Source organism: Elephas maximus, chromosome 27 (genome assembly GCF_024166365.1).
Source record: "Elephas maximus indicus isolate mEleMax1 chromosome 27, mEleMax1 primary haplotype, whole genome shotgun sequence".
Lineage (NCBI taxonomy): Eukaryota > Metazoa > Chordata > Mammalia > Proboscidea > Elephantidae > Elephas > Elephas maximus.
In genome coordinates, this window is record NC_064845.1 from 724291 (window position 1) to 794524 (window position 70234).

The following is a 70234-nucleotide window of genomic DNA, read 5'->3' on the forward strand; positions in this document are numbered from 1 at the left end:
TCTTCGTGACCATTGGTCTGCTCGAGTCAACTGTGGTGGCCGCTGTGTATTCTGAGTGCCTTCCAACCTAGAGGGCCCATCTACCAGCACTCTGCTGAACAATATTCTGTCCTGATCCACAGGGTTTTCACTGGCTAATCTTTGGAAGTAGATCACCAGGCCTTTCTTCCTGGTCTGTCTTGGTCCGGAAGCTCTGCCAAAGCCTGTTTGCCCTAGATGACCCTGATGGTATCTGAAATAGCAGGAGCACAGCTTCCAGCATCACAGTGACACACCAGCCACCACAGCACGACAAACTGACAGATGATGGTTTATATAGCTCAGCAGATGCGAATCATCTCATAATTGTTCTCAGGATAAACAATAACTAGTCCTCAACTTAGTCCTCAACAAGAGGGCCCAACAGCACCATTTGTCACGCATTGCTGCCCTAAACTCATGTGGTAACCAAGTAGACACCTGTGTTTGCTGATTGCCTTCATCCAAGTGAGAAATAAATTTCATTGTCTCACTGACTTTGGACACATTATCAGAAAGGATCAGCCCCTGGAGCAGGACATCATGCTTGGTAGACGGTCAGTGAAAAAGAAGACGACCCTCAACAAGATGGACTGACACCATGGCTGCAACAACGGGCTTGAACATACCTCCTATTGTGAGGCTGGTACAGGACCGGGTGGCGTTCTGTTCTGTTGTACACGGGGTCACTACGGGTCAGGAAACGGCACCTCACAACAATACAGAAGCAGTTTTGTAACTTGGGCAACTTAGGTTCCTAACCTCCCACGGAAACGGGGAGATGGGGGTGCTATCTTCCTTGATAGTTACATTTCAAAGAGATGGCTCCCAGGTCCTTGAGAAAAACATTCCTAGTTTATAAAACTGGCAAAAGGCTTATTTATTTAGCTTTTTAAAAATTTACATACATATCAAGTGGACCAGGAAATATTAGAACTTTTCTAAAGAAAATGCTCTAACGAAAGGGAGAGGGAGAAGTCTCTTTCCTTGTTTTGTACCCAGGAAAATTAATTTTCTTTTTTGATTTGTAATTACCTTTACATGGCCTATTAAATGCAGGTGGGTGTATTTTAGAAAGCCTCCCAAATTCTGGACTGTTGGATTTTGTAATTATTTATTTTGGTTAATGTAATAAAGAAGGAGCTCTTGTGGTACAGTGGTTAAGCGCTCAGCTGCTAACCGAAAGGTCTGCAGTTAGAACCCACCAGCTGCTCCTCAGGAGAAAAGACCTGGTGATCTGCTCCCGTAAAGATTACGGCCCAGGAAACTGTCCTATAGTGTCACTAAGAGTCAGAGTCAACTCCACGGTACCAAGCAAGGACAACAACGTCCAGACTTTGGTTCTGGAGGCCAGAGTGCACCAGCCGGAGGACGGGGTTGTGAAGCCAAAGGCAGCTTTTCACCTGAAAACACTTTGAAGCCCATTGGCTAATACAAACATCCCTCGATATGAAGGATTGTTTTATCCTTTAACTTGGTGGTCTTTACAAGCTTCTCCAGCAAAGAACACCCCTCCCTTTTAGCAAAGAAAGAAAAGATGACACTGAACCCCCAGGGTTTCCGGGAAAGCAGCCCAAATAAGGAAGAGTGGCAGTTAAGCTTTCGTTTTTAAAAGCTGTGATATTTTACTCTGAAATACATCTGTTTGTTTTAGTATAAAATGCCGGCTACCCTAGAATCTTTGAATAAGATTGGCACTGCTTGAAAATGCACCGTTTTAATCCTGGATCCTAAAGACCCCCTGGGTCCTGTCAGCCCCCAGCTCAACGAACAAAGCGTGACCATGTCTTCGCTGCACGCAGAATGCCAAAGAATGGTCAGGAGTTCACCTGACAGAGCAAAAACTTTTCTATTTTAAATAGGCACAGAAGAGACTTCCTTTTTCTTTACCCTCTCCTCAGATATTCCTAAATTTGAAGGGGAAGCAAAGTCCTGTGGCAACGTGTAGTTTCACAATAGCTAATAAATTGCCGGTAGAGCTCTTTCCCGTAACGCCAGCTTGAATTACTGATACCGGCAACAACCATTAATGCATTACGTCAGCTAAGGTTGCTGTGTTTGGTAGCCATCGAGTCAGCTGGCTCACGGTGACCCCACCTGTGCAAGTAGAGCTGCTTCGCAGGATTTCCAAGGTTGTGACCTCTCAGAAGTAATCACCAGGCCTGTCTTCTGAGGTGCCTCTAGGCAGGTTTGAACTGCCAACCGTTCGGTGAAACACATTTTTAAATAAATAAGCAAAAATAGGTTTTCTCCCTCTCTGAGGACAAGTGTGAACAGCTGCTGTAAGGGAAAACAAACGTAGGGAGGAAGAGCGCAGGGGAAAAGGTACCGGTGATGGCCTGGAGGGAGCAAGAGCAGGACTCCTCCTGGACATCGGCCTGGACGGAGAATTTCAGCAGGAAGAGAGTAGATCAGCCTGCAGAGGCAAGCAGAGAAAAATTGTGATGTTCTCTTTTGGTCACATGGAGAGTTTAGTTTCTCAGCTGAGCAAAGGCAGTTTATTACCTAAAACTACTGAATTCTGACCATTATTACCCCAGCAACCAGCACATGTTTGGCTCACCATGGGTTCCCAGTGCATAGTTTTGGGGTAAATAAGTGATTGGATAAATAACTATTGTCTCAGCCATAAGTCGTAGGCCCTTCATTTTTGCAATCACTGTTATTCATCCCCTCTTTAAAATTATTACCTTCAGGGGCCCAAATGAGATTAGCAGGCAAGTGGGGGGTGGGGTGCAGGGTGGTAGGGGATGGGAAACACACAGAGTCCAAGGACTTAAAAAAACAAAAAACAAACCAAACCTGTTGCCATCCAGCCAATTCCGACTCATAGCGACCCTAAAGAGAACTGCCCCACAGGGTTTCCAAGGAGTGGCTGGTGGATTCGAACTGCTGACCTTTTTTTCGTTAGCAGCCGAGCTCTTAACCAGTACACCACCGGGGTTTCCAAGGACGTAAAAGAGACCAGTTACTGACCTGATGTGTTCTCAAGAGAACCCCCCGAATATCCAGGCCCAGCTGAGTAGACCAGGGAGCTAGTCGGGTTTTTCAGGCCTTGACAACCTCTAGTCTAACCCTGCAGCTGGACACAGATACAGAGTAGTTTTTTAGAGACCTTTTACCATGCTCTTACCAGCTACCACCTGAAGCCACAGCTTAGGGGAAGATGAAAGAGCCGCTATCAGACCATCCATGCCTGGGAGTATGACACACAGAAAGCTTTGCACTTCTTTTCAGACGTACAGATGCCAGTTTACCAAACCTGGGGAGGTGGGTCCTTGTCCGGCACACTCAGACCTGCCAATAATCTTGACGCTGGCCTTTGAAAAAGAGAAAGTAAATCTACTGCAATGCGCAGAGCAAAGAGCCAGAAGGGAGTTCCTCAGCTCTGACGCCCTGAGCTGTGGAGAAGCAGGGCTTATATGTGATTTGGCAGCAAGGTGGCAGCTGCGCAGACATACTGGGTAGGGAAAACTCCAGAAGGCGGCCAGGAAACAGGAGGCAACGTGGTTCTTGTCAGACCTCTCGCTTCAGAACAGGGTCTAGGTGATTATTTTTCTCCTGACTGGTTCCTCCTGCTGCTGCGTCCTCTACTGAGGTCAATTAGTGGTCACAGCTGGCCCTTCTGCACACACGGGCAAGGCCAAATCTGGCTTGGGCTGGTTTAAGGACTACTGAAAATTTACCGGCATTCGTAGGGTCAGGTTACACCAGTCCCCATCTTGCCACCAAGCAGCTGAGTGACCCCAGGAAGGCAGCCTCACTGCTCCCACACTAAGCAGATTGCCAGGCCTTTCTCCCGTGGAGCGGCTAAGTGAGTTTGAACCACCAACCTTTCAGTTAGCAGCCAACTGCTTAACCACTGCGCCACAAAGTACTTACTGTTATCTACCAAGTGATAGGTGCTGTGCTAGGCTGATTTCAGCGGGGATGCTCAGATTTGCCCTTGTATTTGGGACAATGTAGAAAAATGTGTGTTTATTTTCCAGAATCTTATGAAAGAAGGGGCCCCTAAGTACATAGGAAAGCAGGAAAGGGGGAACTCTACGAAGTTCTGTATGAGAGTCAGAGTTTCTGTACGCTTAGAAGGAGCCCTGATGGTGCAGTGGTTAAGCGCTCGGCTGCTAAATGAAAGGTCAGCAGTTTGAACCCACCAGCCACTCTGCAGGAGAAAGATGAGGCAGTCTGCTCCCGTAAAAATTTACAGCCTTGAAAACCCTATGGGGCAGTTCTACCCTGTCCCTATATAAGGTCACTATATAAGGTCACAGCAGCGGGTTTGGTTTGGTTTTATATGATTAGAAGACAAAGTCTCAAGAAGAGCGTCAAGAGCTGGAAGCTGTGATGGGGGCAAGCAAAACCTTACGCCATGTGGTACATCAACGTGAGTTCCCAAGACCAGGCAGGACAGGGGAATTGAACGAGTTAAAATTCCGGGAAACCTGCTCCTGTGTGGACAGAGATCTCAGCGAGGGGCTGGGGGGAGAAGGGGGGCCTCACCTGGGCCAAACCAGGGGACAGGAGGGTAGAAACCTTGCCAAGGAGGAAGAGGGGAAGGGGGCTTCTCGGAAGTCATAGAACAGCCTGTGCCACACTACCGTCCCTGGGGAGACTCGGGCACTCTTGTCAACAGGATCTCCACAATCTGGAACCAACTCAACGGCAATGAGTTTTTTTTTTAATGTCAGTGGGGTGCAGGGGAGTAGCCAGTGGCAGGCTGGGGGGTGGAGAACCCCTGGAAGTAAAGAGATTAATTATTACTTAGATTCAGCCGTGTCCTGAGTGGTCCTCCATCAGGTGAGCACCACCAGGCCAATGAAGAAAGCAAGAATCGGACAGCGGATACAAAGGATGGCCATTCCAGTTTGTGCCGCTAGATGGCACTGGCTGGCCGCCGTCATGGGGCAGCTTCTGGGTCCCCCAGGGTGCGGTGACCCCAGTCTGGGGCACAATCTCAGCAGACAGGGAGATGAGATCTAATTCCCAAAGGAACACGGACGTAGAGGGTGTGAGGCCCAGGGCAGGCTAAACCCAGGTGAGTAGCGAATGAATCTGTGAATGTCTCGACCTACTATTTCCTGGTTTCCACCATGCTGAAAAGAAACTAGCTGACAGGGGACAGCATCTCTCCAAATTTAGACTAGAAAGATGACGCCCTGTGTGGGACCCTTATGGGATTGCCAGACCGCAGGCCTAATGGAGGATGTGGGGCGAGGAGCTTGAACCCTGGAAGGGTCAGCTGTGGCCAGGCTGAACCTTGGGAAGGGGGTGGGCCGGGTAGCCCTGGAGGGGTCAGCTGTGGCCAGGTGGAACCCTGGGAAGGGGGTGGGCCGGGTAGCCCTGGAGGGGTCAGCTGTGGCCAGGTGGAACCCTGGGAAGGGGGTGGGCCGGGTAGCCCTGGAGGGGTCAGGTGTGGCCAGGTGGTCAGAATCGATGGGCCAGGATACACATTCACAGCACAGGTTCCATGGAAACACCAAGTCTTTTGCTCCTCGTCCCCTGGATAGCTCCCTCACAGCCTCCTCCACCCCATAACCTGCTGCCAGAGGAGCTTCTTACCCCACAGTCGGCCAGTCCTTCCTGCTCCCAGCCCGCCCCCAGCCTTCCCCACACCTGTCCCTTAAGCAGTTCGTGTGGATTCGCTGACACCACCTGTACACAGGGACCGCTGCAGGTCCATCCACTGAGGGCCCCCCACCTGCAGCCCCAGAGTGTGAGACAGAACTTGAAGCTGATGCACCAGCCACAGGGCCCTTCTCATTCCAGAGCTGCAGGGTGGGGTCCTGAGAATGTGGTCAGAGGGACAAGGGTTTTGAAAATTGGGTCTCAGCGCCAGGAGTCACTCATGCCACATGACTGCAAACAGGGCCGTCGTTCAAAACCTATCTATTCTCAAAGCTGGACCCTACAGAGCCTGCCAATGCAAATGGTAATAGAACAGCCAAGTTACTAAGTCATTTTTTTAATGGACTACCTTTTAGAATTAGCAAACACCTGCCAGTGAGCCACCTCTACAGAGCTAGCTGCAGCCTTATAGAACACAAACACAACCCACTGCTGTTAAAAGGGAAAGCTTAAAGAATTCCACTCCTGGTGTCTGTCAGGCTGTGAACTCCACTCCCTGAGGAAGTGACCCTATAGTGGGAGTCCAGTGCAGTGACAACAGGGTTTGTATCCCCTTCTCCCCAGATAAGCACACTGCAGGTCCTTCTGTACTCCTCGGGGTCCCCCCCAGATCAGCACACTGCAGGCCTCAACGGAAAGTTCCTGCTGCCGACAGTCCTGTCACGTGACAACACAGTATCAGTAAGAGGAAGTAGGGAGAGGAAAGCTTTCTGTGTTTTCTAAAATTAACCCCATATTTACACCTCAGATCTGGAGCCTGGAATGAAAAAACAAAAACTCTCACCCAGTTAAGACGGTAGAGAACTGCAAAGGTTTTACAGCAGAACGTTATCGGTGTGGGAGGTGGGAGCTGTCCCCACCCCCGTGTCACAGTAACAAGGTCACAAATTCTCAACTTTGGGGCTCCCGCCACATCCACCTACGTACAGCCACTTACACACGTCCTTTTCAGAACAAGGATGGTTCTTTACCGTGAAGGCAGGAAGCCCAGAGAACACCCCACTGAAGAGCAATGCACCTTACAACGAGCTTCAGGAGGATGGATGTCAGGTGACCCACAGCAACCTCCAGACATCTTACCCGGAATAAAAAATCAACAAAGGGACACGACCTTTACAAACCGATGTTTATTTTCCGTCAACCTCATTTCCATTCTCTGAGAGACTTAGAGCAGCTTAAGACCACTCAGTGGTAGTTCCCACCCACTCGGTGGCCTGAGCGGTGGGGGCTGCCGACCAGTCTTCAGTTGCAGGCTGAGCACTCCAGTCTTCTGTTTAAAAAAATAAAGTAAAAGCCATCAGCTGTTAAGAATATTTTCCCCATCCTACCCACCCCCTCCCCGGAACCACAGAGACACGCACCAGTGGGGAACCAACCAGTAGGGGACCACACAGATACACACCAGCGGGGAACCGCACAGACACACACCAGTAGCGGACCGCACAGACACACACCAGCGGGGAACCGCACAGACACACACCAGCGGGGAACCGCACAGACACACACCAGCGGGGAACCGCACAGACACACACCAGCGGGGAACCGCACAGACACACACCAGCGGGGAACCGCACAGACACACACCAGCGGGGAACCGCACAGACACACACCAGCGGGGAACCGCACAGACACACACCAGCGGGGAACCGCACAGACACACACCAGCGGGGAACCGCACAGACACACACCAGCGGGGAACCGCACAGACACACACCAGCGGGGAACCGCACAGACACACACCAGCGGGGAACCGCACAGACACACACCAGTAGCGGACCACACAGACACACACCAGTGGGGACCGCACAGATACATACCAGTAGGGAACTGCTGAATGGGCACAGAGGGCACCTGCACGCCTTCAGACCAGTCTGCAACCTCAGGCTGAGCCGCAGTAAATTCAGGAGCAGGAGCAGTCCATTCACCCTGAAATTCTTCCTTGGTGACAGCCTTTTCAGCAGCAGCCTGCTCTTCCTTTTCAATCTGGTTTTTAAAAAGTGAAAAACCTTATAGGTACAGACAAATTTTACTTCCAAGAAGCCAACAGGCCCAGGTGTTCCAAGGCTTGTGTGTCCACGAGCCTGTGCAGCTCACCTCTTCGGGATCTCTGTAGAAGTACAGGTCAGGCATGACCTCCCACGGGTGCTCCCGGGAGATGGTACCCCGCATGCGCAGAACTTCCCGGGCCAGCATCCACCACATCAGACCCACTGAGTGCGCTCCCTGCAAGAGCGCTAGGTTACAAGGGACCCCTGGCCACCCCAAGAACCAGCAACTCCCCATTCATCTGACTTGCCCCCACACTGAGGTCCCTTGGTATCAAGAAAGGCAAGTCTCAGTCTCAAAGTGCTTGTAAAAGAATATTCCATAAACCAGTGGTTCTCAACCTTGACTGCAAACTGGAATTGGAAATTTTCAAAAAGACACTTCTGTGAAGGCCCCACCTCAGGCAACTAAATTAAATGGGGGGGGGGGGGCGGGGAGGAGGGCTATAGCCTGGACACTGGTATTAAAAACTGTATCTATCTCCTTGGGCCATTCCTGTGTGCAGCCAGGGTTTGAGGTCAGTTACAAACATACAATCTGAACCACACAGGGTCTACCTTTTCACCAGGTTAGTCTGAAAATACAAAGGCCAGTGCCCAAGGGGCCTGAGCAGAGCAAGAAACAAGCAAAAGAAACACTGGCTGATTTTCAAAACATTCTCCTCCCTCCTCACAGCTCTTAAACATTAGAGTAACATATGTAGCAAGGATTACTATCCAACTCCACTCATTGGGCCAAAGACCCTCATGGTGTTAGCGAGAAACTTGCCGTCATGTAGCACACTACCTACACTTGTGAGTCCATCGCCAGCCAACGGCCGGACTCCAAGCTCTAACAATGTGCACAGGAACGTACGGCTGTCTCTAGCGCACGCGTCCACCAGCCCGTCTGGATCACAAAGGCCTTACCTTATTGTTGCACGGGATAGCAATGTCCACATAGCGCAGAGGAGAATCTGTGTTACACAGAGCAATGGTGGGCAGGTTCACGTAGGACGCCTCTGTGAGAGGCTGGTGGTCGGCCCTGGGATCGGTAACCACCAGAAGACGCGGCTCACGGAAGGCTGCCTGGATCTGGTTAGTGAAGGTTCCCGGAGTGAAGCGCCCAGCAATCGGGGTGGCACCAGTGGCAGCGGCAAACTTCAGCACAGCCCGCTTGAAGAATTAAGAACACTGAGTTGGCAGTATTCCACATGGTTTCATAGGAAATCTCCACACGACAGTGTGCCCCAGCTCTGTAATTACATGGAGCAGTGTCTCGTCTGAACCCCTTCTTCAAAAAGGAAAGCATCAAATAAAAGCACATATGCCCCCAACTCTAGGCCCTCCCCTACAAATGCTGTCTCCTCCCCCTACTTCCCTGTGGCTCAGTTTCCTCACTTCTGGAAGCTCCAGAGCCAGACTCCCTGGTTTCAAGTACCAATAGGCCACTCTGTGAGTGACCTGGAAGAGTTATTCATTTGCCTCCAAGTTCCTCATAGGGTTATGAGAATTACATAAACCACACGCAGTACCTGGCACCTAGTAAGCACTCATAGCCTCTGGTCAAATTCAATCACGTCTACCCTATATAATGTGGGGTGTGTACCCAGCTCTCTCTACTGTTTCCTTTTTCTCCATGGATCTCATCCATTTAATTTCCTGTATCCCTTCAAGCACCTAGCCACCAGCTCGCCCAACCCAGATGCTCACTAAACTTGTGCCGAGGAAAGCAGGCGCGGTCACTCTTCATTCTACAGCAGGAATTAAAGCTGCCCTTCCTCCACCAGGCACCACACCGTAAGGGTTCCACGTCACATGCTAAACACTCCGTCTTAAATTCATGGGAACCAGTTTTATTGTCAACTTAAACATTAAAATAGAATCAGTCTCACTACACAATTCTTAGATCTGTCAAAAACCAACAGTCAAATATATTTTTTAAAAGAACCTAAAACAGTGAATGAATATACTTGCTAGTGCTATTATGAGTCAATGTAAGAAATCCACTAACAGCCCAACAGGAAAACAAAGGAGAGTTGTCAAAAAGGAAATGGGGCAAACGGCTTTACCTCACTAGTCATTTTTTAAAAATAAATTAAAATGCTTCATTTAAACTGGCAAAGATTCTTAATTAAAAAAACTCTCCTTAATGAGACTTGGATCAGGGAAGATTTTGAAACAACTTGCAGTTGACAATTACTTTTTGACTCAGCTTTTCATCATTTTAAATATCAAAACAAAAACCTCAACATATCGGTAGCACGTCAACTCCAATCTATTAGGTTGAACCATGTGAAATTGATACGTCAAATATAGGGAGCTCCTATCGTTCACACTAATTTGAGATTCCTAAAAAATAGAATCTTGGGTCATTTCAATTTTCTTACCCTTTTCTCCACACCCCAAAATGTGCATGAGCTTTATTATTTTAATGATAAAAAACCAAGAACGCTGTTCCACTGACCTGGCCAGTGTTCCTGGAGGATATGACACTGACGTCAGCCGGATTTTCAATGGCAACAATGGCCCGAGCTGCCAACAGAAGCTTCTCCCAGGTCCTCTTCAGGTTTATGATGTAGATGCCTAGACGTGGACAGAAGGCGCTGTTAACACCGGACCTGGCTTTGCACAGGGATACTCTTCTCAACAGCTGAGGATGTGGCAGCGAGTACTATCAAACTCCAGTCACAGAGGCGAGCTCTACTGGTGTTAGCGAACACCCTGCCATTGATATAGCACACTTCCGACACTCAGAAGTTCACTGGCCAAGACTGGCCTCCACCCTGAGCTTTAACAGTGTGCAGCCCTCACCCCATCACAGGTCACACTAGTTCTTAGCCACTTCTGGCCTCTGGCCACTCCTCTACATCGTCTGCACTGGAGCCAGACTCAGCCTACAACTCCTTTGGAGAATGCAACTCCAGGCTTCAATCCTTACCTTTCTCTACTTCTAAGGTGAAGAATTGCCACTGCCAACCTTCCACCTCTCATCACAATCTACATTCCCTTTTCAACCCTTCCAAGCCAAGGTCAGTTTATTCCCATCTCTTGCCCTTTCCTGTCAGAATTCAGTTCAACAAACCTGTAATTGGTACCTACAAAATAGAAGTCATTAACAGAGGCTAAAAAAAAAAATTAGGAGCTCAACGAGCTTCCTCACTGAGATTGTTATGGTTGTATGTCAATGTGGCTGGGCCATGATTCTCAGTGGTTTAGCGGTTATGTAATGATGTCATCACCTCCACGATGACATCTACTATAAGCAGCCCATCAGCTGACAGGGTGTTTCCTTGGGGGTGTGGACTGTATCCAACACACGCGGGCTTTCTGGCAAAGCTCTCTGGCTTTGGCTGCTCTGTATCCTGCATTCGGCTCGTCCGCATCTGATCTCCAGTTCTTCAGGTTTGGGCCAGCAGCCTGCCGTCTTACCCATGGATCTTGGGTTTGTCAGCCCTGCAGCTACCACAACCTGGCACCTGACCCAGAGACTTGAGACTTACCAGCCTCTACAACCGCGAGCCATTTCCTCGAGATAACCTCTGTGTATAATATGCACACTTTATTGTCTAGAGAAGCGAAACCAGTAGACAACCTAGCCTAAAACACCTCCTTGGAAGCTCAACCCCAATTCCATAGCCAAGTAATTACCGTACTTCCCCCCCATAACCAGAACTCTCACTTAAGTTTTAAAACTTATTTCAAACTGTGTCTGATTTCATTTTTCAGCAGAGCTCTCTCAGGGATCTCAGATATAAAGAACTTGCCCCACCCAATACTGCCTCTCAGAATGTCGGGGTTAAAATTTTAAAGCCATAACTGACCATCACTTTTCCTTTTGTAGATGTACTGTTCCATCTGGAAGTCAAGGTTGGTGCCACCTAAGTGCGTTCCTGCTGCAAGAAATTTGAGGACATCCTCCTCCTTCATCTGCAGGACATCAAGGGCTCCGGACATTGTGACAGTTTCCCCTTTAAGTTACGCCAGGAACCTGCAAGGCAAGAGTTACCAATCCAGCCTTTCATTGCAGCTAGTTAAGTGGGGCGGGGTACAGTCTAAATACTCTGGAAACTTAGCCAACTTCCTATTTAAAGGCACCCAAGCACCACCCCTCTCAGGGTCAGCTATTCATTCCTTAGAAGGCCAGTGAAGGGGTAAGACACAACAAATACCACACATCAAAGCTCGGCAAATCTCGCTGGGGAAAGCGTGGCACGGGGACTGGCACAAAACCCAGGTGATGCGACTAGATGGAAACAGTGAACTGAGACTCAAAACCTTCTCAGAGTGCACAGGGCAGAAGGGAAACAGATCTGAATAGAGCAGCCACGTACGAGGACACACAAGGGAAACGTGGACAGGTTTCAGTCATTTCAGAGTGGACTGCACGCAAGTCCTTCGGAATCACTTCACTGTGAGGGCACAACTAGTTTTCCTCAAAACCCTGCCAAGGACCCGACAACTACAGACACGGCCAACGAGAACGGGAAAAACAGAGCAGCCGTGAAGCTGGTGTATCTGGCGGCCTGGGCCTGCGCTCACTGCCAAGGGTCGGTCCAAGTCAAAGCAGTGAAGCCCACTTTCTGCACCCCCCCCCCGCACCCGTCTACCGAACCCCAGCCCTGAGGCTCCGCGAAATCGTGGGGACCAGGACACCCAACCCAGCCCTCAGACTCCGTGGGCTCTGTAGGGACCCGGGCACCGAACCCTAGCCCCGAGCCTCCGTGGGCATCGTGGGGACCCGAGCACTGAAGCCCAGCCCCGCGCCTCCGCGGGCATCGTGGAGACCCGGGCACCGAACCCCAGCCCCGAGCCTCCGTGGGCATCGTGGGGACCCGAGCACTGAAGCCCAGCCCCGCGCCTCCGCGGGCATCGTGGGGACCCGAGCACTGAAGCCCATCCCCGAGCCTCCGTGGGCATCGTGGGGACCCGAGCACTGAACCCCAGCCCCGAGCCTCCGCGGGCATCGTGGGGACCCGAGCACTGAACCCCAACCCCGAGCCTCCGCGGGCATCGTGGGGACCCGAGCACTGAACCCCAGCCCCGACTCTCCGCGGCACCGTGGGGACCCGAGCACTGAATCCCAACCCCGAGCCTCCGCGGCACCGTGGGGACCTGGGCACCGAACCCCAGCCCCGAGTCTCCGCGGCATCGTGGGGACCCGAGCACTGAAGCCCAGCCCCGAGCCTCCGCGGCACCGTGGGGACCTGGGCACCGAACCCCAGCCCCGAGTCTCCGCGGCATCGTGGGGACCCGAGCACTGAAGCCTAGCCCCGAGCCTCCGTGGGCATCGTGGGGACCCGGGCACCGAAACCCAGCCCCGAATCTCCACGGCATCGTGGGGACGCGGGCACCGAACCTCAGCCCCGAGCCATCGTGGGGACCCGGGCACCGAACCCCAGCCCAGAGCCTCCGCGGCATCGCGGGGACCTGCACGTGCGCGCACCAAACCCCAGGCCGGACCTCAGCGCGCGCGGCGCGGACCCGCTCCCAGGGCATTGTGGGGCCCGCTCCCAGGGCATTGTGGGGCCCGCGCCCGGCACGTGCGGACCGGAGGGCCGGCTGCCCAGCGCGCGGAGAGCCCCGCTCTGCCGACCGGCGCCCCTCCCAGTCTTAGCGCCCCTCATTTGGGCAGGACGCTGTTCCCGGTGACCTGGGGGACGCCGCGGACGCCACAGGGGCCTTACCCAAGACAACGCCGTATGGAACCCCCTGTGGGCAGCGCGGAAAGGACAGCAGGGCGGAAGTGACGTCTTTATATACTCCGCTGTGAGCCAATGGTAAGGACAGCAGAGCGGAAGGAGGGCGGAGCCCGGAGGGCGGGTTTCCTCTCCCGGAAGGCGGGTCTGCGGCGCCGGCGCGGAGCTCCGCGGAGGGTGCTCGTGGCGGCTGCGTCGGGCCCGGCGTAGCGGCGTCACGCCCCTTGCGGCCCCTCGCCCTTTAAGTCCTCTCAGGCTGTGAGTTCGAACCCCGCCTTCCCTACCTGTGAGATTAAGGCGCACCCTCACCTCTCCAAGCTGCAGCTTTTCACCTGTAACGTGTTAAATGCACAAAGCCTAAGTGTTCGATGAACAAAACCTGGAGATATTATTCTGATTTTTTGGAGGACAATTTAGCAGGATGAACCCGAGGTTTTAAATGTTCACCTACGAGAAACTTTCCTGGAAAAGAGGACAAGACTGCACCTATGGTGTGCGTGAGGATTTTTTTATATGTGAGAAGAGACTGCAATATTCATCAGGGGACTAGTTAAATATTTATTCCATCAATGCAACACCATGCAGCCCTTAAAAAATAAAAAAGAGATACAGAATGAGGGCAGTTAAGCAAAAATAAATACCGACGCCCTATACGTTAAAGGATAATTGCAAAGAAGTGGCCAAATTGTTCATTATTATACAGTAGTTCTCAACCCCAGCCACACTTTAGAATCACTTGAAGAGCTTTTAAATATTTCATGCCCTATAGTAGACCAAAAAAAAAAAAAAAGATTTAAAAAATGGCTCTCCAGATAATTGTAACATGCAGCCAGGCTGAGAACCGCAGATAATACTAACCAAAAGGTCGGCAGTTCAACTCCACCAGGTGCTGCTTGGAAACTCTATGGGGCAGTTGTACTCTGGCCTATAGGGTCGCTCTGAGTCGGAATTGACTCAACGGCAATGGGGTTTTATATGTACGTACATATATATATATATTTTTTTTAGCCACAGTAAAGAAATTTTTAAAAGGAGTAGAGAAACTTGGTGATTTTCCTGCCATTTTTTAGTATTTTTGAGATGTTCTATGAGAAATAATAGATTGAAACAAAACAAAACCCCACTGTATTTTAACAAAGAACTGACACAGATGAAAACAGTAAACTTAAATCATTGCACTTTTAAGAAGCAGCCTTAGAAATTGCTGGAAGTATCTGGAGACATTCTGACTCTCAAATGAAAGGATGACTTTTTAAAACTAGCTCTCTGAAAACTGAATGGCTGGTTTCGTGGAGAGTTTTCTGTCACTGCAGGACTTCTCTGGGGGCGGCCTTTTGGGACACCCCAAACCATCTTAGCCACTCTTTCCCCTATGCACCATGGCATTTCACCAATACATCTTTATAACAACCGGAACATTCTATTACAGTAATTTTTAGGTGTTTGTTTCTCCACAAAATCTGAAGCTTTTCCCCATAAATTAACTTTTGTCCTTGAGAACTCATTTGCGTGATCAAAATTCCTGGCAAGGTAATGGGTTGAGACAAGTTGGAAGATGAAAAAATGTACTATAGTGGCTGTAATCCGCAGGGCAGCACTGTTGGGCCTAGGAGGCACTTGTCAAAGGAGGGTTGTGGGCTCCCATCAAGTGTCCTGACCTCCCAGACCCCTGGCCCCCTGCATCTTTTATCCATGCCCACCTTTGATAAACAAAAATTGCACAGTCTTCATTTTGCAAACTTTGATTTCTGGGGTGTGTATTAAAGGAAAAATTAAAATTGGGCTTAAAATTTCTTTTTCAAACATCAACTTATGAAAGGCACTGTGATTTTTTGAGCCACTTTCCACATGGCATTGAGTGGCTAGCGGAGCCCCTGTTCTGATTTGGAGCTGAGAGTCCAGAGACCTAGAACATGGGGCACCTTGCTCCACTTCACCCTCTTGTCTGATATCCAGTTGTCTTACGTTCCTCTCCACTCACCTTGTCTATATTAGCCTGAGCAGTGTTCCAAAATTTCTCTTCCCTCCTGGCCCCAAAGCATTCCCTCAGTTAAATGGTATGGCCCCTATGTCCACTAAAAGCATTCTGTCTATAACTTTCCTCTTTCGCTTAGCATTTTGATATCTTACAGTAGTTCATGCATTGGAATCCCAGCTCCAACACATGTTAACTGTGACTCTGAACAAGTCACTTTGCTTCTTCCAGGAAATAAGAGCTTAGCTAAGAATGCAAGTGAACAGAGAAGGTACAGCTGATGTGCAAGTGAACAGAGAAGGTACAGCTGATGTGCAAGTGAACAGAGCAGGTACAGCTGATGTGCAAGTGAACAGAGAAGGTACAGCTGATGTGCAAGTGAACAGAGAAGGTACAGCTGATGTGCAAGTGAACAGAGAAGGTACAGCTGATGTGCAAGTGAACAGAGAAGGTACAGCTGATGTGCAAGTGAACAGAGAAGGTACAGCTGATGTGCAAGTGAACAGAGAAGGTACAGCTGATATGCAAGTGAACAGAGAAGGTACAGCTGATGTGCATATTCTTCTGAACCAAAGAGACATTTTACTGCTCCATAAAAAAACAAAATTACATATCAAATATAGGAATTCAAAGGTTTAAGAATTAAATCACATGTATATTCTTAAAAAAAGTCACATTAACGAAAACGGACACAGTTATCCCTGAAATGGAGACAGGCCTGGAAATTCGGGGTCGCTTTGGTCACTCTGGCCCTCAATCTTCGAACATTCTTACCAAAGATCCTCATTCTTACACAGACCCAACAGTCTTATGCAACTGCCAGCTGACCCCTGTGTTGAGAAGCAGCCACATCTCCAGGATGTTCATCAGCAAGTTTACTAGGAAGTCAAAGTTCACGAAAGTCCAGCTGGGTGAGCTCTCAGAGCCAGCTGAGCCGAACCTCCGTTTATACAGATGGGGAAGTGCGGGCCCATGTGATATCCAAAGTTACACAGAAGGGTTAAAACACAACCATAATGAAAGTGCAAACGCAGTCCACAGTGGACTCTGTAAACACCGGTCTACATACAGGTTTTCTTCATAGTGGGATGGGACCCCAGCTGCACCCTGAAGAATGTGTGGTACACAGGAAGCACAGAGTGAGAAAGAAGGGCATTTCTGGTAGAAAGGACGGTACGAATTATAATAGCATATCCAAGAGCATTCATTCAGCGTTCATTAATCCACATGCCTCACGTTGTGCGAGGGGCTTACTGAAGGAAGGGCAAGCCATGTGGTGGCCAAGACCCAAGGCAAACAGGCAGCACAGAGGAAAAGGAAGCTAAGGCCTGAAAGAGGACGCAGAATGTCATCCTGAGAGTGGAGTGAATCCTGCAGGTGGTGGAGAGTCAAGGGATCACTAACAACAGGGATGGGTTTTAGGAAGAGATTTAGGAGAAGCCTAGGTTAACTTCCAACTTGTTGAGTTAAAGTGGTCGTGGGACATCAGAGTAGGTGGGGATGGCTAGCCGGTGACTAGACATGCGTAGAGGTAATGAGCCAGGTGGGTAAGAGAATTAAAAGGCAGGTATCGTTCATTCACTAAATACGCATTGCATGGCTTTTCTGCGCCTTGAGGCATAGAGGGAAGCTGGGGATACAGCAGTGAACAAGACACATGGCCACTGTCTCACGGAGCTTATGATTGAACTGGAGAGAGGCTGAACAACCGATCCACAATTATTTAATCACAGTAGTGCTGAATGCTACAACAACAAAAAAAACATAGGGTTTCTGAGCACCTGTAAGAGAAGGAACTGACCTAGCGTGAGCTGTTAGGGAAGAGTTCCCTGGGCAAATGATGTTTGAAGTACAAAAAGGACTTCCTGCGTGGGGTGGAAAAAAGTGTTCCAGGCAGCCCAAAGGTACTGAGGCAGCAAGAAGTGGAAGGAAGATGAAAACATGAAGGCACCAAGGGTACGGAAACAAGCAGAGACACAGGTAAGACTGGAGGCTGGTTCACAGAGTCAAAAGGCAGATCAGTCTGGCTGCAGGCAGTAATGTGAGGAAAATAAGGTGAAACACAAAGCATAAGACCACGTACCCCAGTTCTTGAATTCCTGGCCAAGGACATTAGGCTTAACACCAGCACCAAACTACAGAGGCTGGATGGGTGGAAGGGGAGGGTGCAGTCAGCGAAGGAAGCACGTGATGAGACAGCACACAGATAACCAGTCTGGACTTCCATGTTTTGATAACAGTTATCTTAGTTATCTAGTGTTGCTGTAACAGAAATACCACGAGCGGGTGGCTTTAACAAAGGGAAATTTATTCTTTCACATTCTGGGAGGCTAGAAGTCTGAATTCAGGGTGCCAGCTCCAGGGGAAGGCTCTCTCCCTCTGTTGGCTCTGGAGGAAGGTCCTCGTCATCAATCTTCCCCTGGTCGAGGAGCTTCTCAGCGCAGGGACCCCAGGTCCAAAGGACACACTGTTCTCCCAGCTCTTGTTTCTTGGTGGTATGAGGTCCTCCTGTCTCTCTGCTTGCTTCTCTTTTTTTATAGCTCAAAAGACATTGACTTAGACACAATCTAATCATGTAAATTGGGTCCTGCGCCATTAACACAATTTCTGCTAATCCTGCCTCATTAACATCATCCAAACCCGTTGCCATCAAGTGGGTTCCGACTCACAGCAGCCCTATAGGACAGACTAGAACTGCCCATGAACATCACAGAGGTAGGATTTACAACACACAGGAAAACCCTATGAGGTGACAAAATGGTGGAGAGTCACACAATACTGGGAATCATGGTCTAGCCACGTTGAAAGATATTTTGGGGGACACAATCCAATCCATGAGAACAGTTCAAGAAAAAAAATCAGAAAACAGCATTTTTTTTAAAGTCTGCAGAGTTCATTTATCATATAAATAAGCACAGTAAAATCTTTGAAAAATAACATATACAAAACAGTATAAAAATACAACTTTTGACAGGAATAATGCAAAATGATGACAATCAGTACAATGCAAGGAACTATCTTATAAAGCCGTCCTTGTTTTTCAACCTTCCTCATCTCAAAAGTACACAAGTTTAGTTAAAATTGATTCTGTAACAAGTGATAACTTTTGTTGGTTTCTCATGGAGATGAAATTCAGTGCGGACCACTCTGTTCCTCGCCTGTAATATAAACGCACACGTGTTCCCAAAAGAACGCGAAGCCCTGAGCAGAAGCCTCTCAGTAAACTCACAGAATGAGCTGCTGAACCCAACACTCTGCCAGGAAAACCACGCCAGCATCACCGTAAGGGGTGCACCCTTCTGTGTGCTTGGAAGGCAGCACCGTGGGACGGAAAGAGCAGGGGACTGACTGACGTCCGCAGACCTGGGGTTGTCCGCAACTCGCCTCTTAATCATACCAGGCAAGGTATTAACTCTCTGAGCCTTGGTGATGCCTGGTAAGATGAAGATGCACCAGCTGTACAATTCCGGGGCCGGTTTTGAGCACATTCCTCTCTTCTGCCTCACTAAGCTGTAAGTGCTTTTAATGCAAGAGCCACGTCACGCTCGATCTGGACTTTGTCATTGTCTACTCAGCAAAGTGCAAAAAATGAAGGGTGTTCAGTAAAGATTTGTTAATGAACATTGGTCAGCAAAACCATCTTCAGTTCGCGTTAGCTAAAATGGTTTCTATTTACAGGTTGGTTGGATCCGTCTTCATTACTACAGGTTCCCGAGGGATTGACAGGAAAACTATTAAAGAGAGAAATTAAGCAGTGTGGGTATTGGGAACATAGTTGAAATGACCGTTCAAATAGTTTACAGTTTTCCCCTTTAAGACTTTTTTTTCAAGAGCTTACCTCAAATGAGGTGAAAAAAAGTTTTGAAAAGTGCTAAGTATCATATGCAAGGTATTAACATTAAATCTTTTTTTTTTTTTTTTTTTTGAGAAAAAGTTACCATACCTTGGGGAGGTAAGGAACCGTTTATAGCCACGTGGTTAGGGCATGAATTCTAGGACCACTCTGCCTGGGCTGGACTTCAGCTGCTAGCTCCGTGCCTCAGTTTCCATCTGTTAGAGTGGATGTGTGGAAATACTAGTGGCGCAGTGGTTAAGAGCTGTGGCTGCTAACCAAAAGGCTGGCAGTTTGAATCCACCAGGTGCTCCTTGGAAGCTGCGTGAGGCAGCTCTGCTCTGTCCTTCAGCGCTGCTGGGAGGCGGAATCGACTTGACGGCAGTGGGTTTGGTTCGTTTTTTTGGTTATAGTGGGTGTGCATTCAGCGCTCATCGCAAAGGACTGTTGGAAGGATTAAACGGATCCGTAATACCTGTAAACCTCAGAGAACAGAAGCTGGCACAGTGAGAGCCAGGTAATGTGTGTCAGTATTGTTATTGTGATCATTTAAAACTTTTTCTGATTGGCTGTCTTCAGGTAGAAAACTCCCCGACTAAGAAGCAGATTACTCTTCCATCCTGGTATGATGGATCACTATAACTGGGCGGTCCTCTAAACTGCAGTCCATGTATCAATCTGCAATTCCTGACAACTCATTCATTCGCTGAACATTTACTGTGGAGTACAAACTGGGGGGAGTCTCTGAGTGCTGCAGAGTTACTGCGCTCGGCCGCTAAACTAAAGGTTGGAGTTTCGAGTCCATCCAGAGGCACCTCAAAAAGAAAGGGCTAGTGACTTACTTCTGAAAAATCAGCCACGGAAAACCCTAAGGAGCACGGTTGTACTCTGACACACATGAGGTCTCTATGAGTTGGAATTGGCTTGAAGGCAACTGGACAAGCTGGGGAGACAGAGATAAAGACGAGACAGTGTAGCTCCACAGAGCAGCCCTTGGTAATGCCACGGGGGGCTGGGTCAGGCCAACACCGAGTGCCACGGGGGGCTGGGTCAGGCCAACACCGAGTGCCACGGGGGGCTGGGTCAGGCCAACACCGAGTGCCACGGGGGGCTGGGTCAGGCCAACACCGAGTGCCACGGGGGGCTGGGTCAGGCCAACACCGAGTGCCACGGGGGGCTGGGTCAGGCCAACACCGAGTGCCACGGGGGGCTGGGTCAGGCCAACACCGAGTGCCACGGGGGGCTGGGTCAGGCCAACACCGAGTGCCACGGGGGGCTGGGTCAGGCCAACACCGAGTGCCACGGGGGGCTGGGTCAGGCCAACACCGAGTGCCACGGGGGGCTGGGTCAGGCCAACACCGAGTGCCTCGGGGGGCTGGGTCAGGCCAACACCGAGTGCCTCGGGGGGCTGGGTCAGGCCAACACCGAGTGCCACGCGGGGGCTGGGTCAGGCCAACACCGAGTGCCACGGGGGGCTGGGTCAGGCCAACACCGAGTGCCACGGGGGGCTGGGTCAGGCCAACACCGAGTGCCTCGGGGGGCTGGGTCAGGCCAACACCGAGTGCCTCGGGGGGCTGGGTCAGGCCAACACCGAGTGCCACGGGGGGCTGGGTCAGGCCAACACCGAGTGCCTCGGGGGGCTGGGTCAGGCCAACACCGAGTGCCTCGGCAGGATCTCGGGGCAGGGTCAGGCCAACACCGAGTGCCACGGGGGGCTGGGTCAGGCCAACACCGAGTGCCACGGGGGGCTGGGTCAGGCCAACACCGAGTGCCTCGGCAGGATCTCGGGGCAGGGTCAGGCCAACACCGAGTGCCACGGGGGGCTGGGTCAGGCCAACACCGAGTGCCACGGGGGGCTGGGTCAGGCCAACACCGAGTGCCTCGGCAGGATCTCGGGGCAGGGTCAGGCCAACACCGAGTGCCTCGGCAGGATCTCGGGGCAGGCAGGAACTTAGAGCTCCCCTAACAGGCAGCTCCTTCACGTTGGAACAAGTTGACAGTGTCACTCCAGCTTCCTTTGGCATCTGGCTTACCACGTTTTCCTGCCAGGGACATCCTGTGGTCAGCACATGTTTTCGTGGAACGTTTTAGCGTCTCTTAGTTTTTCATAGATACATTTCCTCATGAAAACCTTCTCATAAGATGCATTAGCTTTAGAGTGAGTGGGACACAACGTTCACTTGTATTTACTCACTTTGGTAAAAAAGTCGGCGATATGGCACTTATTGTCATACTGATGGAACGCTTCAGCCGGCACAGACCAAGTGAGAGGGTGTCAAGAAGTGACGTGCTCTGTAGGGAAACACAGAAACATTTCGTTCTTTTTCACCCGTCTGCAGCCATTTTGTCCTTCTACCCGTGGTCAACACCCAGAAGGTGGCTTTGGTCTGAGAGTGCAGAGAGTACAGAAGCAGGCGAGCGTCTGGGCCACACAGACAGGAAGCAGCTGAGCTCCACCTCCTGGAGGCTGGGTGGGGACGCGAGGTACTCTGAGACCAACAGCACGGAAACTCCTCAAGACGGCACTCTTTGTACCTGCAGTTTTGTGTTTTTTTTTTTGGCAAAAAAAAAGCATTTAATAAAATCTATTATTCCCAATTTGAAATCAAACAATTTAGCTGGGCATGAAAACCAAGCCCATTGTCATCAAGTCTGTTCCGACTCATAGTGACACTATAGGACAGAGTAGAACTGCCCTATAGGGTTTCCAAGGCTGTGGTCTTTACGGAAGCGGACTCCACATCTTTCTCCCGAGGAGCCACTGGTGGGTTCCAACCACCTACCTTAGGGTTAGCAGCCAAGAGCTTTAGCTGCTATGCCATCAGGGCTCCATTAACTGGACACAGAAGTGAACAACTTTAACCAGATAGAGATCCACCAGAACCCCACAGCAAGCATCATATATAATGGTGAAATTCGAGAATATTCACTGAAGACAAATTATAGTCACCTGTGTTGAATCACCACTGTACTAGTGACTGGGCCCTCGTGGCACAGTGGTTAAGAGCTCGGCTGCTAATTTAAAAGGTCAGCAATTTGAATCCACCAGCCACTCCTTGGAATCCCTATGGGGCAGTTCTACTCTGTCCTGTAGGTTCTCTTGGAATCGACTCGATGGCAGCTGGTTTAGTTTTTTATCAAAAGACAAGAAAAAAATTATTTTATGGATTCCAACTTTCACTTTTCTAATTTTAATAACTGTGAAATTGGGGTTTGTGTTATAATCTCTGTGGTATGACAGTTGAATTGGCAGCATGTTTGCTTTCTTAGTGACACACAAAACGGAAACGGTGCAGGTCTCAGTTTCCAGTCTCTGCAGAAAGAAAGACGTGATGCAGCGAGCACAGAACAGATGTTCCCATAAGTGGGGGGCCACTGAGGAATTTTAGTTAGGGGAGTAACGTGATGCGGTTTAGTTTTTAGAGGGACCATCCTGATTGCTGTGTAGAATGGGATCACACAGACACAGACAGCAAGGTGGGGAGGATCTGCTGGGAGCTTTGCAGTAATGTAGGTGGCCTGGGTTAGAGAACCGGTGATAGAAACAATGGGAAGTAAAGCCATGAGACAATAAGTGGGTCCAGAATTTCAACTGAAGTTCATTGCTGGCTGGGACTTGGAAGACAGCGACAGTGAATCGTGGACTTTGTCTGTGTGCTGACATCTGATTTATTGATCCAGGGGGACTGGGCTAGGAGAATTCCAGAATCCTTGCCAGTTTTGTCCTTCCATTCATGGTTTCTTCTCTCCCCCAGCCCCTTTTCCCTAAACTACAATTACTCTTCTTTTTTTTTTTAAGCGTGGTAAGTATATAGCAACAGAACATTTGCCATTTCTACAGTCTTCACGTGTACAGTATAGTAACATTAACTACATCCATTGTGTTGTTCGAACGTCACCATTAACCATTCCTAAGTTTTTCTATCACACTTAACGGAAGCTCAGTGTTCGCCAAGCCGTGTGTTTTCTTTCCCTGTCGCTCCTATCCACCCCTGGTACCACTCATAAACTTGGGCCTCTATACACTTGCCTGTTCTAGATATTTCACATAAGTGGTACCACACGATATTTGTCCTTTTGTGGCTGACCTATTTCACTAGGCATAATGTTTTCAAGGTTCATCTGTGTGGTACCAAGTGTCAGGACTTCATTTCCTTTATAGCTGAGTAATATTCCGTTGTATGTATAGACTACATTTTGTTTATCCATCTGTTAATGGACATTTAGACTGTCTCCACCTTTTGGCTACTGTGGATAACCCTGCAATGAACAAGTATCTTTTTGCATTCCTGCTTTTAATTCTTTTGGGTATATGCCTAATGGAATTGGTGGATCATATGATAATTGTATGGTTTAGCCTTCTGAGCAACTACCAAACTCTTTTCCACAGTGACAGCACCATTAAACATTCTCACTAGCAATGAAAGAGCCTTCCAGTTTCTCCACATCCTCGCCAGCACCGTTGTTTTCAGGTTTTTTAATCATAGCCATCTTAGTGGGTGTGAAGTGATATCTTATTGTGCTTTTGATTTGCATTTCTCTGACGACTAATGATGTTGAGTATCTTTGCGTGTGTTTGTTGGCCATTGGAGTTTCTTTTTTTGTGAAATGTCCATTCTAGTCCTTTGCCCATTTTTTTTTTGACTGGGTTGTTTGTCTTTTTCTTGTTAAGTTTTAAAAGTTCTTTACATATTCTGGATATTAAATCTTTATCTGGTATGTGGCTTCCAAAAATGTTAACTCTATGGCATTGAAATTTTCCAGCTATGATGATGGTATTATTTCTCATCACTTATTCTTATTTCTCTTTATGTCTTTCAGAAATGGTAATTTTCTGTAATAGGTTCTTGCTCATCTTTTGTTCGTCATTCATCAACATCATTAAAGCAAGAAAAATAATCAAGGGATATTTTTCTTTTCTGTTATATTTTCTAAGTGGTTATTGCTACTGTATTCCAAACTATTGATTTCTAGAATACTGACCCTTTCTTCTCCTTTTCTGATCTTAATGCCTTAGCTAGGACCGCCCATACCATGTTAAATCATGGTGGTAATAGTGGGCATACTTGTCTTACACCTAAGTTTTCAAACACTTTCATAGCTGTATTAAAGTATAATTGATGGTTTATAATCATCTATACATGTTTTAATTGTACAGTTTGATGAACATTTACATATGTGTCTTCTATAAAACCACCGTCAAGATGAGAATACCAGTCACCCCAAGTGTCCCTGCGTGGTCTCGTAATCCCTCCCTTCCTTCTCTTCTCTTTCTCAGTCACCACTGATTTGCTTTCTGTCACTATAGTTTGCATTTTCTAGAATGTTATGTACATGGACTCATACGGTGTGTACTTTGGTTTCTTTCACTCAGCATAATTATTTTGAGATTCATCTATGTTGTAGCATGCATCAGGAGTTCATTCCTTTTTATTGTTGAGTTTGGCTGCTAATGGAATGGTTGGCAGTTCGAATCCACCATCTGCTCTTTGGAAACCCTACGGGGGCAGTTCTGCTCTGTTCTATAGGGTTTCTATGAATCGAATTTGACTCAACAGCACCAGGTTTTGGTTTAGTATTACAACTTGTTATCTAGTCACCTATTGATGGGCATTTGGGTTGTTTCCAATTCTTGACTCTTTTAAATACAGCTGCTCTGATTATTCACATGCAACTCTTTGTGAAGACGGTCATATGCTTTCATCTCTCTTAGGTAAATAACCAAGGAGTGGAATCTTATACCTAACTTCAAACAGGACATTTTTAATGTCTCACATTCAGTATGTTTCATTTTACTTTTCTGCTGTTATTTTCCTTTGCTTTTATGTCTTCACTAACATTTGAACTGCATATATGTATTTGGAAACTGGAGCCCTGGTCGCACAGTGGCTAAGAGCTCAGCTGTTAACCAAAAGTTTGGCAGCTAGATCCACCAGCCGCTCCTTGGAAAGTCTATGGGGCAGTTCTGTTCTATCCTATAGGGTTACTATGAGGTGGAATCGACTTGACGGCAATGGGTTTATTTGGAAAATATCTTAATACTTTTTGATGGAAAGCAAGATAAAAATAGCTAAATATATGTCATTAACCACTTGCCTCTGCTTCTCTTCATTTTCCTGTTTCCCCTCACAAGTGAACCAAGTCCACACCTCCAGCACACAAGATTCTTTTGGACTTTAATTTAGTAGTAGTCGTAGTAATGATAATAAATGTTATTGACATATTAGTAATAATAGTAAACTCTCACTTAATGTGCCATGTATTACATAAGCACAATACTTGCAGTATGTTAATTAACTAACATAACTTTTATCTTTCCTCTTTGACATGCAGAAGCTGCCCTTTCCAGAGGCTGAGAAATATTAAAAAAAAAAAAAAAAAAGGCCCCAAATCCAGAACGCGGCAGAGCGAGCACCTGCACCGACATCTTTCTCAAGTGAGAGGCAGAGGCTTGGGGAGGCAAATCACCCCTGAATGAGAACCACAGATTTAAGGTAACACAACTAGTAAGATGAGGATTCCAACTTGGCCGTCTAGACCCACAGCCTGCACTCACGGTCCTTCTGCTGTGCTGGTCCTTGGCATCTGTTATGGATTGTGTCTCCCCAGAATATGTGTTGTAAGTCCTAACTCCTGTACCTGTGGTGATAGTCCCATCTGGAAATGGGTTTTGTCATTTTAATGAGACAGTATTAGTGCAGGGTATGTCTTAAGTCATTCTCTTTTGAGATATGTAAGAGATTAAACAAGGAAGTGGGCAGCAGAGATGCGGGAAGAGAGATGCCATGCCACATTAAGGTCACCAAGGTGCCAAGGAATAGAAGCTGAAAGAGACAAGGGCCTTCCCCCAGAGCTGAGAGAGAAAGAAAGCCTCCCCCTGGAGCCAGCACCCTGAATTCAGACTTCTGGCCTCCTAACTGTAAGAAAATAAATCTCCGTATGTTAAAGCCATCCACTGGTGGCATTTTTGTTAGAGCAGCTCTAGGTAACTGAGATAGCCTCCTTCTATAAGAGCTTTCTTATGTTATTGCTCCAAAATAAGCATAGATCTGGGCCATGACTCAGCAGACTCAGAAAGATCAAAATGGAGCGCCTGCCCACCACCACCATCCTTTGGCCATATTTTTTTATCTGGTTAGTACTGTAAAATGCAGCTCTTCCCTGGGCTCTCAGCCTTGCCTCTCCTGAATCTATGCACTGTTCCAGGTAAATCCCATTGGGACTTTTCAAAGTCTTTGGGTTTCAGTGCTGCCAGGAATCCTCCTGGCCTGGCCTCCAAGCTGTTTCTTGGTCTTCCCTGCTCCCAGATGCTCTTGGCCTGGCCCCCCTTGCCCAGGGTGCTGTCTTCAGTTCCCTTCCCCTCTTCACCTATACAGCACTAGCCAAGGCCAGACCCCCAGATGCCCCTGCATGACTGACGGGGAGCTGGAGTGTCATCAAAGCGTCCACATCAGACAGGTAAGCTGGCTAAGAATTTCACCAGGCTCTTAACAGAACATACATGTCACTGTTCAGCAGGTCCTGGTCCTCACCAAATCCTAAAATCTCAATTAAAAAAAAAAAAAAGGAAGGACTGTCATAAAATCCAAGTTACAATTTTCAGTTTGTGTTTAATTGGCTACTATCTTGTTGGGATGGATGCATGACGTATATTCGAACTGGCACTGACGGAGCCGTTCATTCCTCAGCACAATGTCCTTGGTGAGCCCCTGACCTGTTCTTCACACGCATTAGAAAAGCTTTCTAAGAGCCTTGCAGGTTGTAAAGGTCCTGTTTTCAAGGAAAGCCAAGGAACAATATTCAAACCAAACCAAACTCAGAAAGCCAAATGCACCATGTGATGGTTAATTTTGTGTCAACTTGGCTAGGCTATGGTTCCCAGTTGTTTGGCCAAAAGCTAGTCTAGTTGCTATTCTATGATCTAATCTAATCTAAATGGTAATGTAGCTACCTCCCATCATGTAATCTATTGTAACGTAATCAATCAGATGGAAAGGCAGTTTCCTTAGGGTGTGTTCTGCCTCCAGAATATAGATATTTTGGCAGAACTTTACACTGCATTCTTCCTTTCACCTAACCTACAGTTCGGGGACTTGCCAGTATCCGCCCCCAGTCACCCGAGCCAATTCCATTAAGTAAATCTATGTGTGTATATCTCACTGGCCCTGTTCCTCTAGAGAACCTTGACTAAGACACGTATGCACGAGAAAACTACTTTCTTCTGAGCCTAGTGGTGAGGTTTCCCAACTCAAGATGAGGAGCACGGTGCTGACAGACTCTCTCACCAATTCTGAGGAAAAAGGCAGGACTCAACTTTTAATTCTTTCAAATACCTTTATTAGGACTAATAAAGCCTATCTCATTTTTAAATTCCTATAATCATAACCACTAGTTTAAGGAAATACAGCAGAGGAACATGGTAAATGACAACACAAGGCTGCAGTCATCAAAATCCAGAATGTGGGACAGTCTACAGGACAAAAAATCCAATTTCTTCAACAAATAAGTGACAAGAAAAAAGGTTAAAGGGAAGGAAAAGTATCATAAATTAAGACTCTTAAGAGACTGAACCAATGAGCAACATCATGATAAACGGAGAAAATATTGATGTCAAGAATTTCATTTTACCAGCATCCACAATCAATGCATACGGTAGCAACAGTCAAGAAGTCAAACGATGCACTACAGTTGGCAAATCTGCTGCAAAAACCTCCTTGAAGTGTTAAAACGCAAAGATGTCACCTTGAAACTAAGGTGCACCTGACCCAAGCCGTGGTGTTTCCAGTCACCTCATAAGCATGCCAAAGCTGGACGATGAGTGAGGAAGACCGAAGAAGAGTTGATGCCTTTGAGTTATGTTGTTGGTGAAGAATATTGAATATGCCGTGGATTGCTAGAAAAACGAACAAATCTGTGTTGGAAGAAATACAGCCAGAATGCTTGTTAGAAGCAAGGATGGTGAGGCTTTGTCTCACGTACTTTCGACGTGGTATCAGGAGGAATCAGTCCCTGGAGGACATCAGGCTTGGTAAAGTATAGAGGATCAGCAGAAATGAGGAAGACCCTCAACAAGATGGATTGATACAGTGGCTGCAACAATGGGCTCAAGCGTAACGATTGTGAGGATGGCACACGACTGGGCAGTGTTTTGTTTTGTTGTATACAGGGTCCCTGTGAGTCAGAACCAACTCAATGGCACCTAACAACAGAACAGCAGTCTTTCATTAGCCTCTTCTCAGCAGAGCAGAGATGAAGGGAGGGGAAATAAGCCCAGAGGCATCTCTGGGACCCTGCTGCCCCTGCCCCAGCACCACTCACATTTGAAAGCATAGCTGGGTCCTCCTCTGGCCTTGGCGATGCCAGATCAGGCTAACCTGTCAACCCTGGACTGGTGGCTGTGAGCCCTCGGCCAACTTAGTGTCTAAGGGAAGAAGCCACTCAAAACAAGACCTGGGAAAGATACGTAAAATACTCTATATGAAATAGGGGCTGTGAGCAGATGTCAAAATATACTGTGTATTCTGGATAGTGGGGATCAAGGCACACCTTTGTGAATATGACCAAAACCACTGAATTACACTCTTTAAAAGGGTGAACTTTACGACATGAGACATTCTCAATAAAACCAAACTTGATGCCACTGAGTCGATTCCAACTCACAGTGACTCTATAGGACAAAGTAGAACTGCCCCATAGGGTTACAGCCATTCTAGGAGGTAGGAAACATTACTGTCCCCATTTCCCAGGCGCAGGGTCAATAACAAGTCTAAGTGAGTAGAGAGGCAGGTTTTCCACCTGGGCTGCCTGGAACCAGAGCTGTGTTCTTAGCCACTAGGCCAAGCTTGCCCCTTCTGCTTCCAGGATAAAATAACGGCCCTTTCCTAAATTTGAAAGGTGACAGAAAAAATCCAAGTACACACCGGAAGGGCCTATAACACGTAAAATAATAACAAGTGTTAGCGAGGATGTGGAGAAGCTGGAACCCTCACGCGCCGCTGGTGGGATCGTAAAATGTTTCAGCCACTTTGGAAGTCTGACAGATTCTCGCGTGGTTAAACCTAAAAGTTATCAACCCATGAGGAATTAAAACATATGTGCACAGAGACTTGTTCACATGTTGCATGAGGGATTAAAACATATGCACAGAGACCTGTTCACATGTTGCATGAGGGATTAAAACATGCGCAGAGACTTGTTCACATGTTGCATGAGGAATTAAAACATGCACAGAGACTTGTTCACATGTTGCATGAGGAATTAAAACATGTGCACAGAGACTTGTTCACATGTTGCACGAGAAATTAAAACATATGCGCACATAGAGACTTGTTCACATGTTGCTCGTAAGAGCCCCAAAGTGTCAACAGTTCGAATATTCATCATCTGATGAATGGATAAATAAAATGTGGCGTATGCACACAGTGGAATGTTTGGCCATAAAAAAAGAACGAAGTACTGACACATGCTACAACACGCATGAACCTCAAAAACATTATACTAAGTGAAAGGAGCCAGACAGGAGAAACCACAGATTGTATGGTTCTGTTTATACCAAGTGTCCAGAAAAGGCAACTTTATAGAGACAGTAATTAGTGGCTGTCTGGGACTGGAGGTAGGAACGGGGATGAACTGTAAATGGGCATGAGGGATCTTGCTGGGCATCAGTTTTCTCTGATTTATGGTGATAGTTGGACCACTTTGTAAAGTTATGAAAAATCATTGAATTGTACACGTGAGATGGGTAACCTGTGTGATCTGTAATACCCCTGAGTGGTGTGAACAGCCTGCACCCGACTACTAACCTAACGGTTGGCAGTCAAACCCACCCAATGGCATCATGGAAAAAAGGCCTGGCAATTGGCTTCCATAAAGATAATAGCCAAGAAAACCCTATGGAGCAGTTCTGCTTTGTAACACATGGGGTCGCCATGAGTTGGAATGGCAGTGGGTTTGGTTTTGTTCAAAATGAGGGCTTCAGGGACCTATGTGGGTCAAGAGTCAGTGACCCTAAAATTGTCTTATTATTTTAAAACAGAACGACAAGACTATTTAGATTTTCCAAGCAGCTTCCAATGATACAGTGCTTCATTTTATTTATCTGAACTTTAGTTCCAGAAAATGCCAGAACAACTTAGAGCTGAAACAGTTCGGGGGCCAAGATGGCATTTATTTAGACAACATTTATAGACTAGGAAGCCACTGTCCCCATTCTTCAGAGCCTCTAAGAAGTTGATAAGCAATCAAGTAAATAATGGTATCTTTTCTTCCTCACCCTAACATCCTTCCTCAGGTACAGTCTTGAACCTGGTGAGAGTTGACTCCCCTCCTCAGACCCACAGCAGGTGGCCTCCGGCTGCTCTGGCTTCGTGATTCCTTGCCACAGGGTATCCAAGGAGACATCGTGGTGTGGACGGATGGCTAACGCAGACCAGCTGATGGAGCTCTCTCTGGACAACGCCTTTTCACGTGGGCTTGCAGCGTATGCAGACCTTTCTCCCAACTTCCCAGTGTGGTGTCTGTACGGGCGACTCCTCTTGTGGGAGACTTCTGGAGCGTAAGCCAGGCCCATTTTTCTCTACTCGAATGGGGCACTGAAGGCAACGTTTCTGCCAGGCTCCCTGGAGTGGACTTCATCTTACTCCAGGACAGTGAGGGAAACTGCCACGGCAGAAATCGAGCCAGGCCTTTCGCAGGCCCCTCTTGGTCAGGACTTGAGGCCCATCTTGGCCATCATCTCTTCGTAGACTGTCCATGCCATTGCTGCCATCAGAGTTCTGCGGAGGGCCCGGGGGACCCAGCCTTGGAAGAAGCCACGCAGCCCATAGTCCTGTGAAGACAACGAGTGTCAGACTCCAGAAGCCGAGCAGCAGCACAAGGAGTTAGTCACCGGGCACGACAGTGCGTGTCCGTGTTACCCCACGTCACCCCGTGTCTGATTCTTACTTCTAGACTTTTACATAATGCCAGAACTGTGATTAATGGGTGTAGGGTGACAACCAATTGAACTTAACATTTTTTTTTTTGCATAGTTGCTAGGCTTTATCTTTTTAGGCTTGCTCTATCCAGGGAAATCGATCTTAACTGAAAATCTCTATACAGGGTTGCTGTGTACAGTTGTGTAGTCCGTGCACTGCACAGAGATACCAAGCCCAGAGTGTCAGCTGAAATCCAGACACAGGTCTACTTGCTAAGCCCTGGTTCCAGGATGAAGGAAAAGGTGCCTTTTTACAATTTCTCTGCCTGGAGGGAGCACCTTTTTGTAATTCACTGTATGCTCTCTCTTAGTGGCCCTATTTTTATAAAGACAAAACACCTCTTCCCCCTCCTTCACAATCTGGGTTGATTTGCTCATTCCTATTGTCATCATAAGGAGCCCTGGTGGCACAGTGGTTAAATGCTCAGCTGCTAACCCAAAAGTTAGAGATTTGAACCCACCAGCTACTCCGCAGGTTTGGCAGTCTGCTTCTGTGAAGACTGCCACCGCCCACTCCTGTCGGGCCGATTCCACTCACAGCGACCCTACAGCACAGGGTAGAACTGCCCCATAGGGTTTCCAAGGCTGTAAGTTTTTATGGAAGCAGACTGCCACATCTTTCTCCTGCAGAGCAGCTGGCGAGTTCCAACCACGACCTTCCGGTTAACAGCCAAGTGTTTAACCACTGCTCTACCAAGGCTCCTCCGTAAAGATTACAGCCTTGGAAAACCTACGGGCCAGTTCTGCTCTGTCCTAGGGTCGCTATGAGTTGGAATTGGGTTTGGTTTGGTTTTACTGTGATTATTGCTGCATTTGCCCATATATTAAAGAACGTATTGTTTCATACTTTGTAATTTTAGGAACAGAGAATAGGAATGCAGGCAACCTAAACTGTGTTAAGGAGTATTATCAAGGTCACAAATATCTGCTTATTTCTAGGGTGAGACTGACGCCTATGCTTACATGTTTCATCTATTACACAGAAGAAGGAGAAATGCAGAGCCATCTGACAGGTGAACCTAGTGTGTAGTAACAGTGCACGTTCCAAAAGGGCTAACTCAATAGCTTTGAGATAGCACTTTAGGGCACATTATACTTTCTATCTTCAATGACAGTATTTGTCCATTTGTATTGGAACAAACTCCTAGAAACAAAACAATGCATTTGTTTTTTTTCCAACTACATTTACTCCTAGGTCCTTAATTAGGTGCCTGGGTCTCTGCCTGATCCAGCAGGTCTGGCATGGAGTCTAGCAATCCAGCCACTAACCCAAACCAAAACAACAGGCCAGTGGTTCTCAACCGCGGCTACAGATCAGAATCACGGAAGAGCTTTTCAAGGTACTGGTGCTGGAGCCCTGCCCCCCAGAGATTCCATGTCATCGGCCCAGGCTGTGGCCTGAGCTTGGGGACTTTTAACAGCTCCCCAGGCGACTCTAATGGGGTGGGAGTGGGGGGACTGAGAAGTACTGCTCTAGAGAAAGAGGTCCTTAACCACAATAAGAACAAATACTTATTCTATAGCCTTACTTTAAAAATGAGTGCAACTGTTTGGCCAATCCACCGGAATTTCACCGGGGCAAGCTGCATGTGAGTTTTGATAACGTCTGCAGGCTGAGTTACCAATGAGGCCAGAACACCAGCAAATATTCCACAGCTGAAGTTCACAAAGGGAATAAAGACTGCATCCAACTGGTCTGAAACATGAGAAAGGCAACACTCAGTTACAAACCCCATTCGTCAGACAAACATCAGTGTAAGCTGCCACAAATTCTGCCCCAAAGGTCTGGATTCAAACAAAGCTAAGAATTAACATTTTACTGTACAACTAAAAGATGTACATGGAATGATGGAGTTAGCAAATTGCCTTTTTACAACCATTACCATCACGAGGAATGATTCAGGTTATTGTTAGTTCTCGCTCATGGCAACCCCATGTGTACGGAGTAGAATTGCTACATGGGGTTTTCAAGGCTATGACCTTTCGGAAGCAGATCACCAGGCCTGTCTTCTCAAGGCTGACCTCTCGGTTAGTAGCCCAGGGCTTAACTATTTGTGCTTCCAGGGGCTCCACAGTGAAATAAACCGGATATTTGCATATATTCAACACTTTTTCCCACAAAGACTGGGGAATTACAAAAGGAAGACAGTTGAGATTCCAACAGAGACACCTGGCAGATAGGGTTAACGTCACCCACGATGGGTCAAACCGATGTCTTGAACTTCTTGCTCTAATACACCAAGGGTGCAACATCACATCTGTGGTCCTCTTGCCAACAGAGTACAACAGAATCTAATCACAAGAAAACACCAGCTAAATCCACACAGAGGGACATTCTGTAACTGGCCAAGGGGCCATGGTGGCACAGCAGCTGAGAGCTCAGGCTGCTAATGAAATGGTCGACAGTCTGAATTCACCAGTCGCTCCTTGGAAACCCTATGGGGCGTCCTACTGTCCTGTAGGGTCGCTGAGAGTCGGAATCGACTCAACGGCACACAACAGCAGCAACATACCCTTAAAAGGAGCTCGGTGGGGCAATAGCTAAGCACTCAGCTGTCAATTGAAAGGTCAGTGGTTAAACCCACTAGCCACTCTGCAGGAGAAAAGACTTGCTTCCATAAAGACTATAACCTAGGAAACCCTAGGAACAATCTGCTCTGTCACATGAGTTGCCATCGACTCAACAGCACGTAACAGCATACTCTCAAAGACAGAAAAACAAAAATTGATACATAGCACATTACTGGGACAATTGAAGAAATGAGAATATGGACTGCAGACCGAAGAATTAGATCCATGTTAAATTTCCTAACTGTGACAACTGTACTGTGTTTATATGAGAATATCCTCATTCTTAGGAAATAACACACTGAGGTATTCAAGGGTGAAGGGGCATGGTACCTGCAACTTACTCTCAAATAGTTCTGAAAAAAAAAATTATATGTATAGAAAGAGAATGTTAACGGGTATGTGAAGTTATTCGTACTATTCTTGTAAGTAAAATTATTCACAAATAATTTTTTAAAAATGGACTAAGGAGTTAAGAATGCGTATCCAAGCTCCTTCACTGCCTCAGCTTCTGGTCTGCAGAGTAAGGCTGTGACCTGCAGCGCTCCGTGTCCTGGTGACCGGCCAGAAGCAGCAAGTCCCCCAGAGACAGAGGTTACGACTAAGGGCGCATTCCAGTTACGCTGAACCGCCCGCCCTCAGGACCGTTTGTACATCTTGTTAGTAATATGTATAACATACAGTGTTGCAGCAGACAACTTGTTGATGTTACCGTTCTCATGCCAATCCCCAAAGACAAATAAAAATCAGATTTATAAAGATACTGATAATAAAAGACAATAATAACGAAAACTAAAAAAACAATGAGGTATTTGACTTACGTCAGAAGCGACTTACAACAGAACCTCCTTTCTAGGTTGGGGACTACCCTTCTACATATAAAGCCCTCCAAACCGCAGTGTATCCCCACAGCCACGGTAGGCATCTCAGCTTTCCTAATGGAATGACCTCTGTCAGAACTTCTGGCTCGGATTATGCGCAGACACAGTGCAGTTTCACCCTGAGGGACACGTCTCCATCCGCCCTTGCTCTCACGGGTGGGTGTTCGCGGCCCATTGATTTTGCCCATTTCCAGTCCAGCACAAGCTCCCTGGTGGGACAGGCGGCCCCTGGTGGGCCTCCTGACCAGACGCCCCATCTCCACCCAGACGGAGGGCTCAAAACCGCAGGAACTGGCAAAACAGAGGGGCAGTGGAATAACCATTTTCCTTCAAACTCCTAACCCTTCGGTGTTTCCCAAACGTGTCAGATTAGGGTCACATCAGTTGCTTCTGGAAAAATTCAGGCTCCCAGGTCTCACCCCACAGCTTCTGATTTAGGGGCCTTGAGTGGGACAGGGACCCAGCAGTCTGAACACCCCCCCACCCCAAACTCCAAGACTCTAAGTCCTCTGACGTAACAGACAAAACCAAGGGCAGAGCCTGTGTCTGAGGCTGCTCTCAGCACCCTGAACCCAGCCCCGTGTGCAGCAGTGCTGAGAACCACAGTCTCCTGCCTCAGAGGCAGTGCTAGGACTGGATGCCTTGGGCTATCTCTTCCCGCCACCCGTTCTGCTATCCATACCTTGGGGCACTATGTTTTTGGTCTGGGTGTAAAACATTAGGTAGATTCCAGAAAAGGGTGCGTCACGAAGGAGGGTGGCTGTCAGGCCGCTGAAGAGCCCGCGGTGGCCCTCGCTGCGGTAGATGCTCCTCAGGGCCATGGAGATGCTCTGGTAGCTGTACCTGCCGCTCTGCAAAGGGAACACACCGAGGCCGAACGCTGAGCCCAGAGACCGCAGTTACGTGGCACTACCGGGCTCTAGTTCACTGGGACTTGGCCTGCCTACACAAAAGCAACATGCCAAGGCCAAGTGCTGACCCCAGAGACCGCAGTTACGTGGCATCACCGGGCTCTAGTTCACCGGGACTTGGCCTGCCTACACAAAGGGAACACACTCAGGCCAAGCGCTGAGCCCAGAGACCGCAGTTACCTAGCGTTACCGGGCTCTAGTTCACCAGGACTTTGCCTGCCTACATGAACGGTTCTCTGACCTCACTGGCCACGATGTTAAATTACAGATCAGAAGCTGACGTCAGTGGTCCCTTGACTCTCTTCTACCCAAGAGCCCAGGACCCTAAAGTGGTCAGACTCACCTCATAGCGTGTCTTGATCACAGTGATGGGTGACATGCAGACCCCGGCCACGGAGCGAGAGCCCGCCCCCAGGATTACTGACTCCAGGGCCGTGGGGGGATGGCCTCGCAGGAAGTACTGCTTCAGGGAGTAGAGAGTGCCAAAGTAGATCCCAACACCAGGGACGCATCTCACAATGGACTGCAGACAAACATCAGAAGAAGGAGAGAAGTCAGACACTGTCTTTGCTGGGTTTTCCTAAAAGGTGATCTTGAGACGGTTTGTGTGCAAGTGGTTTGTTTAGAAGGTGGAGGAGTGGAGAAGTGAGACAGGAGGGAAGGTAGCCAACAGAGGGCATGATATCACACCAGTTACTGCCGAGGGCAACTGGAGCTTACTTCCTTTGGGGAACTGTGGGAGCCAGGGCAGAACTCAGGCCTCAGAGCTATTCCTCCACCTGAGGAGTGAGGGGAACAAATAAACAAACCATTGCCACTGAGTCAGTTCCAACTTGTGGTGACCCCACTGTGTTAGAGAGTACAACTGCTTCACAGGGTTTTCTCGGCTGTGAAGTTTACATAGTGCTCAGCTGCTAACCAAAAGGTTGGTGGTTCAGACCCACCAGCTGCTCCACAGGAGAGAGATGTAATGGTCTTTTCTGTAAAGATTACAGCCTTCGAAACCCTACGGGGCAGTTCTGCTCTGTCCTCCAGGGTCGCTGTGAGTCGGAATCAACTGGACGGCAGTGGGTTTAAAGGGCAGGGGTGAGCATTAACTCCCTGGCACCTCCAGCAAAGTGAGTTCCTGAGGCCAGAAAAAGCCTTCAGGCAAAGAGATGCAGGTGTGGGCGTACTCGAGTGACAAGGGTGGGGGTAAAAGCTGCTCCAGGGTCTCCCACCAGTGGGTCACACTTCCCCAGACCTCAGACACAAGTCAGTGACAGTGTCAGGGACGCCCAGAAAGACCATGCAGGTCCTCCACCACTTCCAACTCACACGTCCTTAAAAGCTGGTGAGGTGGATCAGTGGAGAGGGAGGAAGAGAACCCAGACCAAAAAGGCGGCTTACGGGGGACATCCCTTTCCAGAGGCCCAAAAGACTCTCTGTGCGAACCACCTCCAGGAGCACAGCAAACATCCCAACATGACTGGACCTGGAGATAGACAACATGGAGGCAGAGAAGGAGAAAAACAAAACCATTTAGACTGTTTCTTCATAAAAGAACTCTGCCCTCAAAACCAACCTTGTACAGACCCCAGGACGGGGTCTATACAAAGTAAACCAGTAAAGATGCTTCCATGTCTGAAACGTTGGAGCCGGGTCCACAGTGAAATGTGGGGCACTGGTACCTACCCATGGGCCAAGGGCTGGAGAGTCTGGAGGCGCGTTTTAATGAGATCAAGAGGTTGAAAAAGGATGGTCGAGCAGGTCCCACTGATGGACCCACACACGAAAGCCTTGATTGCTGGGTGTAACTGCAAGACAAGAGGGCACAGTCAGCAGCTTTGCCTCAGCAACCCTCACCTTTATGCACATTGAGACCACCGGATTCCCCTGCAAGGGTCCTCATGGCTCCTCGTGTTATCCCATGCTCCAGAGAAGCGAAGACTGTCGTTAGAAATCAGTAATCTCAAAATGCTGTGGAGGACACTGCTCGCTGAAAGAGGGGTCGGTCCCTTGGGAGAAATCTCTCGCTGGTCTCTGTCCTTGGGTGGTGCAGATGGTTAACGAGCTTGGCTGCTAACTGAAAGGCTGGATGTCTGAGTCGACACAGAGGAGCCTCAGAACAAAGGCCTGGCGATCTACTTCAAAATATCAGCCACTGAAAACCTTGCAGAGCTCTACTCTGACGCACACGGGTCGCCGTGAGGCAGGGTCAACTGCACCTGGTTTAGTAGGGTCAGGGACTTTGCTTCTACTGGGGGACATGTCTGTGTCCTTTTGTGAATCATGCCGCTGACCACGCCTCCTTACTGTCCTGCTGCTGAAAGTACCTGGCTGTCTCCTGAACCTCGCAAATCACTGAACACGGCGTTTTTCAGCTCTGAGCCGCTGGCTTCCAGGCTCCCTTGGCCTTAGGACCTGTAGATATTTAGCGGAGCAAGCCAAAGAACGTAACACCTTACGCTCAGCCACATTTAATATGTATGTGCCTCTTCTTTGACAACCTATGAATTTCCTTAGTTTAAACTTTCCCCTTCTCTTATGCTTAGATCGCAGGCAGCTCTATGCCCCAGGCGCCTTCCTGGGTTTGCTACCTCTCCTTTATCCCACGAGAGGCACCCCAGGAAGGGCAGACTCCTCAAAGGCTGACTGGACCTGCCTCGAGCACCCTCCAGGGGCTTCTGCTCCCAGCACTGCTGCTGTGACCGGGCAGTGTCTTCTCTCCAGAACCCAGCCTCGGGACCACAGATGGTGTGAAAATTTAAAATCCAACCAGCACACAAAAACGCTTTTCCGAAAGACACACCTGGCAAGTTCTACCCAAAAAGACCATCTCTCACCGTTACTATGTGAAATTTGTGCTGTCATTTTTTAACAGACGGCACACCACTGTCCTAAAATACCGTAAGATGAACACAAAACTGTGTTATACGCATAACTACCGTGCAACTCAGAACTGAAAGTCTTGTAGTAGTCTGTAGAATTTGGTTCACAGAGAAATCATTCCAAATTCTACCAAATAAGCAAATCAAGTTATAACAGGAATTACTTAAAAGACTGTTAGAGGAAGGTCAAGTCAAGGTATAACAAGAATTACTTAAAAGACTGTTGGAGGAAAGACAAGTTCCTATAATTAAATCCTGCAGTTTATAACCACTTTCAAGTTGCTTCTAAAGTATTAAAAGGTGGTGGAATTAAAACAACAGGTAAAAACAAGCAAAATGTAAAGGTTTCAATAGGTCCGCATCAGCAGCCGTCTCCACCCCAAAAGAGGAGCTTACGGTTCTGTTCCTCAGCCTTGGTATCCACAAGCCGCTCTCACCTGCACGCTTGGCCTCTCCCTTCCATGGGCATCTTCTCTGCCTGGAACCATGCCCAAAGGCTCCAGTCTTTCCAGCCTGGACTCCACACCACCGCCACTCCCCCTCTGCCAGTCAGTCCTCAGGCCACCAGGATTTACCATCCAGCCCCGCTCCTTCACTAGAGCCGCCTCTGCCTGCTCACCGAGGACCTGCCAAGTCCCAGGACCCCTTTCTGTCCTTAGCTTGGTTGCCCTCTCAGGTGCCTCTGGAACAGCTAACCAACTCTGCTCTCTTTTCTGGCTGCCCTCTCAGTCTCCTTCCCCTGGGCCTGCCCCTCAGATACTTGTTTCTCTTATCTCCTCCCCTGCAGCTCTCCAGTCTTCCCCACACCCAGTCTTCACACACACACCCAGTCTTCACACACACACCCCCATTCTTCACACACATGTCCTGGTGGAGCCTCATCTCCAGCCCAGCCCTCTCTCTAGACTATCTCCTCTCTCCCAGCCTCCTCAATCTCCCCTCCAGTGGCCCACAGCCATCTCATACTCAACACGTACAAACTCACTTCCCTTTTCTCCAATCCATACTGGGATACCCCAGGCAGCCAACCTGGAAATCTGGGTGACACCGAAGGCCGCTCACTCGACCTACCAGTCATGACCAGGTCCTACTGACTGACCCTCAGTTTCTCAAAGCCTGCCCATCATTAATCCACCCTAATGATCCTAATGGCCTCCTTAGCGTCTCCAGTCTCAACTGTGCCAACCCATCCTTCACTGAGCTCCCAGAGCAGCTTGGGTCAGGCATCTACATACAGTACCTCAAAATCTCACAGGATCCCTGAGTTAGGTCTCCTAAACCCGTTTTACAGGACCAGGAGCTCACAGAAGTCAAGGGTCGTAAATACAGGATTTGAAGCTATTGGTCAGGACTCAAGTTCACACTCTTTTCCCCGCACCCAGAGTCTGAAGTGGAAATCCAGAGGATGCTCCTGTTGACCACTGTTGCTTCATCTCGAGACACTCTCTTCCTCGGGCTTCAGCGATTATGCCGTCCCGGGTCCTCCCCCACTTCTCTGACCTTTCTGCCTTCAAACACTCCCAGCCCCGGCCAGTGTTCCCATGCCCCTCCACGGCTTCTATTTCTATCCTTTTATCCACACTTGCAACCTCTCTCCAGAAGTCCACACTCACATCCACCTACTCAGCTGTCCCACAGGCACCGCAGACATTTCAAAACTGAAACCCATCTCTCTCCCCAACCTGCTCCTCCTCCAGGGTGTCCTACCCCAGCGAATGCCCATCCACCGAGCCACCCAGCCGCTCAAGCCGGAACCTGGGCGCCACCTGCCTCTGTACTTGCTCACTCTACCTCCTTACACAGCACTCAGACCCACCCGCTCCACCCTTCCCGGTCACTCCCCTGGCTCAGAGCCCTGCCATCCCCTGCCTTAGTGACTGCGACCACTTCTTCACCCACCTCTTCACCGCATTTCTTTGGCCCCCTCTAATCTACCCGCTGCCAGTCATCCTTTAAAACTAAATCTGATCACAAAGCTTCCAGGTTCAAAACCCCTCAATGACAGACTTCATATTTTGAATAATTTGAATTCACCAACTTAAGAAAGAAAAAAGAAATGGAATGCAAATACAGGTAGTGATAAATACATCAGAAACCACAAAGTGTCATACAGGCTTCTCATTAATACTCATTGAATTAAAATAAAAAACAAAACCTGTTGCTGCCGATTCCCCTTTAATCGCTACTTAATACTCTGTTTGATGACGGCCACCCTCCTGGCCTGTAAGACCACCCTCCTGGCCTGTAAGGCCACCCTCCTGGCCTGTAAGGCCACACTCCTCGCTTGTAAGGCCACCCTCCTGCCTTGTAAGACTCCTCATGAACCACGGGGCTCACCCTCCTGCATCCTATGCACAGGGCAGTCCCGCTGCAGAGGCCCTATAGAACACAGTAGAACTGCCCCATGGGGTTTCCAAGGACCACCTGGTGGGTTCCAACTGCCGACCTGCTGGTTAGCAGCCATAGCTCGTAACCACTACGCCACCACGGTTTCAACAAAGATAACTGCTATAAACCCACAAACGAACAGAATTACACTTTTCATTTTGAGGGGTCCTAAGATGGGTGGGTTTAAGATATGGTCCGTAGTGGATGACATCCTTGAAGGCTGGACTTGGTATCTTCAAACAGCCCCGAAGTTATTCAAGATAAAGAAACCGAAAGTCAACCTGGAGCTGTGGGGTCTCTCCCAACTCCTAGTGACCCCACAGCACTGGGCAGAACCGCCCCATGGGACTGCCGAGGCTGTCAATCTCCAGGGGAGCGGACCGCCACATCCGTCTCCCGGGCCTGCACCGCCGACCTTTCGGCTGGAGAGAAGCGCTTTAGCCGCTGCGCCGCCAGGGCGGCTATTCCAGGTGGCGGGATGGTGGTTCATCGGGGCGGCGCGGGACGCAACCAACCCGTGACCCGGCGGCGCACGGCGGACAGGAAGCCCCGGTGGCCTGTCGGTTCAGGGCTGCTAGCCAAAGGGTCGGCAGTTCGAATCCGCCAGGCGCTCCGTGGAAACTGTGGGGCAGTCCTGCTTGGTCCTATAGGGTCGCTATAGGGTCGCTATGAGTCGAGATCCACTCCGCAGCACTGGGTTTGATTTGGTTATACGGGGAATGGGGGGGCGGGGGTGCGGGGGCTAGGGGCGCGGGCCGGGGGCGGGGCACGAGGGGCGGGGGGACGGGGGCGGGGCAGGGGCGCGGGGCAGTGGGAACGAGAGGCGGGGCCGGGAGCCGCCCCCGGGCGACTAGGGGCGGGGCAGGGGCGGGGCAGGGGGGGACGAGGGGGTGGGCGGACGAGGGCGGGGCAGGGGGACGGGGCTGGGCGGGGGAACGAGGGGCGGGGCCGGGGAGGGGGGACGGGGGCGGGGCACGGGCGCGGGGCAGTGGGAATGAGAGGCGGGGCCGGGAGCCGCCCCCGGGCGACTAGGGGCGGGACAGAGGCGGGGCAGGGAGGGGACGAGGGGGTGGGCGGACGAGGGCGGGGCAGGGGGACGGGGGCGGGGCGAGGGGCGAGGGGCGGGGGCCGGGGCGGGGGCGGGGGCGGGGGCCGGGGCGGGGGCGGGGCCGGGGGCCGGCGCAGCGGGGACGAGGGGTGCCGAAGCCGTTGCGGACTCTTCCCGAGGGTAATTCCTACTCCGCTTTAAAGAAGAACCGAAGTCCGATTTAAATCAAGGGTCCGGAGCCCGGAGCCCCAGCCAAACAGGAGGCAGGTTTTCAAAGCGACAACTTGGGGACCGGAATCCCCCTGAGCCCCGCGGGGCCCCACGCCGGCCCCGCCCCTCCACGCACACGCCAGCCCGCCCCGCCCATCCCGCCTCCACCAATGGCGCGCCGGCGGCTCGGCCGCGGCGGCCAATGCGGACGCCGGAGGGGCGTGGCCTGGCCGACCTGGGCCGCACTCCTCCCCGGCCGCCCGAGGCGGACACGCCCAGGTCCGGCCCTCCGCGTTCCCCGCTGCTGCCCGCGGGCGCAGGCGGTCCTGGGCGGCTCCGCTCGGGCACCGGCGGCTCCTCGGGCTCGGGGCTGCCTATCAGCGAACCCTGAGACGCCGGGCAGGGCGCCAGCTCCAAGCAGCGTCCGTGGGGCACGCACCTCGCTCCGCCCCCAAACAAACCCCAAACCCACCGCCGTGGGGTCGACAGGGACTCCGGGCGAGCTGTAGGGCGGGGAGAGCTGCCCCTAGGGTCTGCGAGCGGTCGCCTTTAGGGAGCCGGCTGCCACACCGTGTCCCCGAGCGGCTGGTGGGACAGAGCGGAGCCCCGGACCCCGAGCGGTTCCAGCCTGCGACACTCCCCCCGGGCCCGGCACTTCCGCGGATCCACCCAGATACGGCGCCGCGGCCGGGCTTCAGCTCCCTCCTCCCCGGGCCCCGGCGACGTCCTCCCCGGGCTTCAGCTCCCTCCTCCCCGGGCCTCGGCTCCCTCCTCCCCGGGCCGCGGCCCCCTCCTCCCCGGGCCGCGGCCCCCTCCTCCCCGGGCCCCGGCCCCCTCCACCCCGGGCCGCAGCTCCCTCCTTCCCGGCCCCGGCCCCCTCGTCCCCGGGCTCAGCTCCCTCCTCCCCGGGCCGCAGCTCCCTCCACCCCGGGCCGCAGCTCCCTCCTCGCCGGCCCCGGGCTCCTCGTCCCCGGGCTTCAGCACCCTCGTCCCCGGGCCTCGGCTCCCTCCTCCCCGGGCCGCAGCTCCCTCCTCCCCGGCCCCGGCCCCCTGCACCCCGGGCCGCAGCTCCCTCCTCCCGGGGCCTCGGCTCCCTCCTCCCCGGCCCCGGCCCCCTCCACCCCGGGCCGCAGCTCCCTCCTCCCCGGCCCCGGCCCCCTCCTCCCCGGGCCCCGGCCCCCTCCTCCCCGGGCTTCAGCTCCCTCCTCCCAGGGCTTCAGCTCCCCCCTCCCCGGGACCCCCCCTCCTCCCCGGGCCCCGGCCCCCTCCTCCCCGGGCTTCAGCTCCCTCCTCCCAGGGCTTCAGCTTCCCTCCTCCCGGGCCTCGGCCCCCGGCCCCGGCTCCCTCCTCCCCGGACCCCGGCTCCCTCCTCCCGGGCCGCCTCCTCCCCGGGGTCCCGGCCCCCCTCCTCCCCGGGGCCCCGGCCCCCCTCCTCCCCGGGGCCCCGGCCCTCCTCCTCCCCGGCCCCCAGCGCCGTCCTCCCCCGGACCCCGGCTCCCTCCTCCCGGGCCGCCTCCTCCCCGGGCTCCGGCCTCCCTCCTCCCCGGCCCTCCTCCATCCCTCCGAAACCCCAGCCAGTGCGAGGGGGGCGGCAGAGGCTCCCCGAGGGCCCCCCCAGGGCCGGCCGTCCCGAGCCCCGAACCCCGCAGCTCACCACGAGCGTCTCCACTCGGTCTCCGACATCTTGAGGCTGCAGCAGCGCCGGCCGCGCCTTCCGAATCATCGGCGACGGGCGGCGGGTGCGCTGGGCTCAGGCCGGGCCCCGGAGACCGCTCTCGCCCGGGCTCCGGCGTGCGTGCTCGGGCAGGACCAGCCGTCGCGGCCCGCGGCCTCGGCTCCCGGCGCCTACGGGCCTGCACTCCGAGCGCCTCGCCGCTCGCCCGGCAGACACCGCCGGCTCTCGGCCCGGCGCTGACCCGGCGTAAGTACCCGGCGGGCGGAGAAAGCCGGAGGACGGGACGGAACGGTGGGCTTTAGCTTCCGGGGCGGGTCGCTCGTGGCCGCCGCGTGAGGGCGCGCGCCTCAGCGCCCCCTGGTGGGACTCCGAGACTGCAGCACCCGCGGCCTCCGCGGCGACGTTTGTGAGGTGGAGCCTCGAGGCTGGCGGTCCCCGGTTGCGGCTCCGCCTGCCGGCTCACGTTTGTCACCCCCGTCAGTGCTCTCAGGGGCCCCCAGTCGTCAGCGCCGGCGCGCAGAGCCGCGGGAAACCCGAGTCACCCGGGCGCACGCCCTGCCTCCGCGTTACGGCTCTCAGGCTGGGAACGAGTATCGCAAGCGGCCGGCCCGGGCCCATCTTTTGCATTTGGGCGCCTTTCTGTGGCGGTTTAGCTGCTGACGGTAGCCCGAAGCGTCGTGCCGAGGTGCCGCCAAAGGCGCCCCAGCGCAGGAAGGCGGAGATGTGCCTGACGAGGGTCTGCGAGCGGGACGAGGGTCTGGGAGCCGGACGAGGGTCTGGGAGCCGGACGAGGGTCTGCGAGCCGGACGAGGGTCTGCGAGCGGGACGAGGGTCTGCGAGCGGGACGAGGGTCTGGGAGCCGGACGAGGGTCTGCGAGCGGGACGAGGGTCTGGGAGCCTGACGAGGGTCTGCCAGCCTGACGAGGGTCTGGGAGCCGGACGAGGGTCTGGGAGCCTGACGAGGGTCTGCGAGCCGGACGAGGGTCTGCGAGCGGGACGAGGGTCTGGGAGCCGGACGAGGGTCTGGGAGCCGGACGAGGGTCTGGGAGCCTGACGAGGGTCTGCGAGCCGGACGAGGGTCTGCGAGCGGGACGAGGGTCTGCGAGCGGGACGAGGGTCTGGGAGCCGGACGAGGGTCTGCGAGCGGGACGAGGGTCTGGGAGCCGGACGAGGGTCTGCCAGCCTGACGAGGGTCTGGGAGCCGGACGAGGGTCTGGGAGCCTGACGAGGGTCTGCGAGCCGGACGAGGGTCTGGGAGCCGGACGAGGGTCTGCGAGCGGGACGAGGGTCTGGGAGCCGGACGAGGGTCTGCGAGCGGGACGAGGGTCTGGGAGCCGGACGAGGGTCTGGGAGCCGGACGAGGGTCTGGGAGCCGGACGAGGGTCTGCGAGCCGGACGAGGGTCTGCCAGCCTGACGAGGGTCTGGGAGCCGGACGAGGGTCTGCGAGCGGGACGAGGGTCTGGGAGCCGGACGAGGGTCTGCGAGCCGGACGAGGGTCTGGGAGCCGGACGAGGGTCTGGGAGCCTGACGAGGGTCTGGGAGCCTGACGAGGGTCTGGGAGCCGGACGAGGGTCTGCGAGCCGGACGAGGGTCTGGGAGCCGGACGAGGGTCTGCGAGCCGGACGAGGGTCCGGGAGCGGGACGAGGGTCTGCGAGCGGGACGAGGGTCCGGGAGCGGGACGAGGGTCTGCGAGCCGGACGAGGGTCTGGGAGCCGGACGAGGGTCTGCGAGCCGGACGAGGGTCTGGGAGCCGGACGAGGGTCTGCGAGCGGAACGAGGGTCCGGGAGCGGGACGAGGGTCTGCGAGCCGGACGAGGGTCTGGGAGCCGGACGAGGGTCTGCGAGCCGGACGAGGGTCTGCGAGCCTGACGAGGGTCTGGGAGCCGGACGAGGGTCTGCGAGCCGGACGAGGGTCTGCCAGCCTGACGAGGGTCTGGGAGCCGGACGAGGGTCTGGGAGCCGGACGAGGGTCTGGGAGCCGGACGAGGGTCTGCGAGCCGGACGAGGGTCTGCCAGCCTGACGAGGGTCTGGGAGCCGGACGAGGGTCTGGGAGCCGGACGAGGGTCTGCGAGCGGGACGAGGGTCTGGGAGCCGGACGAGGGTCTGGGAGCCGGACGAGGGTCTGGGAGCCTGACGAGGGTCTGGGAGCCGGACGAGGGTCTGCGAGCCGGACGAGGGTCTGGGAGCCGGACGAGGGTCTGCGAGCCGGACGAGGGTCCGGGAGCGGGACGAGGGTCTGCGAGCGGGACGAGGGTCCGGGAGCGGGACGAGGGTCTGCGAGCCGGACGAGGGTCTGGGAGCCGGACGAGGGTCTGCGAGCCGGACGAGGGTCCGGGAGCCGGACGAGGGTCCGCGAGCGGGACGAGGGTCCGGGAGCGGGACGAGGGTCTGCGAGCCGGACGAGGGTCTGGGAGCCGGACGAGGGTCTGCGAGCCGGACGAGGGTCTGCCAGCCTGACGAGGGTCTGGGAGCCGGACGAGGGTCTGCGAGCGGGACGAGGGTCTGGGAGCCGGACGAGGGTCTGCGAGCCGGACGAGGGTCTGGGAGCCGGACGAGGGTCTGGGAGCCTGACGAGGGTCTGGGAGCCTGACGAGGGTCTGCCAGCCTGACGAGGGTCTGGGAGCCGGACGAGGGTCTGCGAGCGGGACGAGGGTCTGGGAGCCGGACGAGGGTCTGCGAGCCGGACGAGGGTCTGGGAGCCGGACGAGGGTCTGGGAGCCTGACGAGGGTCTGCCAGCCTGACGAGGGTCTGGGAGCCGGACGAGGGTCTGGGAGCCTGACGAGGGTCTGCGAGCCGGACGAGGGTCTGGGAGCCGGACGAGGGTCTGGGAGCCTGACGAGGGTCTGGGAGCCGGACGAGGGTCTGGGAGCCGGACGAGGGTCTGCCAGCCTGACGAGGGTCTGGGAGCCTGACGAGGGTCTGCGAGCCGGACGAGGGTCTGCCAGCCGGACGAGGGTCTGGGAGCCGGACGAGGGTCTGGGAGCCTGACGAGGGTCTGCCAGCCGGACGAGGGTCTGGGAGCCGGACGAGGGTCTGGGAGCCTGACGAGGGTCTGCCAGCCTGACGAGGGTCTGGGAGCCGGACGAGGGTCTGGGAGCCGGACGAGGGTCTGGGAGCCGGACGAGGGTCTGGGAGCCGGACGAGGGTCTGGGAGCCGGACGAGGGTCTGCCAGCCGGACGAGGGTCTGGGAGCCGGACGAGGGTCTGGGAGCCGGACGAGGGTCTGCCAGCCGGACGAGGGTCTGCCAGCCTGACGAGGGTCTGGGAGCCTGACGAGGGTCTGCCAGCCGGACGAGGGTCTGGGAGCCGGACGAGGGTCTGGGAGCCGGACGAGGGTCTGGGAGCCGGACGAGGGTCTGGGAGCCGGACGAGGGTCTGGGAGCCGGACGAGGGTCTGCCAGCCGGACGAGGGTCCGGGAGCGGGACGAGGGTCTGCGAGCGGGACGAGGGTCCGGGAGCGGGACGAGGGTCTGCGAGCCGGACGAGGGTCTGGGAGCCGGACGAGGGTCTGCGAGCCGGACGAGGGTCTGGGAGCCGGACGAGGGTCTGCGAGCGGGACGAGGGTCCGGGAGCGGGACGAGGGTCTGCGAGCCGGACGAGGGTCTGGGAGCCGGACGAGGGTCTGCGAGCCGGACGAGGGTCTGCCAGCCTGACGAGGGTCTGGGAGCCGGACGAGGGTCTGCGAGCGGGACGAGGGTCTGGGAGCCGGACGAGGGTCTGCGAGCCGGACGAGGGTCTGGGAGCCGGACGAGGGTCTGCGAGCCGGACGAGGGTCTGCCAGCCTGACGAGGGTCTGGGAGCCGGACGAGGGTCTGCGAGCGGGACGAGGGTCTGGGAGCCGGACGAGGGTCTGCGAGCCGGACGAGGGTCTGGGAGCCGGACGAGGGTCTGGGAGCCTGACGAGGGTCTGGGAGCCTGACGAGGGTCTGCCAGCCTGACGAGGGTCTGCCAGCCTGACGAGGGTCTGGGAGCCGGACGAGGGTCTGCGAGCGGGACGAGGGTCTGGGAGCCGGACGAGGGTCTGCGAGCCGGACGAGGGTCTGGGAGCCGGACGAGGGTCTGGGAGCCTGACGAGGGTCTGCCAGCCTGACGAGGGTCTGGGAGCCGGACGAGGGTCTGGGAGCCGGACGAGGGTCTGCGAGCCGGACGAGGGTCTGCGAGCGGGACGAGGGTCTGCGAGCGGGACGAGGGTCTGGGAGCCGGACGAGGGTCTGCGAGCGGGACGAGGGTCTGGGAGCCGGACGAGGGTCTGCGAGCCGGACGAGGGTCTGGGAGCCTGACGAGGGTCTGCCAGCCTGACGAGGGTCTGGGAGCCTGACGAGGGTCTGCGAGCCGGACGAGGGTCTGGGAGCCGGACGAGGGTCTGGGAGCCGGACGAGGGTCTGGGAGCCGGACGAGGGTCTGCCAGCCGGACGAGGGTCTGGGAGCCGGACGAGGGTCTGCGAGCCGGACGAGGGTCTGCGAGCCGGACGAGGGTCTGGGAGCCGGACGAGGGTCTGCCAGCCGGACGAGGGTCTGCCAGCCTGACGAGGGTCTGGGAGCCTGACGAGGGTCTGCCAGCCGGACGAGGGTCTGCCAGCCTGACGAGGGTCTGGGAGCCGGACGAGGGTCTGGGAGCCTGACGAGGGTCTGGGAGCCTGACGAGGGTCTGCCAGCCGGACGAGGGTCTGCCAGCCTGACGAGGGTCTGGGAGCCTGACGAGGGTCTGCCAGCCGGACGAGGGTCTGCCAGCCTGACGAGGGTCTGGGAGCCGGACGAGGGTCTGGGAGCCGGACGAGGGTCTGCCAGCCGGACGAGGGTCTGCGAGCCGGACGAGGGTCTGCGAGCCGGACGAGGGTCTGGGAGCCTGACGAGGGTCTGGGAGCCGGACGAGGGTCTGGGAGCCGGACGAGGGTCTGGGAGCCTGACGAGGGTCTGGGAGCCTGACGAGGGTCTGCGAGCCGGACGAGGGTCTCGGAGCCGGACGAGGGTCTCGGAGACTGACGAGGGTCTGGGAGCCGGACGAGGGTCTGGGAGCCTGACGAGGGTCTGGGAGCCGGACGAGGGTCTGGGAGCCGGACGAGGGTCTGGGAGCCTGACGAGGGTCTGGGAGCCGGACGAGGGTCTGGGAGCCGGACGAGGGTCTGGGAGCCTGACGAGGGTCTGGGAGCCTGACGAGGGTCTGCGAGCCGGACGAGGGTCTGCGAGCCGGACGAGGGTCTGCGAGCCGGACGAGGGTCTGCGAGCCGGACGAGGGTCTGCGAGCCGGACGAGGGTCTGCGAGCCGGACGAGGGTCTGGGAGCCGGACGAGGGTCTGGGAGACGGACGAGGGTCTGGGAGCCGGACGAGGGTCTGGGAGCGGGACGAGGGTCTGGGAGCCGGACGAGGGTCTGGGAGCCGGACGAGGGTCTCGGAGACTGACGAGGGTCTGCGAGCCGGACGAGGGTCTGCGAGCCGGACGAGGGTCTGCGAGCCGGACGAGGGTCTGCGAGCCGGACGAGGGTCTGCGAGCCGGACGAGGGTCTGCGAGCCGGACGAGGGTCTGGGAGCCGGACGAGGGTCTGGGAGCCGGACGAGGGTCTGCGAGCCGGACGAGGGTCTGCGAGCCGGACGAGGGTCTGGGAGCCGGACGAGGGTCTGGGAGCCGGACGAGGGTCTGCGAGCCTGACGAGGGTCTGGGAGCCGGACGAGGGTCTGGGAGCCGGACGAGGGTCTGGGAGCCGGACGAGGGTCTGCGAGCCGGACGAGGGTCTGGGAGCCGGACGAGGGTCTGGGAGCCGGACGAGGGTCTGGGAGCCGGACGAGGGTCTGGGAGCCGGACGAGGGTCTGGGAGCCGGACGAGGGTCTGCGAGCCGGACGAGGGTCTGGGAGCCGGACGAGGGTCTGGGAGCCGGACGAGGGTCTGCGAGCCGGACGAGGGTCTGGGAGCCGGACGAGGGTCTGGGAGCCGGACGAGGGTCTGCGAGCCGGACGAGGGTCTGCGAGCCGGACGAGGGTCTGGGAGCCGGACGAGGATCTGCGAGCCGGACGAGGGTCTGGCAGCGGGACTGGGATCTGTCAGCCTGGCGAGGATCTGCCAGCCTGATGAGCATCTGGGAGCCGGATGAGGATCTGCGAGCGGGACGAGGGTCTGGGAGCCGGACGAGGGTCTGGCAGCGGGACTGGGATCTGTCAGCCTGGCGAGGATCTGCCAGCCTGACGAGGATCTGGGAGCCGGACGAGGATCTGGGAGCCGGACGAGGATCTGGGAGCCGGACGAGGATCTGCGAGCGGGACGAGGGTCTGGGAGCCTGACGAGGGTCTGGGAGCCAGACGAGGATCTGCGAGCCGGACGACGGTCTGCGAGCCGGACGAGCTCCCCTCCTGCCCAAGCTGCAGCGCCACGGGCCGGTACTCCGGCGTCCACGAGCCACCGTCCGGGGGCCCCGTCCAGGAGGCGGCCCCGCAGGGCGCCCACGTGACGGCCGTCATTCCCGACGAAGCCGTGGGGAAGGTGGGGCACCGGCGACGGCGACTTAGCCGGGAGCGGCGGACGGCGTGCCGGCGAGGCCAAAGCCGGGCAGCTTCACAGCCCCGTCACTCGGGGCCAGGACATGTCAGGGCCCTCGCGGCGGCTGGCTCGCACGTTTCCAAAGGTGCTACGGTGCAAAAAATGTTCACTGTGCGGGTGAGGCGGCTTCTGCAGGTCAGGAGGCCACGGAGGAGTTTAAAAAATACCTGCTGAACGTTATACCGAAAGAGGGTTGTGTGGAAGATCAGGTTTTCAACGCTGATGACACTGGCTTGTTTTACAAGGACTTTGGCAAAAGAACACATGTGAAGCAAATGGCGTCCAAGGCCCCTGACTTTAACCCATTCAAGGATGGTGCAACCTTGCTTTTGTGCACCAATGCCAAGGGCGACTTTAAGGGCCAACCACTGATGGTGTACAGAGCCCCAAGTCCGCAAGCACTTCAAGGGAAAAACCTCAACTGTATGCCAGTCCATTTGAGATGGAATAAAAAAGCGTGGATGACCTCTGAAATAATTCTGGAACTGGTTCCACAACTGCTTCCTCCCAGAAGTTGAAAGCTATCTCCAGGGCAAAAACCTTGCCTTCAGGGTTTTATTAATTTCAGATAATGCCCCAGTCCCTTGCCGTGAAGAACCGGAACATGCCCGCCCCAACGTAGAAGTTCTTTTCATGCCCCTAAACACTACGTCTGTCATCCAGCCCCTCGATCAAGGCATGACAAAAGCGTTTAAGGGGAACTACACGAGGGAGCTTTATAGCAAGGCTGGCGAGGCTTTGGAGGCCAACAAGGAAGCCACCGTGTTGGATTACTGGAAGTCAGTCACTATATGCAACGTTACTGATTATGTCGGTGCAGCATGGGACAGCGTTAAGCAGGCTACTGTCAACAACTGTTGGAAAAACGTTGGGTTATACTGTGTGAAAAATGTCAAAGGTTTTGAAGGAGCTACAGAAAACATAAAAGAACAGTGTCAAAGGCATAATGCTTATGGCACAGAAAATAAGTGGAGAAGGCTTCCATGACATGAAGGAAGAGGACATGCAGGACATTTTGGCAGAGAAGGTAATAGAACCCACCAGTGAAGACCTGGACGAGATGGCAAAACACAAGGTATCAGAGTCAGTGAGGATGGTCATGAAAGTCAGCCTAAGATTCCAAGAATTGTCCCTCTCACTGCTGCCAAAATATCAGAGTGGAATTTGGCCCTGGAAAAAATTTTCAATGACATGGAAGAATGTGACCCTATGCTTGAACACAGCATCAAATTTAAGTGCCTGACCTCTACTGCATTCGTCCGTTACACAGAGATGCTTAAAGATTTGAGGTGAAAGGCCCAGCAGACAAGGCTGATGGGATTTTTCAAGCCAGCGCAGGAGGGAAAATCACCAATGCGGTCAACAAGTCTGGAGAACCGGACTCCCGAGGTAGAACTGCCAGATGTGGACATGCTGCCCTCATCGAAGTCTTCCTCTTCTGCAGAGTGGGTTCCACCAACCCATCCCGCGGATTTTGTGGGGCGAGCCAAGGTGGAGAGGCTTAGCCACACAGGGCACCGCGCTGTCACACATCCTGCAGCGCCATCAGAAGATTTTAGTTAATGTTTTTATAAAGCTGTAAATATGGGATCTTTGTTTAATTTTTTTGCAAAACTTTCTTTGCGTTACGGTAATATACAGAAAGTGTTGTGAGCAGAGACTTGCGGGAACTTAAACCCTATGTTTCCCCTAGGAGCAGTGGTTTAGTATTTGCTAATTTAATGTTTGAGGAGACTTTATAGAACATAACTACCAGGAACAGTGAGAACTGATAGTGTTTACAGTTTAGACCAGGCCTACCCAATATGGCAGCCACTAGTTATCTGTAGCTTTTCAGTACTTGAATTGTACCTAGTGTGACTGAAAAACTTTTAATTTTAATTAATTTATATTAAAAAACTGAAAAACCATGTAATACTTAAACACAGCTTCATGCGTTTGGTAGGACCACACTTGACTTTAAATGTTGAACGTTTAGCATAGGAATTGATCTGGGTGGTAAGTGTAAACCACACACCAGACTTCCAGGACTTAGTATAGTCTTTTATAAGATAAAATAAAGGTGGCTTCGAGCTGCTCACCTTTAGGTTAATAGTCAAGTGCAAACCTTTTGAGTCACCCCGGGACCTGATAATAAGGTAAAATATCTCATTTATCATTTTTATATTATTACATGTTGAAATTATATTTTGGATATATTGGGTTAAGTAAAATATATTATTAAAATTAACATCACGGATTTCTTTTTACGTGTGGCTCACATTGCATTTCTGTTGGAAGGCGCTGCTCTAAAACCCAGATGGCTAAAATTCTGGCTGTGTCCCTAATCTGGACTAGTCAACAGCCTTCTCTGTGGTCTCCCAACTTTGTATTATGGCTGCCTGGCTGATGTGTGGAAGAAAAGCATTACTGCTCAGATCCTGACACTCCTGTTGGAAGATGCAGACACACACCTTCATTATCTACAGAATAAAGTCCAAACTTCATAGCGACAGTCTTCAGTATTTTCTACAATCTGTTCTTCACCCAGGAAGTCTAGGTCAGCCAAAAAACTGATAGCTTGGGGCAACCCCAGCACCAGGTGCCGTCAAGTCGCCTCTGACTCGTGGCATTCCCACGCATGTCAGGGTAAAACTGTGCTGACAGGCTTTTCAGTGGCTGATTGTTCAGAAGCTGACCGTCAGGCCTTTCTTCCAGGGTGCCTCTGGTGGACTTGAGCCACGAGGCTTTTGGTTAGCAGCTGAGTGTGTTAATGGTCTGCGCCACCCAGGGGCTGATGGCTTAGGGAGCAAGACGCTATCTTTGAAGGCTTCATTCCTGTGCGACTGAAACACGTAGAACAGAACACAGGCCCTTTATTCCCAGAGGGGGTTAAGGAAAGCGTAAACATTAAAAAAAGTAAAGTCAGAGGCCCAAAATGTTCAGGATTTTGGGTTGTGTTATAGATTGAACTGTGTCACTGCGAAATATGTGTTAGAATCCTAACGTTTATTTTTCTTAATGTTCTGGGTAATAGGTGTTCAGTCTGGAATGAACAAAAACAGTGTAATTATTTGTATTTGTGTAGCGAGTGTTGAATACCGTGCTCCCCCTTGTTCTAAGCTGCAAGGCTCACTTTGCTTTGTGCAATACTGATGACTAAGCTGAAACTTCTTTTCAAAGAAAGACCTAATTCCGCTCCCCCCCCCCCCCCCCCGTAGGACAAGGATTCCTACTTTTGAGAAATAAAAGCGTGGTGCATTTCTGAGGCTGCTCTTGGCTACACTGGGATAGGGACGGAGGTGGGAGCTAGAGTCAAAGCCTTGCTTCCTACCGGTGCACCCTTAGCAGGCATTTCTTCTGGTTGCCCCTGAGATGCAGGAGAAAAGGGCTAGCTTTCAAGGGCAGCTGCTGCTGCTTTGTTTTCTTCCTGTGTATCTTCCTGCTATGTACTCATCCCTGCCCCATACCCAGGGCTCCCTCCGCCACCCCCCCATACCTTCTTGGGGATGCAGAGGTATATGACAATCTAATGAAAGAAGCATTACCCCTCAGCGAATGAGTGAGGGCTTTGGAGTGGTACTTACTTAACGGCAGAGCTTGGAGAAATGAATTTAAAAAATAAATATCTGGTGAAAAATTGTGTGTGACTTCAATTCAACACAAGGTTATTGTTATGGATTAAATTGTGTTACCCCCAAAATATACCTGTGGGGGAAAAAAAAAGCCCCTAAAATATCTGTGGAAGTCATCCTTGGTGGTTATGAATGAGATCACTTCTGAGTCATAAAAAGAGCAGATGAGACACAGAGATCACACATGGGGGAAGACAGATGCCCTGTGAGAGTTGTCAAGGAACCAGGGAATTACCGACAAGGAAGGAATTGACAGCCCAAGATGAAGATTTGGACCTTTTGCCTCCAGAATGTGAGAAGATAAATTTGTTCTTTAGGGCCACCTGCTGGGGATATTTCTGTTACAGCAGCACTGGGAGACTGAGACAGTCACGGGCACCAGGCAAGTCTTCCCTGACCCATGTGCAGTCCGTGGGGGGTGATTTGGCTGCTGTGATCACACTCCCCTCAATTACATATTGTGTTCCTCAGACACCCAGCCTGGGCCTTGTGTTCTGGGTTGGATGGTGAACTCACGTGATGTTTTCCTATCCCAGTGGTTGTAGACACTCTCTATCCACGAAAAAATACATTTCAATTTGGATACTTGACTCCCTCTTAAAACTTTATTCACAAGCGTTGACATCTGGAGGGGTTTCTACCATCCAGGAAGGACAGGGCTGAAGTGCATTGGGAAGCTGGAGATGGCTGGGAGAGAGAACCTGCTTCAATGGAGGCTGGGTTTCCTGGCCCTCTGCCCACCAGGGCCCAAGAGGAGCCTTACAGGCCTTGCTCCTGTTACTTCTTTTGGAAGAAGATGGCTGGAATGGTGAAGAGCACACAGGTGAGTCACCCCCCGCCCTTCCAGGAAAACCAGCTCTGGGGGATCTTCCATGCCTGCCTGGAGCCAGAGCTGCTCTGGAAATATGTAAATTCCCAAAGCAATGAGCCTACCTTTGCCATTTGGAAACCAGGAAGGGGTTTAGAGAGAAGATACCACACACATGCTACTACCACAGCCTCCTCCCCACCACGTTCATAAGCCTCTGTATGGGCAGTGGCATCCCTGAGAGGTGAATGGGTGTGTTATGATGGTCTCCATCCTATAACTAGTGGAGGCCCCCCCCTCACTTGTGCCCTCCTCCCACCCTGAACACACACACTCTGAAAGAGCAGTCTTAAAGGCCTCCCGGGGCACTGCCCTCAGCAGTGGGGGAAGCTGTTCTCTGTGTCCAGTCTCAAGGGTGGACACAGAGCAAGAAGAGAATTCAAATGGCTTTACCAGAAGCTTCAGCAAAGAGAACAGTCCTGTCACTGTTTTGGGCCTCACAAGAGAGAAACACCTTTCTTCCTTCTGTGCCGGTGACCCTTGCCTCCAGCCTCACCACGGAGCCAAGGATGACTGGGCTAGGAGAGAGCAAAGGGTAGAGTGAGCGGCAGCCGTCTGAAGGAGGGGAGGATGACCGGGCTAGGAGAGAGCAAGGGGTAGACTGAGCGGCAGCCGTCTGAAGGAGGGGAGGATGACCGGGCTAGGAGAGAGCAAGGGGTAGACTGAGCGGCAGCCGTCTGAAGGAGGGGAGGATGACCGGGCTAGGAGAGAGCAAGGGGTAGACTGAGCAGCAGCCCTCTGAAGGAGGGGAGGACAGCTTTGTGGTGGCCGGCCTGTCATCCTGATAGTGGAGGTCTGGGATTCTACTCCAGGGGCTGAGATGTCAGGGGCAATGGCAGAAAGATGAATCTGAAAGCAAGCACGGGCTATGTGGCTTTTTATGTTTTATCATCATATGGAAGCCAAAAATCACTCCATCAACATGTGACAAACCATTTCACCACCTTGTGATAAGTTCAAGTACCTGTTGTTTTCCTGCTCACTTCCCAGTAAGGAACTAGACCCTACACTGTGACTAAAAGTTCATCAACGTAAGCACATATGTCCTGGTCACAGATCCAGTTACTGATGAGTTTGAATTGCCCACAGGGGTGAGCAGGACCTGTTGCTTGTCATTTGCCTAATTCCAAGCAGCTCCAACCACATGCAGAAGGTTTTCTTTTGGCAGAATTTATGAACAAGCATTCCTTGGTTCCCCTCCATGGAGGCCAGAGGCTGTGTGTGTGTGTCCTCCTCCCCTCCCCTGTATGTCCCCAAGAGCCCACTGAGGCAGAGGGGCGTTGTGCAGAGAAAGCAGGCTTTGGAAGCAGGCTGAGAGTCCTGCATTGATCCTGGCTTTGCCACCTGCTAGCCGTGTAACCTTGAGCAAGTAACCCATTCACCTCAGTTTCCTCATCTGTCGAATTGGATATAGCCTTATCTACCTCTCAGGTAAAGATCAAATAAAATAATGTATATGTGAGTGGTTTTTAACCAAACATAAGGAATTTTTACACTAGGGGGTCAGTAATTATTTGTGGACTAAGTTAAATATTGAGAGGCACCTTTGTTTGCTTTCTCTACACCAGAGGTGGCCAAAATTAGCTCGTGATCACTTGATGTAGAATATTTTATGTTCGAACACATAAATCCTCTTCAAGCTTGTCGCCTTGTCCTCGAATGAAAAAGGAACATCTAAAAAGTTGAGATCAGTCCATGTGAAAATCAAAAGTAGACCCATATTTTCCATTATCCAACACATGGAACAACCCATTCCAGTTTACTTCTGACTTGAACCTGGGTGAGGAAACAGACCTTTTGAAGACGATGGTCATGGTCCCTGTAAAGATGGCATCAGCACTCCTATAGGCCGTGATGAAAAATGTGCTGTCTATCATGGTCCCCAGTGCACCACCGTGGATAATCCTGCAGGGCCAGGTGGGAAGAAATGGAAAGCACCAGTTACCCAGGACATGGGTGAGCTGAGGTGCTCAAGGGCCCCCTGAAAACCAGGGCCAGGTTCATGCATCACTTGGGGTGGAGAGGGCAAAAGGAATGCAAGGAGGCAGACAAGCAAGGTTGTCTCAAGGTCACAACTCCTCAGAACAGGGAGAGTTATTCAAAGCGGCACCTGCTGCCAGCCTTAGCCTCAAGTTCTGATGAGTCTTGTGTTCCCTCCAGGGTCAGCCTCAGATGGAACTAGAATGGTGCAGGGGGGAGGGGGGAGAGGGGAGAAAGCATGGGTTTTGTAGGCAGAAGGAGCTAACTCTGAATCTATGTTCTAGCCATGTGACCTATCACATAGCCACTCTGGGCACCTGTTTCTGTATCTGTAAAACAGGAAAAAGTGACATCTTTCTCTCAGAATTTTTGTGAGCACTAAATGAATATCGCCAGTGTTCCTAGTACAGGCTCTGGCATGTCCCAGCCTCTGAACGGGTTTTTCCTCCTTTTTGTTTTTAAAAAATTACTCTGCTGCAGTTTAGGAGATTGAGGATTGGTGGGGAAGAGGCAGCAGAGGGGTGGGGCAGCCTCCCTGCTCGGGGTGTTGGTAGAATGAGGCAGGTGCACCTCTGGGCTGCAGGAATCAAAAACCTGCTGGAGGCAGCCATAGGCCCACCAACTGGCCTCTGCTTTTTGACCAGAAAAATCCACTCCAAGCTGTCAACTGGCTGAGCCCTCCGTGTCTTACCCGGGCAGCCCCTCCAGGGGGGGCCCAGGCAGGCCCAGCCCTCCGTGTCTTACCCGGGCAGCCCCTCCAGGTGGGGCCCAGGCAGGCCCAGCCCTCCGTGTCTTACCCGGGCAGCCCCTCCAGGTGGGGCCCAGGCAGGCCCAGCCCTCCGTGTCTTACCCGGGCAGCCCCTCCAGGTGGGGCCCAGGCTGGCCCAGCCCTCCGTGTCTTACCCGGGCAGCCCCTCCAGGTGGGGCCCAGGCTGGAACAAGCAGATACACTTCTTCTCCAAGGGATTATGGAAGATGGCATACTCAAAGCCATGTCCCTCCTTCTCAGCAACCCTGAGGAAGAGGCGGGTGTCTTCTGCTGCTGCGAGTAGAGAGAGGAGTGGGGTCAGTGAGAGTTGCCTCAGGCTGGAGTCTGGCCCAAGGGTGCTGAGGAGCTCCAGGGCAGAGAACACCTGACCAGGGGAGTCCTCGGCGTCCCCTCTGACCCTCACAACCCTCTGTAGGAGGAGAAGTGCAGTGTCTGGGGAGGGGAAGGGTTAGCAGTGCAAGGGACCGTGAGGACGGGTGAGCCGCCAGTGAGATCAGGGTACAGCTGTTTATATCAATTGAATAATGTGAAAGAATTGTCTGAAATGCACCGACTTTGGCAGATCAAGGAATAAGCAAGAGAAAATATTTTCAGTAAGACAGGAAAATGTGTCCCTTCTCTCACCCCTTCAGGTTTGGGATTTGTTTAAGTAAGATTTGTCTGTGCAGTCTGACCTCTAAGGAAAAGGACAGGGAGGGGTACGGCCTTAACTAGAAGACAAGAGGGAAGCCTCCAATATATCAAATCTGTGTACTTACCAAGCACCTGCATTTTTGTCAAGAATCTTAAAGAGGAATTTTTGGTTGTTCTTACATTTTTTATTGTAAAAATTCATAACACGAAGCTTGCCAATTTAGCGTTTTTCACATGTACAATTTAGTGACACCACCTACATTAATAGGTTGTGCAACTATCACCAGTATCCATTGCCAAATTTTCCATCACCATAAACAGAATCAAAGTAGAATTTCTAATGACAGATTTAAAAAAAACCAGTGCCATTAAGTCGATTCCAACTCATAGTGACCCTATAGGACAGAGTAGACCTGCCCCATAGAGTTTCCAAGGAGAGGCTGGTGGATTCGAACTGCCAACCTTTTGGTTAGCAGCCATAGCACTTAACCACTATGCCACCAGGGTTTCCTAAATGACAGATCAGATATGTAAACTTAGAAGTCTTCCAACTGGCCCCCAGATGCCATACCCCTTCTTTTGCATCCATGCCCCTTCACCCCCTTGGGAGTGTAGCTCAAATTGACCACTAGAGGGAGCATGTGTCCTGGCCCCAACAGGGTCTGGAGCCTGGCCCCAGCAGGGTCTGGAGCCTGGCCCCAGCAGGGTCTGGAGCCTGGCCTCAGATGTCATTGAGACACCTGAAGACCTCACTGTCAGTGCTCCTGATCACCAGCCTTGAGCAAGAGAGAGAAGCCACAGGCCCTTAATCCCAAACACAGCCCCTTCCCATCTCCTCAGTCCGTGTCTGGTCTACACAGGAGACAGTGGGGCAGGCAGATACAAGGAGATGCCAGGAGTGACTATGAGTGGGGTGGAGAGAGCACTGAGTCAGGAGTCAGGAGCTCCTGGTTCTATCTAGGCTCTGCCAGACTAACTTAGATAAAAAGTGTAACTCCCTGCATCACCAAGACGGGCCTCAGTTTCTCACTTGTAAAATGAGGGGTTGACCTAGGTGACCCCCAAGGTCATTTCCTGGTCTAACGTGTGAGTCTAGGCTCACACATCCAGACTGCCTTGGTCCTGAAGGTCAGACTAATGCAAACCACACAGGAGGTGTAGGAGATAGGGTGAGGCATGGATGGCTTTGAGGAAAGTGCCCACATGTAAGCAAAGCTTTGCCAAGACTTATGTGTTACCCAGAGCCCCCCTCAAGCCCAGGTTAAGTGCTCTGGATGTCAGGGGTTTGAACATACCAGGGGCAGCTTTAGCAATCCCAGCAAGGTCTTCCTTTTTAAGGAACTGCCCAGAGTACAGGTAACTTGGAAGTCGCCTCCATGACCCAGCCATGGTCTTCTCCAGGAGCTCGTTATACAGCCCCACCATGTCGGGGCTCCAGCTAGCATTGGGGAGGGAATAATCCTTTGTATCTGACTCGAGGTGGCTGCTAGAGACCTGAAAAGTCCAAAAGAGGCAGTGGCCTGTGTCCAGTGCAGTTCCAATCTGATTAACCCATGCAGTTATTTAATAGACATGCCTGTTTTCACCAGGTGTTTCATCATGTACAAATGCCCCCAGGTGAGAGAGAGCTTGCCAGGTTCCCATAACTGTGGGAGTGGCAATGTGTGTTGCAGGCGTGGGGGGGGAGCGGCAAGGGAAGAGGCCAGAGAGAAAGCCTGGGTCCAGATCAGCCAAGTTAGAGTTTGGACATCATCCCAAAGAGTCTTAAGCAGGAAAATGATGGGTCAGCTTTGCATGTTAGGAAATTCCTACTTGCACGTGACTGTGTATTATCTGGTCCAGGGAGTCTGGCTGATAGACAATCCAGACAGTTTTCCTTGCCTCTTCCCTTCTCAGCTTCCAGCTCCTCCATGCTTCCCTCCCCTGCCCCCTGCTCCATCCTTCAGGCTCTACTTCTAAGCCAGCTCCCCTTGTGGGACCATTTATCTCATTATGCTTCACTATTTTTTTTTTTTTTTTACTGTGCCATTGGAGTCTGTGAGTGCTGCAAATGGCTAATGTACTGAGCTGCCAGCGGGAAGGGCGGGGGTGTGAGTCCACCCACAGTTGATTCCAACTCAACAGCCCCTGTTCTTGTTTCTTTGTTAATTGTTCCTTTACAATTAAAAGGCTCAACCTTTTAACTCCTTTTAACCCCCAGCAGACCAGGTAGCTAGCTCTCCTTCGCAATTTTGGATAATCCATCACCTGGCAACACTCTCTTGGATCCTCTACCTGGTTATTGTTTGTGTTCACTGGGGCCAGTCAGTCCTTCCTATTCGTGGTACAGTTTCTACATTTTCTAGCTCGTTTATCTGGCTTACTCAGAATCTACGCAATGGCAACAGGATTTTTTTAAAAACAAGAATACCACCCCCTCGCTGCAGGTAGCTATGAGGACTGCATGAGGCAATGATATCTGAATGTATACCTGGCTCAGTACCTGGCCCAGAGCAAGCATTCCAAGATGTTAATTCCACCTGATCCCATAGGAAAGTCACCCCTACTCTAGCTCTAGCCCAAAGAATTCTTTCTTTGCACTGTTGACACTAAACAAAGTCCAGACTCACGTCCTTTTGGAATAAGGTGTAGTATAATTAGCCATGTTACAAAAACACAAAAGGGGTGACGTCCAGTTGACACTGCTTATTGACACTTACTTTGCATACAATTCACTTTTAATTTTGCCTAACTTTTTTTGTTGTTGTTGTCCAGAAAATATTTCATTAAAATGTAATTACTGCTTTCCCTTAAGTTGCCACTGCTTAGATTTTGTTTTGATCGTTTTGGGGGTTGGTAACCCAAATGTCCCCATAGCAGAAATGCTCAGCAAAGACTGCAGGGTTGCCACAGAGCCAGTGAAAGCTGGGGGCCACCAGATGTCACCCCTAAGTCCCCAAGGGCCTCAGTTTTAGAGCCCACCTGAGTCACTGTAAGGACAATATAGTCAAGTGGAAGGAGCACCTCCTGAGAATCAAGCATCCTGGTTCTAAGTCATCATCCTGCCAGTAGCTGCTGTGGCCTTGGGCAGGCCATCTTCTGCCTCCAGGCCTCAGTTTCCTCATCTGTCAGAGGAGCAGTCTTGACCGGATGAAGTCTAAGGTCTCATTCTGGATTCTGACCAGCCTCCCAGCTGCTTACTGCCTGGTACAGAATGAGGGTACTCACGGTGATGGTCCGGGTTGCCATCCAGGCTGAGCCAGGCAGCTGGGGCTCAGCCAGGGCTCGGAGAAGAGGTGCTGCTGGGCACTGCACCACCAGCCACCTGAGACCTCTCTGCAGCATGACGTCCACCTGAGACCCGCCAACTGAACCTCCTTACAAAGGCCAGCCTTCTTTCTAGTAGGTGAGCCTTGGCTGAGACTGTGGTTCAGCCAATCAGAGCCTGCCTTTGTCCCTTCAAGGGCAGAGAGAGCAGCAGCAGAAAGCCCACCCCTCTGCCCTGCCCAGGCAAAGCAGGAGGAGCAGAACCAGAAGGACATTAAGCAATCATGAGTTAGTAAATTACAAATGTATTGGATATTCGAAGCAGCCGGAGGCGTTTTGGGTGGTGGTAACCAGGTGCCATCTGAATCGACCTCAGAAGGTTTACAGACCAGGGTGACCGGGGTGACCAACAAGGACTAGGAACCAGAGTGGACACCTCGGTCCCTACATGTGAGGAGCAGATGATCCTGGACTCCTCACCCTGGTTCTTAACTCTGTCTTGTTGCAGGGGCCCAGTTCATCCGGTCATTCAACAAATATTAATTGAGCACATGTGTGTCAGATGCTGTTCCAGGCTCTGGGGTGAAACAGCAGTAAACAAACCAGAGGAAGTCAGTGCTGTCATGGGGCTTACGTTCTAGTGGGTAATAACAGGTACCGTTAACTGTGCCTTCTATATCCCAGACACCAGTGTCATGGATTGAATTGTGTACCCCCAAAATATGTGTCAACTTTTTTGGGCAATGATTCCCAATATTATGAGGTTGTCTTCCATTTTGTGATTGGAATTTTCCTATGTGAATCCTAATCTCTGCGTGTGGTTGGTGAAGCAAGATTGGATTATGTTGAAGAGAATTAGGGTGGGATTCTAACACCCTTACTAAGGTCACATCCCTGATCCAATGTAAAGGGAGTTTCCCTGGGGTGTGGACTGCACCACCTTTTATCTTAAAAGAGATAAAAGGAAAGGGAATCAAACAGAGAGTTGAGAGACTTCATACCACCGAGAAAGCAGCACCGGGAGCAGAGTGCATCCTTTAGACCTGGGATTTCTGCACAGAGAAGCTCCTAGACCAGGGGAAGATTGATGACAAGGACCTTCCTTCAGAGCAGGCAGAGAAAGCCTTCCCCTGGAGCTGACACCCTGAATTTGGACTTGTAGCCTACAGACTATGAGGAAATAAACTTGTGTTTGTTAAAGCCACCCACTTGTGGTATTTCTCTTGTACCAACACCAGATGACTAAGACACTAAGTGTTTATCTGTTTTATCTCTTGTAATACCTAATGTGTTGTCCATATTCAGGTTTTACCAACTGTCCCCAAAATGTCCTCCATAGAATTTTCTTCCCCGACCCAGAATCCAATTCAGAACCATGTATGTCAGTTAGTTGTTGTGTCTCTCTAGTCCCGTTTGTCTGGAACAGTCCTCCAGCCTTTCTTTGACAGACATAATCCTAACATCACACACACATAGGGGAAAGAGCTCCAATTCTATCTTCCCAGGTGACTATTGTTATTGCCAGCTGGTGACGACAGGTGGTGATAGAACCCAGCTTCACAATCCTGCATGACCGTCTCACATAAACTAAACCAAAACCAGGTGCCATTCAGTTGGTTCTGACTCATGGTGACCCCATGTGGGTCAAAGTAGAACTGTGCTTCTTGGGGTGTTTTTGTTTGTTTTGAGAATACACACACCAAAACACTCACCAATTCAACAGTTTCTACATGTACCATTTAGTGACATTGATTACATTATTTGAGTCGTGTGACTGTTCTCACCCACGTTTTCTGAGTCCTTCCTCCCCTATTAACATAAATTCACTGCCCCCTGAGGTTCTTGTCTGTTATTTCAAGTTGCTGTTTTCAATTTTGATCCCATATATAGAGATCTTAAAAGAGCTTAACGCTCGAGGCAGATATTTTTTACTAGCTAAGATATTTTTTAAGATATTGTTTGGTTTTAAGAAGACTTCGGGGATATTTTTGGCTTCAGGTTTAAAGGTTGTCTCAGGGGAATAGTTTCAGGGTTCATCCAACCGTCAGGGCCCCAGGAAGTCTGGAGTCCATGAGAATTTGAAATTCTGTTCTGCGTTTTCTCTCTTTTGATCAAGATTCTCCTATGGAATCTTTGACTAAAATATTCAGCAATGATAGCCCAGTATCACTCAGTTCTTCTGGTCTCATGGCAGAGGAGGCAGTTGTTCATGGAGGCAGTTAGCCACACAGTCAGGTACAGGTTACCTAGTAATCAAGGTACACATGTGCTTAATTGTGTTTACTAATCTGTCACCACGCGTCTACCAGTTTGTCGTACTGTGGTGGCTTGCGTGTTGCTGTGGTGCTGGAAGCTATGCCACCAGTATTTCAAATACCAGCAGGGTCACCCATGGTGGACAGGTTTCAGCAGAGCTTGCAAACTAAGATAGACTAGGAAGAAGGACCTGGCGGTCTAATTCTGAAAAAATTGGCCACTTAAAACTTTATGAATACCAGTGGAACATTTTCTGATATAGTGCGGGAAGATGAGCCCCTCAGGTTGGAAGGTACTGAAAATACAACTGGGGAAGAGCTGCCTTCTCAAAGTAGAGTCGACCTTAATGACATGGATGGAGTAAAGTTTTCCAGACCTTCATTTGCTGAGGTGGCATGACTTAAAATGAGAAGAAACAGCTGCAAACATCCATTAATAATCGGAACATGGAATGTATGAAGTATAAATCTGGGAAGATTAGAGTCATCAAAAATGAAATGGACCACATAAAGATTGATAACCTAGGCATTAGTGGACTGAAATGGACTTGATATTGGCCAGTTTGAATCAGACAATCATATGGTCTACTATAATGGAAATGACAAACTGAAGAGGAATGGTGTCCCATTCATCATCAAAAAGAACATTTCAAGATCTGTTCTGAAGTACAGCGCTGTCAGTGGTAGGATAATATCCATATGCCTAAAAGGAAGACTAGTTAATATGACTATTATTCAAATTTACCCACCAACCACTAATGCCAAAGATGAAGAAATTGAAGATTTTTACCAACTTCTGCAGTCTGAAATTGATCAAACATGCAGTCAAGATGCATTGATAATTACTGGTGATTGAAATGCGAACATTGGAAACAAAGAAGAAGGATAGGTAGCTGGAAAATATGGCCTTGGGGATAGAAACAATGCCAGGCATTGCATGATAGACTTTTGCAAAACCAGCAACTTCATTGCAAATACCTTTTTCCAACAACATAAATGACAAATATACATGTAGACCTCACCAGATGGAATATACAGGAATCAAATCCACATCTTTGGAAATAGACAAGGGGGAATCTCAATATCTTCGGTCAGAACAAGGCCAGGGGCCAACTGAGGAACAGACTATCAATTGCTCATATGCAAGTTCATGTCAAAAGTGAAGAAAATTAGAGCAAGTCCACGAGAGCCAAAGTATGACCTTGAGTGTATCCCACTTGAATTTTGAGACCATCTCAAGAATAGATTTGATACATCGAACACTAATCACCCAAGACCAGGCAAATTGTGGAATGACATCAAGGACATAATAATGAAGAAAGCAAATGTTATTAAAAGACAGGAAAGAAAGAAAAGACCAAAATGAATGTCGGAACAGACTCTGAAACTTGCTTTTGAACGTTGAGTAGCTAAAACAAACAGAAGTGATGAAGTAAAAGAGATGAACAGAAGATTTCAAAGGGCAGCTCGAGAAGACAAAGTATTATAATGAAATATGCAAAGACCTGGAGTTAGAAAGCCAAAAGGGAAGAACACTCTCAGCATTTCTCAAGCTGAAAGAACTGAAGAAAAAATTCAAGCCTCAAGTTGGCAATATTGAAGGATTCTACAGGGAAAATATTGAATGGCACAGAAAACATCAAAAGAAGATGGAAGGAACACAGAGTCAATGTACCAAAAAGAACTGGTCGACATTCAACCATTTTAAGAGATAGCTTATGAACAAGAACCGATGGTACTGAAGGGAGAAGTCCAAGCTGCACTGAAGGGAGTGTTGAAAAATAAGGCTCCAAGAATTGACAGAATACCAACTGAGATGTTTCAACAAACAGATGTGGCACTGAAGGTGCTCACCTATGTCAAGAAATTTGAAAGACAGATTCCTGGCCAACTAGCTGGAAGAGACCCATATTTGTTCCCATTCCAAAGAAAAGTGATCCAATAGAATGAGAAAGTTATCTAACAATATCATGAATATCACACACAAATAAAATTTTTCTGAAGATCATTCAAAAGCAGTTCACAGCAGTACATCAACAGGGAACTGCCAGAAATTCAAGCCAGATTCAGAAGAGGACGCGGAAAACGGGACATCAATGCTATTATCAGATGGATGTTAGCTGAAAGTAGAGAATACCAAGAAGATATTCACCTGTGTTTTAGGGACTATGCAAAGACATTTGACTATGTGGATCATAACAAATTATGAATAACATTGCAAAGAATGGGAATTCTAGACACTTAATTGTGCCTGTGAGGAACCTGTACGTAGACCAAGAGGCAATCGTTCAGATAGAACAAGGGGATACTGTGTGGTTTAAAGTCAGGAAAGGTGTGCATCAGGGTTGTATCCTTTCACCATATTTATTCAGCCTATATGCTGAGCAGATAATCCAAGAATCTGGACTATATGAAGAAAAACGGGGCATCAGGATTGGAGGAAGACTCATTAACAACCTGCAATATGCAGATGACACAACCTTGCTTGCTAAAAAGTGAAGAGGACTTGAAGCACTTACTGATGAAGCTCCAAGACTACAGCCTTCAGTATGGATTACACTTCAACATAAAGAAAACAAAAATTCTCATAACTGGACCAATAAGCAACGTTACAATAAATGGAAAAGAGATCGAACTTGTCAACGATTTCATTTTACTTGGATCCACAATCAATACCCATTGAAGCAGCAGTCAAGAAATCAAATGACATGTTGTATTGGGCAAATTTCCTGCTAAAGACCTCTTTAAAGTGCTAAAAAGCAAAGATGTCGCATGAAGATTCAGGTGCCCCTTACCCAAGCCATGGTATTTTCAGCACCTGATATGCACGGGAAAGATGGGCAATGAATAAGGAAGACCAAAGGAGAATTGGTACCTTTGAATTATGGTGTTGTGGAAGAATATTGAATATATCATGGACTGTCAGAAGAACGAACAGATCTGTCTTGGAAGAAACACAGCCAGAATGCTCCCTAGAAGTGAGGATGGTCAGACTTCATCTCACATATTTGAACATGTTATCAGGAGGGACCAGTCCCTGGAGAAGGACACCATGCTTGGTGAAGTAGAGGGCCAGTGAAAAAGAAGACCCTCAATGAGATGGATTGACACAGTGGCTGCAACAGTGGGCTCAAGCATAACAATGATTGTGAGGATGGCACAAGATCAAGCAGTGTTTTTTTTTTTTTTATATAGGGTAGCTGGGAGTCAGAACCAACTCAACAGCACCTTACAACAACAACACTAATCTGTAGTGGACAATCCCATGTGAAATTGTTCATGACGGATCAGTAAATGAGCACGTTTAAGCCCGTGATTAGCTTGTGCTCTGTAAGCCAGTGCATGCTGGTTAATGCACCCCTCACACACTCCACGTCCTCCTCCTATTCCTGACTCTCCTTCTTCCTCTGTTGCTGCAAACAGAGACCAATTGTCGTGCCTTGGATGGCCACTTTGGAGTTTTTAAGACCCCAGGCACTAAACAACCAACTAGGAGGTAGAACAGAACCACCAAACGTGTCATTAGGCCAATTAACTGGGATGTCCCATGTAACCATGACCCTAAACCTCCAAACCAGGGAACCAAATCCCATGATGTCATGGATTGAATTATGTCCCCCTGCAAAATACCTGTCAGCTTGGCTAGGTCATGATTCCCTGTGTTGTACGATGGTCTACCATTTTGTCATTTGATGTGATTTTCCTATGTGTTGTAAATCCTATCACTAGGATGTGAGGAGATGGATTAGCGACAGTTATATTGATGAGATCTGCAAGATTAAATAGTGTCTTAAGCCAATTTCTTTTGAGATATAAAAGAGAGAAGTGAGCAGAGAGACATGGGGAGCTCATACCACCACGAAAGCAGAGCTGGGAGCAGAGTGCATCCTTTGGACCTGAGGTTCCTATGCTGAGTTGCTCCCAGACAAAGGGAAGACTGATGACAAAGAACCTTCCTCCAGAGCTGGCAGAGAAAGTCTTCCCCTGGAGCTGACGCCCTGAACTTGGACTTGGAGCCTACTAGACTGTGAGAAAATAAACTCTTTGTTAAAGCCACCCACTTGCAGTATTTCTGTTATAGCAGTACTAGATGACTAAGACACAAGAGGTGTTTGGTTGTATGTAAGCAACCTCAGCAGCAACTCTCCTTTTTTTTTTTTTTTTTTTGCCATTGTTGTAAATACATCTATCACACAACTTTTGCCAATTCAGATGTACAGCTTATATTGTAACAGCAATTACAATAATAGGCTGGGCAAACCAACCGTTAATCAATGCAACATTTCCATCACTGTTAAACCCCCCTTCCCCCTCCCTCCTGCCTCTGGTAATCACTAATAAACTTTGTTCTCTATGCATTTGTCTTTTCTTGTCTTTTTTCTATAAGTAAGGTCGTACGGTATTTGTCCTTTTGTTATTGACTTATTTCACTCAGCATAATGTCTTCAAGTTCCATCCATACTGTAGTGTGTATCAAGACTTCATTTCTCCTACTGGCTGAGTGGTACCTCATTGTATATGTTTTTGTTGTTAGGTGCCGTCGAGTCAGTTCCAACTCATAGTGACCCTATGCACAACAGAACGAAACACTGCCCGGTCCTGCACCATCCTTACAATCGTTGTTATGCTTGAGCTCATTGTCGCAGCCACTGTGTCAATCCACCTTGTTGAGGGTCTTCCTCTTTTCCGCTGACCCTGTACTCTGCCAAGCATGATGTCCTTCTCCAGGGACTGATCCCTCCTGACAACATGTCCAAAGTATGTAAGACGCAGTCTCGCCATCCTTGCCTCTAAGGAGCATTCTGGCCGCACTTCTTCCAAGAAAGATTTGTTCATTCTTTTGGCAGTCCATTGTATATTCAATATTCTTTACCAACACCACAATACAAAGGCATCAACTCTTCTTCAGTCTTCCTTATTCATTGTCCAGCTTTCACATGCATATGACGTGATTGAAAATACCATGGCCTGTGTCAGGCGCCCCTTAGTCTTCAAGGTGACATCTTTGCTCTTCAACACCTTGAAGAGGTCCTTTGTAGCAGATTTGCCCAATGCAATGCATCTTTTGATTTCTTGACTGCTGTTTCCATGGCTGTTGATTGTGGATCCAAGTCAAATGAAATCCTTGACAACTTCAATCTTTTCTCCGTTTATCGTGATGTTGCTTATTGGTCCAGTTGTGAGGATTTTTGTTTTCTTTATGTTGAGGTGTAATCCCTACTGAAGGCTGTGGTCTTTGATCTTCATTAGTAAGTGCTTCAAGTCCTCTTCACTTTCAGCAAGCAATGTTGTGTCATCTGCATAATACAGGTCGTTAACGTGTCTTCCTCCAATCCTGATGCCCCGTTCTTCTTCATATAGTCCATCTTCTCATATTATTTGTTCAGCATACAGATTAAATAGATATGGTGAAAGAATACAGCCCTGACGCACACTTTTTCTGACTTCAAACCAATCAGTATCCCCTTGTTCTGTCCGAACAACTGCCTCTTGATCTATGTAAAGGTTCATTCATTCCTAAGATTCAGCTTGTGAATCTTCATGTGGCATTTATCTTCCCCCATCTGGGCTTGCTTGCCTCTGTGCCTAATCTCCTTTTATATCTATCTCAGCAGAGATTGGCTTAAGACATACCCCACACTGGTATAGCCTTATTAGCATAACAAAGAAACTTCTATTCCCAAATGAGATTGCATCTACAGGTACGAAAAAACACAAAATCCATTGCCACCAAGTTGATTCCAACTCACAGTGAACCTGTAGGACACAGTAGAACTTTCCAAGGAGTGGCTGGTGGATTCAGACTGCTGACCTTTTGGTTAGCAGCCAAGCTCTTTAACCACTGCACCACCAGCGTCCACAGGTAAAGGGATTAGGATTTACAACACATGTTTATGGGGGACACAATTCAATCCATAACCAACATATAATGTAATAGGTCAAATAAAGAGCACAGTAGATGAAATGCAGCTGGAAATGAATTAGAAAATTGCAAGAGCAGATTCCTCTGAAGATCTCTCCAATAAAATAGGAAATATAAAGGAAAGTTACAAGTTATGGATAAAAGAAGTAGAAATGCTGATATCCAGATATTAACCAGATTAACTCTAATAACTAGAGTTCAGGATGAAAGAGAAGCAAAAACTGAGAGGAAGAACTATTTGAATAAATAATGGAAATAAATCTTCCGTAATTAAAGAGAGGCCAGAGTGGCTGAAAGGCCAAAGCTAAGGGAGGAGTGGGGTAGAGAGGTGGAAGGAGCTGGCTATGCAGGGCTTTGTAGGCATGTCGAGAGTTGTTTCTTTGGGGGAGGGGGTTGCCTTTTTTGTCTGTTAAATTATAATTTACATGGAGTAAAATTTACTCTTTTCAGTGTGCAGTTCTGTGAGTTTTGACAAACGTACACAGTTGTGTAACCACCGCCACAGCCACTGATCTGTTCTCTGTCCCTGTAGTTTGACCTTCGCAAGGACGCCGTACAAATGGAACCCTACACCGTGCAATGGGCTGTGGGCTGTTCGGCATCACTTCCATGGGACTTGGGGGGCAAAAGGGGATCTAGTACAAATAAGGTATGGATTGTCTTTTTTTAAATTCTACTTGGGATTGTAAGATTTATTGAATTTGTCTCCTGAT

The 70234-nt window shown here is 51.0% G+C and overlaps 2 protein-coding genes, 1 long non-coding RNA gene and 2 other non-coding genes across 6 annotated transcripts; 1 reads left to right on the forward strand and 4 right to left on the reverse strand.

Moving 5' to 3' along the window:
* Positions 1 to 6748: 6748 nt before the first annotated feature.
* Positions 6749 to 13437, reverse strand: RPSA (ribosomal protein SA). Its single transcript, XM_049870864.1, has 7 exons — positions 13355 to 13437; positions 11492 to 11658; positions 10135 to 10253; positions 8598 to 8843; positions 7738 to 7866; positions 7461 to 7626; positions 6749 to 6913 (listed from the first exon to the last, which is right to left on the reverse strand). Exons 2-7 carry the CDS (start codon positions 11622 to 11624, stop codon positions 6819 to 6821), a joined length of 888 nt encoding a protein of 295 aa, XP_049726821.1. The 5' UTR covers positions 11625 to 11658; positions 13355 to 13437; the 3' UTR covers positions 6749 to 6818.
* On the reverse strand, positions 8385 to 8535 carry LOC126068536 (small nucleolar RNA SNORA62/SNORA6 family). Its single transcript, XR_007515731.1, has one exon. It is a non-coding gene; the product is annotated as a small nucleolar RNA SNORA62/SNORA6 family (small nucleolar RNA).
* On the reverse strand, positions 10325 to 10475 carry LOC126068535 (small nucleolar RNA SNORA62/SNORA6 family). The gene has a single exon (XR_007515730.1). It is a non-coding gene; the product is annotated as a small nucleolar RNA SNORA62/SNORA6 family (small nucleolar RNA).
* Positions 13438 to 15433: 1996 nt separating the features above from the next.
* On the forward strand, positions 15434 to 15956 carry LOC126068390 (uncharacterized). The gene is made up of 3 exons (XR_007515671.1): positions 15434 to 15642; positions 15673 to 15852; positions 15883 to 15956. It is a non-coding gene; the product is annotated as an uncharacterized LOC126068390 (long non-coding RNA).
* An 11545-nt stretch (positions 15957 to 27501) lies between these two features.
* On the reverse strand, positions 27502 to 43969 carry SLC25A38 (solute carrier family 25 member 38). 2 transcript variants are annotated; one of them, XM_049870869.1, is made up of 7 exons: positions 43678 to 43969; positions 37182 to 37303; positions 36897 to 36981; positions 35851 to 36030; positions 35289 to 35447; positions 32677 to 32865; positions 27502 to 31000 (listed from the first exon to the last, which is right to left on the reverse strand). In XM_049870869.1, the coding sequence occupies exons 1-7, from the start codon at positions 43744 to 43746 to the stop codon at positions 30878 to 30880; spliced, it is 927 nt and encodes a 308-aa protein (XP_049726826.1). In that variant the 5' UTR covers positions 43747 to 43969; the 3' UTR covers positions 27502 to 30877. The 2 variants fall into 2 exon arrangements, with proteins under 2 accessions (XP_049726826.1, XP_049726825.1); XM_049870868.1 differs by having other exon boundaries at positions 32677 to 32843; positions 35279 to 35447; positions 43678 to 43967.
* Positions 43970 to 70234: the final 26265 nt, after the last annotated feature.

Bases quoted from the DNA above. Each gene is read 5' to 3' on its own strand.
- RPSA (XM_049870864.1), bottom strand. From the start codon at position 11,624: ATGTCCGGAGCCCTTGATGTCCTGCAGATGAAGGAGGAGGATGTCCTC. The intron at 10,254-11,491 runs GTCAGTTATGGC...GTCCACGTCTAG, and splicing joins CTACAAAAGGAAAAGTGATG to GCATCTACATCATAAACCTG. The intron at 8,844-10,134 runs GTCAGTGGAACA...TAATTCTTCAAG, and splicing joins CCTCCAGGAACACTGGCCAG to CGGGCTGTGCTGAAGTTTGC.
- SLC25A38 (XM_049870869.1), bottom strand. From the start codon at position 43,746: ATGATTCGGAAGGCGCGGCCGGCGCTGCTGCAGCCTCAAGATGTCGGA. The intron at 32,866-35,288 runs GTGCCCCAAGGT...TTTGTAACTGAG, and splicing joins ACACCCAGACCAAAAACATA to TGTTGCCTTTCTCATGTTTC. The intron at 31,001-32,676 runs GTAAGGCTATAG...TTGTCTTCACAG, and splicing joins CAGTTGCACTCATTTTTAAA to GACTATGGGCTGCGTGGCTT.